The 72,089-nt window shown below is 35.5% G+C and overlaps 1 protein-coding gene across 1 annotated transcript; it reads right to left on the bottom strand.

Moving 5' to 3' along the window:
- Nucleotides 1–3,689: 3,689 nt before the first annotated feature.
- Nucleotides 3,690–56,057, bottom strand: LOC131079591 (uncharacterized). The gene is made up of 11 exons (XM_058017586.2): nucleotides 54,959–56,057; nucleotides 30,049–30,313; nucleotides 29,320–29,491; nucleotides 28,395–29,214; nucleotides 27,793–28,219; nucleotides 27,460–27,641; nucleotides 25,657–25,822; nucleotides 5,972–6,202; nucleotides 5,523–5,873; nucleotides 4,807–4,908; nucleotides 3,690–4,559 (listed from the first exon to the last, which is right to left on the bottom strand). Exons 1-11 carry the CDS (start codon nucleotides 55,501–55,503, stop codon nucleotides 4,320–4,322), a joined length of 3,501 nt encoding a protein of 1,166 aa, XP_057873569.2. The 5' UTR covers nucleotides 55,504–56,057; the 3' UTR covers nucleotides 3,690–4,319.
- Between the last annotated feature and the right edge of the window lie 16,032 nt (nucleotides 56,058–72,089).

Raw genomic sequence — 72,089 nt, forward strand, 5'->3', positions numbered from 1 at the left:
CATTTTTTGCATCAGCCCACTTTCTATATAAGGGAGGGGGGTGGAATTTTTATTACTTATAAAAATGAAAAGTCTTACTCCTTAGGAAAGACTTATCCCCTATATAAAAAGTGGGCTAATGCGAAAAATTGCTAATGAATAATTTGTTTATTCAAAAAGATTGTCTTAAGAGACATATTTTGATGGATTAATCTTTCAAGGATAAAGGTTTGAATAATAAGAATTCTAATATAGAATCTATTTCTAATAATGATTCTACCTTCAAGATGAGATAGAAGGATGATCAAAATTCCACTCCTTTCATTTCTTCCAAGTTTAGTGAGCCTACCTTGAAGGTGAAGAAGAATGTGGATGATCCTTACTCTTTTACTAGAAAACCTAGTCATGATGAGTCCCATTGTTGAAATAGTTTAGAGTAATGGAAAGAGGTCATATGGTGACACAATATTTCTATTAGCAAAACTTGGCCATAAGCAAAGGGAGAGCCCCTTTTTCTTAGGGTTCAAATTCATTAACAAAGAGTTGGATATTTGATTTAGATGTTTTGCATCACATGACTAATTCACATTATCTACTCAAGTATCATTTTATAGTAGTAGTACTTATATTATAATGATCAAAGCTTCATAAATTTTGGGATTAAACACTATTGAAGATACTCTCTTTATTCTTGATATTTTTGGTAACCTTTCAATTTATGAACCAGATTTGTCATTATAGTACATGATGTGGTTATTCAAGACAGACTTGATATTGAGAATTTTTTTTTTGCTACAAGGAAAGTGAACCATGTGTCCGAGATTCGGCATGAATACTATGGTCATTTAAACTTTAAGTATATTTAGTAGTTGAGCACATCTAATGCATTGTGATCGGTCTAAAAGGCTTTCATGTGGAGAGAGGAAAAACAACATTAGATTTGGCATAGTTCATCATGTACAAGAGAAGAATTCACCACTTTTTAAGACTTTCAAAGCATTTGTGGATAGTAGTTGGGTCCTTGTCTTTGATAAATACATACAAATGCTGAGTATGTGAACTCGGATTTTTACAAAATAAATTCTCACAACCGTTCTCCCATTTTCTCCCTATCATAATTTTTAAATTGAATGCGTGTAGGGGCAATCAAAAAAAAATATTCAATCGATATTCTTAACCTGTTGCCAATATCCAACAGCAACTTAGAGCTTCATTTTCAATGTCATCTCAAATGGCAGTATAAGTGGAGGGCATGAATAGGTTTCAATTTTTTATTTTATACTCCTTTCCATTTAATCATTCTTTAAGACTCTTCTATTGACCCATTAAATAAATAAATATTATTCATATCGAAATAAATGTAATTGTTAGTTGGAGTCTGTAAGTTATATTGATAGCTTAATGACTTGGCAACATGGACGAGATTATTTAAATAAACCTTATCACATAACTATTCTCTTTCTTCCACCAGCCAAAATATATGGATATAATTAAAATATATGTATATATATCTAAATCAAATGATTTAAAAGCTGAAACAAGTAAGATGGTGCTCATATTATTATATTCTTTTTATTTCTTTGTTACGAAAAAATTATTAAACTCTATGTCCAAAATGTTTCTAGTGATTCTTAGATGGTATAATTATGTGTACCTAACTCTGCAACATATTCTATTCCACATGGCTGACAATTGATATGTCAATTGATATGTTTGGAACTCATATGGTGTGCAAGTATTTGATGAAAGCTAATTTCAGTTATCAGCAATGTAAATAGACAAATAAATATAGGAAAGAAGATCAGAAGTTGAGCACCCTAACTTGCTTCTCAAAATCTTATATGAAAATTTCAAATCACTCCCAATTTTTTACAACAGCTTACTTGGCAAGTCCCCTGCTTTAACTAATAAGGTTTCAGGGCCACATCAGCATATTTTTTAACAAGGTGTCCAAAACAGCCCAAAAAAAAGGTAAGACCACTGATCATGCAAAATAGAGACCCATACTTGTGCAACTGATGTGGCATCACATGATTGATTGTTTTTAACAACTATGAGTAGTCACCATCAGCAATAACAACTTTAAAATCATAACCATTGGTGCGATGATGTTGAAAAAGTTGGACATTAAATCAACTAGCCATTAGAACACACTCAGGTACTGGTTCTTTCCCCTATTTTCTTCCTTTTGTTATCTAATACAAGTTGTTATGGTTTATTGCAGCATCCGCTATTTTACATGCCGATTTCACTCAGCATGCTCATACCCTGCAAAACAGAGGAGGAATATTTCACTGAATATATCAAATTGCATTACAGTAAACAAGAGAATAAAAGTAACCCGACTAGTGATCTACTGTTCATAGTTAATGGTAACTTTGCCAGCGCAGAATCAGCGATATTAATGAAGGCATCTTAAGATAAATCAATCGATGGTGCCAGAGCATCCGACGGAGCAATAATCAATTGAAGGATTTTTTACTACAAAAATGAAATCTGCAGAGTCCCGTAGTTGCAGCTCATTTCACCAGATCATGTCATTATTTTTCTCCTAAGACTAAAAAATAGATACAAAGAGAAACTCTGCTGCTGGGATGATCCTTTTAGCGGTTTACAGCAGTTAAAAATAGTTAACTGGTGTTGAACTAGAGCGAACGAGGAGTTAAGCGTATACAGTAATAGTTAACTGCAGTTATATGATGATAGGTATGATCTGGCATTATCTATGCATGGGGGGTGCTGGATAGCCACTTCCCTCATTTTAACCTCCAACCCTCTTGAGGAAGCGCTAGCAGGAGCTAGCAGCTACCTCTTCAACCCTTTAATAATCAAACCAGACGACAGCCCTAAAGACAGACTGCCCTAAGTTCCAGAAATCTGTTTTCAACTCTCTTTCTTGCATGCCATGAGATTTGAATAAAATAACAAACAGATCCTTTTGCAAAATTTTACAAAAATTAACATAAATTCCCATTTTTTGTCCCCGACATTACCAAGCCAATTGTTGACGAATTTCTAGAAAACACAAAGTAATTGTCAAGACTCAGACAAACAAAGAAAATAACAATATTCTTAATTCTATTCTCTTCATTTCTTACCGCTTATAACAAATCTTTATCAGGAGAAATGAAGAGAACCTTACGGAGAGGAATATCCCTTTCCCATTTTTCCCTCCTCCAAGCTCTCCATCTTTAATGTCACCATCTATTTGCATTCCATCTCCCCCGTGCTCCAACCTCCCTCCATTCTCTATAATTGAAAACACAACTACCTCTGAGAGTTTGATTTCTGCATTACCCACAACTTCCTTGTAGGTGGGCTTAACCTTATCTACAGACAAAACCTTCTCAACTCTACTCATTCTTCAAAATTCTTTCTCTGAAATGGATAATAGCATCTATACCCACAACACCTCCAATAAGCTCAACCGCACCATTCATATTAAATGTTGAAACAAAAAATTAATAAACTAAATTCTGATTTAAAAAACCCCCACTCACGGTCTCACAAAAACAACAAATGCCACCACCAAGCACAAACCCCTTGGCCATATGACTTCTCTTTGGAGCATATAAATGATCTTATAAATTACTTAATGAGACTGTTCAGAACGTGATTAACCCACATTACCAACTAAAAAGCCCTGCAAACATAATCGATCTAAATTACATGACATATCAACTCTATATAACATATCAGCATGAAAAAAGTTCTTAATAGCAAGAGAAGATGACATTTATTTATTGACCAGTTCAGCTTTGCTGATTGGTAGCGTCTTCAGACAATATACTCACAGACCATACTCTTGACAATTTTCATCTGTAATTGTCATTAAAATTGAACTTTGTGCCATTCTACCATTGGTTCATTTGCAAAATTTCCATTAAACATCTTCCGTCGTCTCTGGGAGCATCTTGTTGGGTATTTTAATTGAATACATCAATGTTTTTGACAACTGTGAGATAATAGGAAATTTTAAATTAAAATTTACAACAGATTAAGAGCCAGGTTATTAAAATTAAATTAGCTCTCACGACCAGCTGCTCAAGAGTTTTGCTCAGCAGACAATTTGTTTTGACCCAAACTTACGAAGCCGAAAAAAATTGCCCTTGGTTAGAACTTTGGCATTTACGTAGGATTTGAGATCAGAAAAAGAATTTATATGCCTATTCTACAGTTTGGTGTCAAGATGGACCAGATTCAGCACAACTCGCGCAAACTGAAATATTGCTCTTTGGAGTAGGACCTGAAAATGCAGAAAGAATCTCTCAAGCTTGTTTTCCTGTTAGGAATCAGGATGAATCAGATTCAGTGCAACTTCTGAAAAACAGAAAATGCTCTTAGTTGGGACTTGTCATTGGAGTAGGACCTGCAACAGCAGAAAGAATCTCATACGCTTGCTTTGCTGTAGGACGTAAAGCTGGATCAGATTCAGTGCATGAGTAGAACAAATCAGCCAGAAGGTTAATCACTTCTGCATTTTCTTCAGGAAATATGTTCTTTATTCTATCTGGAACCTTATCCTTTGAATCAAATAAATATTTCTCAAGCTCTGAGGTACACTGGGGCCGTTGTTCCATCTGATTTAACAAAACAAATCATTAATAAAATTTATTAAACTGAAATGAACAATATGTTTTACCAGTAAATTGAATGCCAGAATTATTAGGATCAGTGATTAATAAAGGGCCAGAGTGACACAGCATTTTGTAAACTAACTGCTTGCGACTGAGCCACACCACTTGGGCAAACTGAAATGGGCCTATAAATGTAAGGTAAAAAGCCTGCTACATCAAATTTACTTATGAAAATAATAGAATATCATGCCTGTAAACGGTGATGAATCTCAACATCTGATAATCCTGCATAGGGGATTTGTAATGTCAACAACTCAAAGATGAGACATCCAAAAGACCAAATATCAACTTCCTGCAAATATTGAAGAAAATAATCAGCAAAAGTAAATTGCATTCTCTTTACCAGGATAATTGTTCATACTACATTACAAAATACAGAAAACAATGCGCAGTATAATATGCCTTCCAAACCAAACAAAGTAGAAAGCTTGGTCAAGTCATAAGACACGGGACTTCTTGCTACAGCAATGACCCAGAATTACACCTCTGATGCAATAATATATTCAATGCAAAGATGAAAAATTGTTTGTTCATCCTCTCTCACTCTAAAAAGGATTACCTCCTAGGCATCTAGTGTCTTATTTATTAAATGATAGTCCAAGAAGAGAATAAGAAAGCGAAACAAGTAAACTCAAAAAAGATATTAAGCATTAGTCAGTTTACAGAAACCCAAGTGCTTATAAGTAGCCTAGAAACGCAGATTGGGTTACTATAACCTTGTAACCAAAAAACAATGAAATATTACCCACATCTAAAATGGTGTTCATTTGACTACCCTCCTAGTTGTTAAGATGGAAGACAAAAGAACACAATTGAAATAGTTACTGTAACCAATTTCTTTTTTTTTCAGATTGTGCAAGTGCCACAAATAAGAATACTGATGAGTGAAATTTTACAGTATCATACCACACCATATCGTTGTGGTCTATGCATTGCTTGAACCATCTCTGGCGCCATCCAGCGTGGAGTTCCAACACAAAATTCAGCAGGAGGAACACCATGATGAGCAAGGCAGCATGTATGGGATGATGAGTGAAGAGGAACTGCCATATCAAAATCACAAAGCTTGACTAGTGGACTTTCATCCGCTCTTTTAACTTCTAAATCAATGAGAACATTTTTGCTTTTGACATCCCGATGAATTATTTTTTTAGAATGAAGTTCTGACAATGCACATGCAACATCTCTAGCAATAAATATAGCCAATTTTGATGGGGTACACTTTTTCCCTTCTTGTGCTAGTTTCCCAAGTAAAACCTGCAAAGATCCAACAAATACATCCAAGATGAATAGCTACAGCATTGTAAACCTTCCATGGCAAATACAGCTCCCTACCAACACCAGACTAGACTTACCTCAAGAGAGCCACCTTTAACATACTCCATTGCTATTAAAGACTGCACAACTTGAGATTCTCCCATTCCATCTGATAAAGAAACCCAACTAGAGGAAAGTTGGTGCCCATATAGTTCAATGATACATGGGTGATTCTTTAATGCACCTAGTATACGAACTTCCCCAAGACAACTGTATTCAAAGTTGTTTTGCTGCTCTTTAGAAGCTCTAGATACTTCTAAACAGCGTACCTGCAAAATTAAATAGCAAGACAATTATTCCACTTAATTGTTTTTCTGTCAAAATTCCATGCTAAAGTCTCAAGCATTTCCAATGCCATTCTACTTCATGGTTTGAGTAATGCCTGAACCACCAATTATAGACTACCAGAATAAAACCATACAGGAGTTTTAGAATCCAAACTTGAGACACTGATGCATAGATGAAACAGACTCACCAAAACCTTCTTAAAGATGAACTTTAAAAAGTTTCTAGTTGGATTTTAATAACTTTCAAATGCAGCCTTCTTCATATTAAGAATCGAAGATTTTCCAACCTTATCATAGTTTATGTGGCCAACCTTAAATGTACGAAGTTTGCAATAAAAACGCTTAGAAGGATTGCAAAGCAGTAAAAAATTTGTCATCTATAACTGTATCTAATTAAAAAGCAAGTTAACCTAACCTCCTGTTTATCCATTAAATTATTTATTTTTCACAAGCCAACCCTTCTACCTTCATAAGCAACAATTTTTTAATGTTTTACACGAGAATTAACATGTCTAGGTGCATTGGGTTTCATCCTGTAAGTGCATTGAAACCAACTCTTTAGAGGTCCACGATCCTCATCCAGATGATCATATTTGTTATAATTTAGCTTTCACTATATGTATTACTCCAATGTGCACAGCTAGATTTCAATGAAGCATTTTTACAAAAGAACATAAATTTACCATCATGTACAAATCAGGCATACAAAAACCCATTTTCATAGTATGTATTTCGCATGATACTTAAAAAATTGAAATAAACCTCAACAGGAACACTGGGCAGACTGGTATTTCAGCATTCAAGTAAAGATATTTCCAATTTACATGTTGGATGTCACATTCAAGAGATCCACCCCCAACAGAAGTAATGATAACTAGTTAACAATATCTTCTTTGGAAATCTTAAATTCACATCTCCCCGATATGCAAATAAGCGTTGTGCTACTATCTCAACCCAAGAATAAATATTTTGAGTGTGTTAATTTCACATGAAACTTAAACTATTGCAGTAAATCTTAATAGGAACACTGGGCATACATTTATTTCAGCTTTGAGATATTTACAATTTACACATTGGATATCACATTTAAGAGATACTAATAATGAAAGCTAGTTAACAAATTAGATAGTATATTTTTTGGAAATCTTAAATTTATATTTTCCTGATAGAGTATTATTCTATATATGATATATCTCAACCCAAGAACAAATATTTTGAGCATGTTCAACAAAACATTGGAAGAAAGCAACGTACAAGCTTTCAATTAAAGGGATTAATTTAACATCAGAAGTCTTTGTGTGCCTGGAAACAGTAGTACAGACAGATTTGAGGACCATATCAACAACAGGACAATCATACTACAGAAGTGCTACTCTCGAGCTTATTCCTCGACTTCTGCATTGCTGAAGTTTATAACTCAATTTAATATTGGACATGTGTTTAAGGATATTTTTGATCCATCTGAAGTTAATTTCTCTTGAGAGTTAAGAGCAAATGATACCCAACTTTTCCAAAATTCCAATAGTTTATGCATTCTTTAATTTTATGAAACTCTCCCAAGTCTCCCCACTTGTATCAAGTATTTCACCTCATCAAGTCTCAAGCCCAAATCTGGTGAGAGCGGCTTTAACTACGATATCAAAAGAGAAAACAAGTCTAAAACCCCCAAAATAAAGAAACATACTGCAGGTTTCTAGAGAGAAATCCAGACGAGCAAGGAAAATGGCCTACAAAACCACAATATTTAGTTGCATAGCACATACAAATGTCCACAAAACTTACTATGCAAACCATATATGGGATGATAACTGCAAAAATCAATGAAAAATCAACCACTTGGAATCTCAAGGAACAGAAATATTCATGACCTTACAGAAAGTGCCTTAAATGAGGAACATCTAAAAATTAACTGTGAGCCATGGAGCAAATGTTAAGAGGTATTTGAAAGGGATGGAGTGTAAGCTGAAGAGTGTGATACCGAAGGTATGGATCTTTTTTCTGAAAAAGCTAAGCAGCAACAAAAGATAAGGTACATATGCACGACAATTAGGAAGATTTATGAAACCTATGAAAACTGAAAACTCATACAACTGTTTTCTGGGAATCAGAACAGTATATGTTACTAGCCACTTGCAACAAGAAATGATAATGCATGTTTCATTTTAGGTAAGGCAGGACAGGAGTGACATCCCCAAAGTCCTCCAAAATTCCAAAACTTTTTGGAAGCACATTACAGGAACAGCAAACACTGCAGAGACATTTGGCCGTCCCCAAGGTACCCAGGGACATCAGAGACATCCCTTGACCATCCTGAGGACAGCCAAACACCCCTGATGGCAAGGAAACTTTTTATAATGCTTATCCAAAAGGAATTGTTACTTTTTGCCCATGTTGATGCAGCTTGTAACACAAACTACTTTATCCATCTTTTCTGTACTTAATCTGATGTGCCAGTTTTACTTTGAACAGCTTATGAAATTCTATCCTGATCTCTGATTGGTTCTTCTCTTCCTTCACATTCTAGTAGGCACATGGTATGGAAGAGATGAATTTTTAGATTTCTCACTCTGTATTAATATTTTGGCTCTTTTGTTGCCTAGAAGCTTTCACCCTTGTTGCAAAAAATTCAATGATGAACTTAAATAGTGTGATCCATTCAAAGCTACGGTTTTCCTCCTCTTTCAAAACCCCTAAATTTATCAACTAATCAGTGTCTAGGGCCAACAATTTATTCAAAATTCAAAGCATCTAGCAGATGAGTACACGGCGCACACATAGTTCAGAAACTCAGAAAACCTAAAGTTTGGATTAGACTAGGGACCTGAGAAAAAAAAAATTGAACATTAAAAAGAACATAAATTTGTATAATAATCTTTACAAACATGCATAAAACTAAATTTAAAGAGGCTTTCATAGTTTTACTTTCATTTATAGATCACAAAATCAGCTAAATTCATGTCATAGTGTCATATGATTCATAAATTAGATATTCATATTACAATTTTAGAAATTTCATCTGGAAAATACATGGACCCAAAATAACTTCTATTTTTTGGTTTAAAAAAAAAGCAAGCCCAAATTAAGGCCTTCAAGACCTCACGTAATGTACCTTCATGGCACATGCCATTTTTCAAATGCAGTTAAAAAACTCTCTGAAATCAAACAATCCTCTCTCTGTATCACACAAATACACCTGAAAACAATAGTGGACTGGCAGTTTATCTCAGTCTACTCACAGGCTCACAAGTTATTGGTAAATTTCTGCAGTTTCTGGGTGAGCAATTGAAAGATCCCTGACCAGAAATCTTATCCAAACTGCTGATTGTTTTCAAATTCAAATTCTTTGACCAGCGAAAAATGTTTTTTTGGAAGTTAGTGGTTTTTCAATTTTTTTGTAGCTTTTTGGATTTTTTATAATACATGGAAAATAATAAATGCAATACAATAAATAAAGAACTGATAATGGTTTTCAGACTTCTGATTATTAATTGCAGCAAGTACAAATAAATAATAAAGAGGATTCTTGATAGAATTAAGCCATTCAAGGCCTACCAGGAGTCCAACGCTGGGGTTTGAGGGTGGAATTTGAGCCTGGAATGAAACAATGACTGACCCAAGCACCTCCAGCTGCTACTAATGGCTGCAAATGACTTTATTTAACTCTAGGATAATTGCCAAAAACTAATATTGAAGAATTATTCAGACCCAGTTATAATTCCAAATTCTTGCTAGGCAAGATCCCCAAATTATGTCTCTTTTCTTCAATAATTTGCTGCTGCTGCCCAAAACTGATATTTCCTGCACACCAAACCAACTATGACCACTTATTTATACCCTAACAATGAATTCACACACAAGTGGAGTCATCAAAACCCCTCAGTTTATTTAATGGAAGCTAGAGGCTTCCTTAAGTGGTACAGCCGGCTACTTGGAGAGGTACGGCTGCCATAAATGCAATTATACTGCTGTAATAACCCTTAAAGCGGATCAGATCTGTGATTAATGCCAATATACCCATCACAAACAATATACCCCTGAATTATGACCCTGATGGCCAATTATGAGGCTCCAATTGATGCCGCCCAGCTAGAGATGTGTGGGTTTCCGTCAAACACCTGAAAATTGGAGATTGCCGCCCCCAATCTAATCTCAGACCTCTGCAAATCATGCAGACCTGCTAAAAGATGGATAAATTCACAAAATAGAATGAACATAACGAGTCTCCAAACATCTCCCAACACCTTTATTCATCCTCAACCCTAATTCGACCTCTTTTGGCATCTTTCAAAGATTCCTTTAGAATCTCCATTCCTCTAATAAGTTCGATCAGCCATGAGGGTTGTTAAGTCATTAAAGAGGGGCCACTTTTGGTTAATAAACAACTTTGGAAAATGTGCCTTGGTGAAAACATAAAGTTGTTTAATAACTTCTTATAACTTATTTACTTTTTTCTAATTTTAGAAAAAGTTAACTTTTATAACTTTAAATTATAAAGTTATTTTATTAACTTACCAAAGTCATAAAAATGACTAAGTATAGAACTTCCTTTGGTAAGCAACTCATCTCCAGCCACTAAATTCACCTGTGGAGATGAATGACAGGTGAATCTCCATTCCGGTAGATCACTCAGGAAGTGGGGACATTACAGCACTTGCCAGTGAGTTTTTAGCAATATACTAACCAAGACTATTGAAAATGTGAGTAGTTGGAAGTCAGGTAAGTACTCAGTCACTGGAGAGTTTTTCGGCGAGTTACAAATCAACCATATTCAGAGCGCAAGTACTGGATGATCTTTAGTATATGGCTATATGTAATGATGTTGTCTAGCATTTTGCATGCAATTTCAATAATGGAATCTATGGCCATCATCAGCTTTCAAAAATTTTACACAATTCATCAATCCTATGCATGCCTTGTTCATATTGTTTGTCAATCCAAATTTGACACACTTTTCCATTAAGTAACAATTTGATCCAATTGTTTCTCTTGTGCATCACTATCCAATTCCTTGCTTGATAAAATTGTTTGTGTCGGAGCACTCTTAAACAAAAGCTTAATCAAATGTTTAATGTACCTGTACAGTTCTTTGATTTGATCGTTTAGAGTTGATATTTTCTCATTGTCATTGATGACCGTTCCCTGGATATCATCTGAAGCAAACTACAAGTGAAGATATTCTTCTCTTGTCTTTGCTCCAACATAAATCTTGGTGATTATAAAATTTGCACCTTCAATGCTTTGCTAGTCTCTTCCCTCAGTTAGAATAGCAGTCTCTCCTACAATGTGGCCATGTGCATTCTTCTACAACCTAGTCCATTTCTTATGATTTTTCACTGTGGGTTCTTGTAGAAGAGAAAACACACTTAGATTCAGTGGTGTAGTGGCAATGATCTTCCTCTTCTTGCCTACGACATTGTGGACCCACCCTCAACTTGCACTAGCAAGTGTTTGTTGCAATCCTTATGTTTCTTGTAGCTGGCCTATACATACCTATGATGGAGAGGACAATGATGGTTGAGGAGTTAAAAGAGAAGAATGTATAGGTGATGAAGGAACTAGTGGTGATGCAGAAGATGATTGTAGATGATTGTAAATAGATATTCTATAATGATTGTTGATTGATTTCTGAATTTGTATGTATAGTTGAATGAATTGATATTTAATGATGAACTTTTGTATTGATGAACTTCCATCAATGATTTTTGGATGAATGAATGATTTCCATTAATGGATTCATGAGTGATTATTTGGTAATTGCTGATTTCATGTATTAATGAGTGATGACTGAATGATATTTCTGAATTGATAGAGTAATGATCAAATCCTTTGAATGATCTCTCCTTATATTTTACTGGTGAAAGAGTCGCCAACTTTCACAAGAATTGAGTCACCACCCTTCATTGTTGCCTTCTGAGAATAATAAATTATTTTCCAAATCCCTTGGATTCCTTTATTACTGAGTGTCATTATAAATTTCTGCTTTGAATTCTTGTGATCTGAATTGATGCCCCTCCAAATGATTTGATCTCCTTTGAATATCTTAAAATTGAGAGGGAGTCACACCTTTTCACTATTTCTACCCTTTAAAAGAGTCATAACTATTCATCCTTAATTGATGTCCTTTTGAAAGTAATTATTTATTTTATATTTCCTTGAGTCACTTATATTTTCCTACATTCATTTCCAAGTTGATGATTTATTCACTCCTTTTATACCTTTAATCCACCAATAGTCATAACTCGTAACTCTTAATTTCATGCCCTTTGACCATTCATTAAACTTATTTAGATTTAGATTTTATAATTATATTATATTTTATTTTTATTTTATTTTTTTATATTTTAATTTACTATTATTCTTTATAATTAAATCCTATTTCAAAAAGGGCACCTTATATTGTTCACCAAAAAGTCAGTGATTCCATCTCATCATCAAACTCAGGAATGTCAAAAGCGGCACAACGTAGATGTCAAAATCAGCAATCTGTTTCGAACATCATGCAATAATTTGTTTCTTCTTACTTCCAAATAATCTTTGCAGTTCGCCCAGTGGTCATAAAAATGAGGTACGTGTACATTCCTAGAGCTAAATCCCCAAAACATGATGCCCTTACAATCAAATTTCCTCTTTAAAAAAATATTTCAGTTAAACATAGCTTACGCTCCATCTATGTATCTGGCATCAGCAGCTACAAAGCATTTATATATTCCCACTTTAACTGCTAATTTGGCCCCTACCTTGTATTTGCTCCTCAAGAGATCTTACACCCGTGTCAATTGTCCGCAATAGTCCAACAGCACTATCTGATCACTGGGTACTTCGGTAATATATATGGATTTAAGTTTAGATCTCTAACATCAGTGATCGTAGGCAAATTAATGAACTCATCTGTCCATTCTGAAATGCTTTTCCGTGCTTGCTCTAAAATCCTCACATGAATTTGCCCTTCTAATCCCTTCTATTGTCCATACTGTAAAACCTCCTATAGTGCTTTAGAGATTCCGTGTACTTCAATAATTCAATTGATGATGATTGTTTTAAATCTAATGGATCTGTTGGATTCCTCATTTGTCAATACTGCAAATAACAATGTTCCAACCAGGCTACAGCCAACATATGAAACCATATGGAACTTAGACAGTTTTATAGTTTGTAAATTTATTTGTGAATACAGTCACTTATCAACAAGATCCACTTCAAAAACTTATAGCCTTCCAACAGTATTCATTAAATACAACTCATTTGGCTTGAATATCCTAGCTGGTTCTTCTTTTGTCACCCAATTAAGAAGAGTTATCATGATGGCCAGTTTCACTTTTTTTTTTTTCAACACCATTATGGGTGAAGGAAGTCCTCCTCGATGGAATTGATCATGCATGGGTATCTTATCAAGTCTCATTGTCAAGGCCCTTTTTTGAAGTTTTAGACAAAGGCAAGAACAAAAAAACACTATTATCACAGTGAATACAAATGAGAAGTAAAAGAACAAAGAGAAATCATTGTTCGCATTGTGACAAAGATGGGCATTCAGATAAAAGGTGTTGAAAGTTGCATCCCAAGTTGGAACCTTCATGGGAGTAGAGTGATAAAAACACTACCTATGTGAATAAAGGCAAGGAGATTAATTGCAGATGAGGTGGATGCGAGTCCATATTGTGCCACAATGCATAAGGGAGCATGTTTAGAGGGTGACCGTTCCCAAAATGAAGAAGAACTACACATCAAATACAAGTAAAGCACAGAAAGTTGGATGCAATGCTTGATGCATATTCATGGGTAAACATTATTTGCCAAAAGTTGGGCGGAGTGCTTGGACTGCAAACCATGGATTGTCCTCAACCATATTCACTCGGATATCTAGAACAAGGAGAAGACAGCACAGTTGAGAAACAACATAAGTTGACATTTTGGATAAATCCCAAGTTTTAAGGATAAAAATCTTGTAGACGTGATCCTGCTACATGTGTGTGGTGTCATTTTTTAGAGACTTTCCCTATATGTGTGTGATGCAATCTACTTTAAGAAGAATATCAGCATAGGCTCTGTTTTAATGGAGAAGACTACACCTTAAATTCATATGTGGAAAAGCCGAAGATATCCAAGGTTAGTGTTTCTCAATCCAAGAGACTTAGTAATGCAAATAATACAAATACGAAAGCATATGGATTTCAAAGAATCGATGTTGTTCAATTGATCAAGAAGACAAAGCTCCTTTAAATAGAGTTACAAAGACGATGTTTTTAAAAGAAACAATCTTTAACTAGAGGTGAAATTAGAAACAACTTAAATGACCATTAATAACACAGATAGAAAGATATTATTCTAATACCCTCCCTTAATGGTCATCATTCTAATTACCAAGAGAAATAACAGAGAAGGTTGCCCCCTTCTTCTCAGAACACGGTGCAACAGAAGACAAGAGCCTGCCACTTGAGATGAGTCTGCCACCAACCCTTCTAGAAACTACAGCACTTCTGGAGATACCCAAAACAACAACAACCGTCCAACCTAATGTTGGAGAACTGTCCTTCCCTGGAACCAAAGACACACCAAGAATAGTTGTCATGATTTTGAGGAAAAAATCGGCAAACCCTCCAAATTATTGCAGATGAGCAAGTTGCCCGAAAATAGACTGCAAATAAGAGACTAGTGCAGATGTTCGCACAACAACTCTAGGTGCGACGAAAAATAGACTGCAGCAAAGTACAATTTTTGAGGAAAAAATCATAAACCCTCGTGATTTTTTTACAGGGACAAAAAATATTTAAAAACCCACAGATAAGTTTTTAGGACAAAATTATTAAAACCCACAGATTTTTTCAAGGGAAAAAATATTAAAACCCATCAGAATTTTTTTTTTAAGTAAAAAAATATTAAAAACCGAAACAAACATCGATGCCCATTAGCCATCTTCACGCTTTTCGAGGCACGAAAAACAAGATATTGAAAAGATGCTAAGTGCACAAAACCTGACTGCCTTCCAACATCAAGTTGGTCAATGACGCCATCTTGCACGTTTCCCAATGCACGGAAAACAAAAAAAACTAAGAAGAGGCGCTGGTACGGAATTCAAAAAATTCGAATCCCAATGCAGAAACAAAGGCAGATGCAAGTACAGACTTCAAAAAATGAAGTACTGCGGGCACGAATTTCAAGGAAAAAAATTCCGGCTGACCCAAAAAAATCCGAAGACAACCCAAAAATCCTTGCGAAAAACCCAAAAAGAATCTACTGTCGAAATCTGGATCTGCTGGCTCGAAAATCGAGGCACCCAGACAATTCTGACGACGACCCAGTGGAGATCTCAAAAAACCCACCATGAATCTGTGCTCAGAAAAAAGTTTCGACTGAATCTAGAGGGTCAAAACCCTAGCCGAAAATGCAGATTTCCGTCTAAAAATGGCAAAAAAAAATCTGCAGGCGGGAAAAAAACGCGTCGCGTGGTTGCGCGAAATGCAGGAGAGACGGGTCGTGGGAGAGGGCAGAAAATAGCCAGAAAACCCTAGTAGTTGCAGCCAAAACGAACTACCAAAGTAGCAATTTCGAATAAACAAAGAAATTTTTCAAAAAAAACTGTTAAAAATTCATGACGAATTTTTAATTGAAAAATTATTTCGAAAATAACCAAGGCTCTGATACCATAATACAGATACAAAAGCATATGGATTTCAAAGAATCGATGTTGTTCAATTGATCAAGGAGACGAAGCTCCTTTAAATAGAGTTACAAAGACTATGTTTTTAAAAGAAACAATCGTTAACTAGAGGCAAAATTAGAAACAACTTAAATAACCATTAATAACACAGATAGAAAGATATTATTCTAATAGCAAATAGGCAAATTTGCTCTCTTGTTGCAAAGTGGAGAAGTAGAGCATGAAGGAGCTCAGATAATGTGTCATGTCCCCTCCTTGATCATTATTTATAACCTAAATGAAGCAATTATTATTATAAATTAATATAATCAACAAATGATTATTTGAAATTATTAATATTTATTTATTAAATATTATTATTAATATTTATTGATAAATAATCTTTTTGAAATATCCAAATAAAATAAATTAATATTATATTATAAACAAATATATTATATAATAATAAATAAATTTAGAAAATCTATGTAGCAAAAATAATATAAAAACTGCCCTCATCCTCATCAATCACCTGCAAAATAAATAAAAGACTAAATGGACTGCAGGTGTCAGAGTTGTCCCCTAAGCTGTAGACAATGATAATTAGTCTTGAGTATAAATAATAAATTGGTTAAGTAAATCTAATGTTAATCATCAGCAATAATAGGCAGTAGTTTACTAAGTATCGATGGGAGACAATGATTACACAAGCAAACTAATCACCAATGCCTCCTAAATAACCCAAAAGACACGATCTGATTAGCAAAGCAAACCAATTATTATGAAGGTGGTCAGACGTGTCCTATCAACATATTAATGTTAACAACAGATACGTGGTTGTTGTTGAGATAACAAACCTCATCGATTATATTATGAAAAGGCACTTTAGATTAAAGGAAGCGATTCCTAAAAGCAGCGAACGTGTCTTTTGAATAATTTCCTCTCCCACGATATAAGGAGTTCGTGGGAATCATTTGAAAGGGGGGGGGGGGGGGGGGGGGGGGTAAGTATGGGGATGATCATAGGGTAGAAAACGGAGACGGAAGAAGTATAGAAGAGAGTCGGATCTAAGTCAGCAGGCAGTTCACGCATGTCCGCAATATCAAATACCTGCCACACCGTCCATAGGTTGTCTGGCATAATTTAGCATAGGAAGACATGATAATCGTATTAAGATTTAAAAGGTATAACTGCTATCAGAATTATAAGATACAGTAAAATTGTTATCAGATTTAATAGGTATAAATGCTCAGGATCGAGGACTAATGAATCACAGTGTTAAGTACAACAAATTGGTAATTAGAGTAGCGTCGATTAGGAATGGCTATGAAGTGATTCAATTGTATTTAGTTAACACTAACAGATTGGTTAAATTGGGAAAGACACAAATTGGAGAAGGCAATGATAAACGATTGCCAAGAGACAAGGGATATGTCTCTCGCAGTATCCATTTTCACCGTCTATGGGGACTGTACAAATCATTTGGAAAATGGATGAGCGAATTGGAAACTTATTAACTCTTATTCATATATTTGGATCTGCTCTTTGAGCACCTACCTATTTGGCTCTTATTGGTTGCAAGCACATCAACCATAGATCAGTTTAGATCAGAATTGTTATCAAGTTCCAGACAGTAACATCTTGGTTCTGGGTGGTATGCTCCGGAATGTGCAAATTGTATACAACCTGATAATTTTTTATGCAGGATTCAATAGTAATATTGATATAGACTATTATACGAAGGCAGTCATACTGAATTTCACATACAGTGGCAGACCAGATCTGATGCGTGTCAGAGCTGTCTGCCATTACAGCTACTAGATAGACTAATGATTAATGTTTTAGGAAATGGCAGTATTAATACATATATTTATGGGAAATGTAATTTGATTTATTTAAATATATATATAAGGATAGATCAGACAAATAATATTTTATAAGGACTACTCTGCAGTTAAACATATAGTATAATACTATCGGAAAATAAATAAATATATTAAATAGTAATTTGAATAAACAAATAAATCTGAGACTATAAATCAGATTGGATTATCAATTCAATACCAGGAAACCATTATGTTACACTGATACACTGATTTGATTCATGTTAAGATAGATTTGTCTCCTAAACACCTTAGTTTAATTCTAAGTTACTGGTTCGGGTACGGATTCGCGGATTTGGCAACAAAAAAAAAAATTCTTGGGTACAGGTACAGGTTCATCCGTATATATATATATATATATATATATATATATATATATATTTTAATTATATATAATACACATATATTATATATATGTTCAATATATACAATCCATACAAAAATGAAATATACAATGTGACTTTCCATACATAAATGATAAATGATAAATCCATAATTGCCAATGCCAATAAATATTCATATATTGCAAATGTAATCAGTAAACTAATAACTAAAGTCTAATATCATATTCATAATTTGCAAAAAAGATAATATTCAAGTTTCAAGTCTTTTTTAAAAAGTCATAAAGGGGCGAATTAGAGTTTTATTATAAAAAACTATTTTAAAAAGTCTTTTTTTATTATTTTTTTGACCCGTGGGCCCCGTTTTTGGGAACCCACGGGCCTGGGTTCACACGGGTCCTCCTGGATTCGACCTAGGTTCCACCCGGGTCCTTCCCAGGTGGCCGGGTTCCCTGTGGGTCCTGCGACAGGGAACCCGGCCACCTGGGAAGGACCCGGGTGGAACCTAGGGAGAACCCGAGGAGAACCAGGACCGGGCAAGAACTAGGACCCGGACCCAGGCCAAAAGGGGAAGAACCGGTATCTTAGGTTAATTATGGTTAAAACAATCCTAGACCCAGTAGGGGACATTACATAATGAAATTAAATGTGCTGCATACTCATCAAAAACAGAAACAAAATAGGTAAGTTGGTTCATCAAATTTTTCAGTTGTTTTTGGAGACTGAAATACTGCCCCCCAGGTGTGTCAAAGAGCATAAAATTGAATTGTTTCCTGATTGTCCTTACCAAACAAAAGACAATATCATCAATGTTGTAGAGGCTAATATGGTCAAAATGCAGTTCAAGGCATTAATTGAATAAACTGTGATAAGGTGTAGCTGCTAGCACATTACCTTGTGGTTCTCCAACTATTGTAGTACCAAAGAAAGATGGCACTTGATAAATGTGGGTTGATAACAGGGTATTGAACAGATTTAACATCAAAAACAAGTCTCTGCTGCAACCTACTGATCGCATACTTCATCATCTTCAACATGCCAAGTATTTTACAAGTTGGACTTGAAATTAGAGCATCAGCAAGCTCATATAAAAGAAAGAGAATGTGTGGGAAACAGCATTTAATACCAAACAAGATGTCTATTAGTGACTTGCTCTCCCATTTGCTTAGTGCAACATCCAACAACTTACATGCAATTGATGAATGATGTATTATGATCCCTTACAGATTCTTGTGTTATTGTCTATTTGGCTGATATCTTGGTTTCTGGGTATAGGATATATAAAGAACATGTTTGCCAACTCAAAAAAGCACTTCTAGTGTTGAAGGAGAACGAACTATTTTTGAAAGGAAAGAAGAGTGAATTTGCAAAGACATCACTTGTCTACATTGGACATGTGATGGTGAATGGTGAGATAAAGATTGATCTAAAAAAAACTGAAGCCATACTGATTTAGACAAAGCCCACAACTATTTCAAAGACTACGAACTTTGTAGGGGCAGTCCAATATCTTCAGCAGTTTTAGGTCTCCCATATGTTGCGAGTACTTCGCATGCCATCACAGAGGCTGCAAAAGTTGTCATTAGGTTCAAGACAGAAGCATGCATTTGGTTAACTTAAGCACAAAATAAGCCATGCACCCTTGCTTGTTTTGCCAAATCTCCTGCAACGATTTGAAGTTGAAACCTATGCTAGTGATTATGCTGTGGGAGCTGTTTTGTAACAAGGAGGAAGACCATTTTGTTATCATTTCAAACTGTTCAAAGGGGCTGTCCATTCTGAACAGTGAAAGCACTATTGTAAAATCTGTAAAGTGTCGCAGATTATAACCATCGTGAAGATTACGGAGAAACATATCAACAAGCTAAGAGGGGTAAAGTGGCTTGAGCCAAACCCAGATTGCTACCTCAAGGATGGACTCTTTTACAAAGCACATAAGTTGTGCATAACTAAGGAGAGAAGATAGTTGCTCATACATGCATATCTCAAGATTTGCAGAACATTTCAAAGTTTCTAAGACAGTTGCCAACTTTCAATGATATGTGTATTGACCCTACATACTGGTGGATGTGTCTAAAATTTAGATTTATAAGACACTGCAAGTTATGTAGCATAAGCCAAGTAACTGAAAAACTTGAGCTATACCAACCACTAGTAATGCCTACAAGACAATGGGATAGTATCTCCATGCATTTCGTGAGTGGTCGTCCAATGTCCAAGCATGGACAATACTATCTTTTTGTGGTGGTAAACATGTTTACAAAAATGTGTGTTGATTGCATGCAAGACGACCTTAACAAGAAATGATGCAGCAAAATTGTTCTTTTAGAATGTTTGGATTCATTTTGGACTTTTAGAGAGCATCATATCAGATCAAAACATTCATTTCTTAGATAAATATTGGAGTATGTTGTGGAAGAGATGGAAACTCGCTTGAAACATTCCCACATTACATCCTCCTATGGATTGGCAAACAGATGTTGTAATCAGTGCATTGGCACAACTTCTACAAGGGTATAATCAGAAGTTTCCCAACAGTTTGGATGAGAACATGGCCTATATGCAGCATTCCTATAAAAAGGCAGTCCACTCATTTAAAAAGCTGACACCTGTTGTTGTGTTTTGGATATATACCACACACCACTTTCTATATTGCGTTGGAACAATCAAAGAAAGGGATACAAAACAAGGATTTGAAGTTTCATAAAGAAAGCAAGTTTAAAGGAGATACAACTCCATGTGCAATAAAAGCTTGAGGAGTTACCATCCAATTACAAGCACTGTCACAATCAGCATAGAGTGAAGCAGAAGTTCCAATTCATTAACGAAGTTTGGGTGTATGTGGTCTAGGAGAGACTCCAAGAACCAACCAAGAAGCTGAAACCCATCAGTTGTGGTCCTTTTCAGATTGTCGAGAAAGTTGGGGGCAAAGTTTTCCAGCTGGATCTAACAACTTATACAATATGGTGCTGCCTTGAGTTGATGACTTGACTCCTAGTGATCAAAAGGAGCTGGAAGGTGATTTAGTTCTAGAAAAGAAGACAAGGAATGCAAGGAGAGGCGGGCATGAGACATGGTGGTGAGGTTAAAAGGTCAATTGCCAAGGCAAGTAAAATGGTATACCAAGGATGATGTGGGGACAACGTTCCCATATTTGTTGAGTCCCTGAACTTTTGGGGGGCCAAAAGTATTTTTATGGGAGACGTTATCCAAAACTTGGGTCACAGGTCAAAATGAACACTATGTCCTATGCCATGGGAGAAGAGTATGCATTTTTGTGAAAACCATGTTTGTGGTGGTCTACAACACTGTAGGAATGACTTGGATCAGAGGTAGCAATTATAGAATTATCTTTGGACAAAAGCAGCGAGTTTGTCACAGTACAAACAGGGGAGGTCATTTGGAGTCTATATAGACATAATAAAAGATGTATGAAAAGGTTGGCCCTCTAGAAAATCATTCCTGTTCTGTTCAAATTGCCTATTTGTAAGCAAAGATGCATGTTTCCATGCAAGTGTGTTCAAGCTTGGTGCACATGTACACATCGCTCATTTGAACCCTAGAGGTTCTGTGTGCACTTGTAAGGACTGGGAGAAAGTGGAACGAGTAGCTATATGCTTGCTCTTGCTGGAATTTTCCCTTTTCAATTTTTACTAAGCAAATTGGTATGTCTCCTTGCACTTATACACTCTGTTTTTACATTCTATAGTTGATCTTCTTAAGTCATGATACAAGATGTTGGCCCTCTGGAAAAGCATTCATGTTTCATTAAAAATTTCAAATTGATTATCTGTAAGCAACAATGCATATTTCCATTGTGTAAGAACATTTTGCAAGCATGTTTAAGCTTGGTGTATGTATAGACAGCTCATTTTCGCCCAACAGGTTTTGTATGCACTTGTAAGGACTGGGAAATAGTGGAATGAGGAGTTATATGCTTGCTCTTGCTGGATTTTTTCCCTTTTAGTTTCACCAAGCCTTTGTTATGTCTCAATCTTTGTTGTATGTTTGCTTCACATATAAGTGTTTTTGTATTCTATATGTTGTTCTTGATCAAATGAACATGCTAGACTGTAGAAATGATCATGTAGTGTTTTACAGTGTGTTGCAGGTTTGACAGGATAAATATGCATGTTGTTGACTGCTAAAAGAGTATATCTAGTAATTTACAAATCAAAGTTGTTTTCCTATTTTGACTAATTAGGAAATAATAAGAAGGTAAGCTACTGTGGAAGTCAACAAATCAGAATTGACATTTATTCTGGCCAATCACATTCAAGTGTACTGAAAATATGGCTGAAAGGATTATTCTAAAGTAAGAAGAAATTTCTACAAATAAGGCTTCTTCTTTTCATGAGTAAAAACAACAGGAAGAGTAAGGAATGTGTGAGAATACATTTTACCAATTTATACTGTATCTACAATTTAGGAGCTAACTAATGTAATTTAATTTTCTTGTTCTCTCCTCAATTAAATATAGTTTTATGGCATACTAGTTTGTGTTTATAGCATAAATACAAGACTCACCCAAACTCAGTGAGTCCCAAGGCAGGAAAAGTGCACAGGTCCAGAGATTCAGGTCTCACGTACCTAGTAAGTCCTGTTGCTGAGACTTGGCCAAGTCAGGTGTGAAAATCAGAAAAAAGAAAATAAGAATAAAAAAATGAAAACACTGAAACCTAAAGGCTAAAAGCACGAGAGTCAAGAATATTTTGATGGGACTTCAGGACTCTTGGAGCTTGGAGAAAAGTGATAAAATCATGAAAGATGGCATTTGCCATGAAGATCTGTGTAATCTCAAAAGCTTTAATTTGGGCTGATTCAAAGCAAGCCGATGAAAACAATCGTCCTCGTTTGTCTCCTCTAGGGGAAGTGTATCAATAGCTATTATAGCTAAATTCGTGCACCCACAGATCCCGTCACTGCCAAATTCTCGCTCTAGTTTATAAAGCAAAAAAAATAAAAATCATTTTGGGCCATGCCAGATGGAAAAGCAACATTTTCTTTTTTCTTTCAACTTTCTCCCAATTAAATCCAAAAAAATTGTATTAAATTTAAACTTTGGTTTGCCAAGTCAATCACTATCTTAAGTAATGCTCCTAAGGTTGTAGGATAATTTGCAAACTTGTCTAAGATACAAGCATAGGACTCCACATAGAGTTACTGATACTGATTTGAGAGATACAAGCTCCTCTTTACCATAGTTCAAGACTCCACGCTGTCATTTTTGTTTTTGATGCCATGAATACCATAATCCATGAGTCTTGTCTACCTAAGGCAATCAAGAATATTTAATATTAAAAAATGATGTTCCCTTCAACTCAAATTTTCTTTTCCACTCATTTGATTGATGTATACTTGTCTAGGTTCTATGTGATCAAACTAGTTTCTAATTGATAAGTTAATTAGGTCTTTGAAGTTGATTTATTGAAGGGTATATAGTAAAAGCTTTAAATCCTTAAAAAATATCTATAGTAATTCCATGGTTTTCAATTTGCCAAGTTTGCATGTTAGCTCAAGTCTGAGTCAAAATTCAGCTTGTTGAGTTCGAGCCAAGTTCAAGTCTTGTAAACATGGTATATAGCATTTTGTTGCATAAATATAACCTTGGGTCATTTTCAAAGTATATTTGCATCAATATCTTTGTCACATGGCATGAGAGTCCCTACCCACTTCTATTCTTACCAAACGACTCAAAAACCCTAACAATGGAGCACCAAATATTGGAAATGGAACACTAAATCCTCTGAAATTGGATGCCAAAACCTAGACATGAAAAATTTGTCAATGGAACTCTATGTTGGCCTCTAAAACTATGATGTCCCTTCTCTACAAACGTTGGAGCTGGAAATTTAGCAATGGTGCCTTTAGCACATTCAATCTCTAATAATGAAAACCCAGGAAATAGGAGCCAAACTCTAGAACCACCCCTATATTTGGTTCTTCAAAATAGAGGCATAAAACTGTAGAACAATCCCTGAATTTGTTGGATGCCCTTATACGACAAACCCTGCAATGTCTTCTATTTTATTTAATTCCCTTTGCCTATGTTAGTGAACAGGATCCTTCAAAATCTCGTTTCATAGTCATGGACATGAAACCCTAGCATTCATTAATACACACACATAGAGTGCCCCTTTTCAAGAAATCCATTTTAATTTTATTTTTATGTTGGCTCATCCCTTTTGGGGTTTAGCTTCTATGTCATTTTCTCACTTTTTCATGTTTTTTGCAAAAGTGACAACTAGCCTTCAAATAGGCAATCTTGCATCAAGAATCGTCTTTTTCCCTTTATCATGTCATGTTTGCACAAAATTGTCAACAAAAATAACAATTAAACCTCAAAATCTCGTTTCATAGTCATGGACATGAAACCCTCGCATTCATTAATACACAGACATAGAGTGCCCCTTTTCAAGAAATCCATTTTAATTTTATTTTTATGTTGGCTCATCCCTTTTGGGGTTTAGCTTCTATGTCATTTTCTCACTTTTTCATGTTTTTTGCAAAAGTGACAACTAGCCTTCAAATAGGCAATCTTGCATCAAGAATCGTCTTTTTCCCTTTATCATGTCATGTTTGCACAAAATTGTCAACAAAAATAACAATTAAACCTCAAAATCTTGATTTTGCACTTGAGATATCCAACAAATATCCTTTTCCTCCTTATCATTTCTGCATTGTTTGAAAAAAAAAAAAATTAAAATAGCATGAGGCTCAAAAGCACAACAAAATCCAGGTACTTCTGGCCTCTGAATCATTTTTGCAATTTTTTTTAAATAATTTAATCTTCTGAAAATTGCAAAAATGACTTAACCTTCTGTTCATCTTCCTGACAATTTTTTACCTTTTCAATTTTTTGCACTTCTAGACCAAATTTGCCTTTTTCCTTCTCCATGCCATTTTGGCACTTTTTAGAATTTTTGAAAAAAAAAAAAAAGATGTGAATCATGTTTTTTGGACCTGTCATTTTTGCATTTTTCAGCTTTGGCAAAAATATAATATAGGCCCAAAAGCATAACAAAAATAAGGATTTTTTGGAGCCTCCACATCATTTTGGCCTTTTCACAACAAAAATGACAGTTGAACTGCAAAAGAGTTAACTTCTAAAGTAAATGACTTTGTTTGATCCACTAAAAAGAAATTCTAAAAAAGGCCGACATTAAGAGCATAAACATGTGATTTTGTCTGATTTGGGCAGTCTCAGAATAGCAATTTTTAACATCTACATCCCTAGACTTCACCAAAACAGAATATACAGAATCGGTAATGAAAAGAAAGAAAGAAAGAGAGAATATAGGAAGAAAAACTATGTACAAATGACGCAAATGAAGAGTTTGGTAGGGTACAACAAAAACCATAAACCAATCCTCCTTAACATGATAAAATAGCATATGCCTGTCGAACAGTGTTTAAATAACTCATCTCTTCGGCATCAAGATATCTCTGTGCCCATTGAACTTAAATCCAATAAATCATCTCTTTGGCATCAAATGTTAAAAAAAAATTGCATTAAGAATTTTAAAAGCAAAGTTTTTAAAAATTTTCTGAGCAGTAGAAGAAAAAGATGAGAAATACCTTTGCAGCTGCTGTTAATTGACCTATGGTACAGCGTCGAACAGCACATCCTGAGGCGCCACGAGCAATTTCTTCATGCAAGCATGGCCAAACACCAGAATTTCTTGAAACTAATGAATCCTTATCATTTGGAATTGGAAACAGAAATCTATTTAGGGGGATGTACCTGCAAAAAAAACACAATGAGCCACAATGACAATGTCAAAGTACCAAACAACTACAGAACGCTAGATATTATACTAGCATACGTATCTTTAGAGAATATAAGTAAAGTATGCCAAAGATATCATATTTGATCATTATTCCATTTAAAAAATTAGTATATTATTATATTTCTATTAAACTGTTGGAAAAAACAAAAAATCTATTAAGATTACATTATTATTATTATATTATCATATCATTATATTTTATTTTATATTCGTTCTGATCTTTATCATTGCGAAAAAAGTGGATTTTAGGAAGGAACACTTTCAAACCCGCATAATTAATAATATTATTTCTAATCTTTATTGTACTACTATTTTATAGATTATTTGATATCGATCAATGGTGGAGATCTAATGAGAGGATTTAATGAGATGAATTGATTAAGATAATTACAAAGTTAACTGATTGCATGATGGAGATAGACAAAATTGATTGATCAGTTAAACTTAGAGTGAGTGGGATGTTTGGATGTGGAAGTGAAGATAAAATAATATAAAATTAAAAAATAATAATAAATTGTTTTTTTTTATTTTTCATGCATTTGTCACAAACACGTCCAATTAAATGCTTCTAGTTTTTATTGATGGATGTTTTTGCATCCATATATGAGTATAATACGCCTTTGGTGTAATTAACATCCAATTTATTCTACAGAATGTAAAAATATTAAAGACTTATTATAAGATATGAGGAAGCAATAAATGAGAAAATTTCTGAAAATATACAACACAAATGGTATACACACAAGAAGCAAACAGCTACTAGACTACAAATAACTTAAACAAAAAAGCAAAGGAATATTTATGGAAATTTTCAAGTCAATTACTCCCCAACAACTGAAATCATGAAAACCTCTAGAGGATGGTCTTATGAGTAGTTGATTATTTGTCACATCAAAAGGTAAAATAGGCATAGTAGCTGGAAACTCCTTTGTCCCTCCCTGGGCACGCATATCCCCATATCCATTCCCGTTTCCAAAACAGATATGTATCCGATACAGCCCGGATACACGTTGAATATTGTACCCACGCATGCCTGAAAATCCTTGATTTCCAACCATGCTAGATACTATGCAATTTGATTTTTTTTTAAATTTGACCTAAATCTTCCTAAATTTAATTTTTAAAAACTTCATTCATGCATTTAAAAAAAAAAAAACGTATTAACAAAACCTACACCAAATGAGAAAGACAAATGATATGGTTTTCTATTTCAGTGACACTACAATTTTTGCATATTGTAAAATGTTATATCAACTTATCATTATTTATGTAGCAGTCATGTGTCTATATTGCTTTTGAAGTAATGAAAATCTCCTCGAATAACTTAGAAAATTGTGTTAAATATATGTGTATTGTGTTTTTTATTAATGACGTTTCCAGCAGTATCCATATTGAGGGTCTTCAAAAATGGCCGTATCTGTATCCGATACTGTATCCGTATCCGATACCATATCCGTGTCCATGCAACTTTGAAAATATGTGACATGAGAATAAGGTTGCAAGATATCCTACAATCCATGTAATGGCACATTACATGTCCAAGAACAGACAAGATCTTTCAGGGAAAAGAAGAGTATAAGTGACACATTACCTACAAAAGTATTCAGGGTCCTCCTCATCTCTTATGTCAAAAGGGCGACAAGCATCTACTATCAACCGCACCCATTTGCCATCTTTATTGATAATAATAGCATTCCATGCATGTGGCATGTAGTCCATATAGCCCCTTACAAGCTCACAAGGAATTGGAGGATCTGCCCTATCACACAGATACTATTTGTTTTTCACAAAAAATAAGTCAGAATGCACTTTAAGAAAGTTAGAAAGCTTGAAAGTATAAAATAAATACTGGTGCTTTAAGATAACTTAACTGATACATAATACATCAATAAATGTGAACCTATTAGCTACACCAGACTATTACCTTCATAAGGATGGCTCTATGGCGACACACACCATACTGAATTGCTCCTATGGGAACAACATTGGAGTTGCGCTGTTCTTTAATGGTCCTAACAGATTGTTCACAAAGGAACTCAATACGGGGAACAGTGTCATTTCTAAATGCTTGATCAGGAAGTCTTATCAAATTTGAATTGCTATCAAGAGAACAGGAACAGACAAAAGGCATCTCAACATTGGCCCCAGCTACAGCTCTTCGCATAGTTGATATATTCATAGATTTGTCACTTCCACCAAAGCAATTTGACACAAATAGAACAAGTAATGATGCTCTCTGATAGTCATTAATTCTTGATTTGTATTCATCACTCCCCTCTCCAAATCTTTTCCACCCAGATATGACTTGCTGGGCAGACAGTACAATTGCATCCAATTCTTCATCTCTTTCTCTGAGAACACAGCAACAAATAAATTCAAATTTACTAATCCTACAAATTATAGAGAGTACCTACTTGGCCATAAATACATGCTAAATACAAACTGAAACTTAGAACAAGTATACAAGTGTCATAAATTACAGGTTGAACACAAATTGAAGTCTAGAACCATAAAAAATTTACTGACCTATCAACCAATATAACCTCACGAGTGCCTAGACAAACATTCTCCTTTTCAAAGTTTCTCAATGGTTTAAATGGTCGATCTCGACCAGCATCATAGAACCCATCAGGTAAAATGTCATTAACACCACAGAAGGATTCATTGCTATACTTTTGAGATACCCTATAGAATTCCTGTACAGATCTTATCCGCTTGCTGGGCTTAGGATTTTTTATGCAAACACCATGACGCCTACCAGTTTTGGTACATGCATCATTATTAGACTCGGAGTAACTATCTAGTTGACCAGCTTCCTTTGGAACATGAAGAGGTGTTTTACTCAATTCCACTTTAGATCTGTTATTGCTAATAGTGATGCTGGAAGCAGTAACAACAGAGCTGGTACAGCACAAATTTTCAGCATCACTACTATTTTCTGGGGACACCTTCACTTCTGTTTTTTGCACTGAACTTATTGAATCAATTTTTCTGCCATTACTGCATTCTCTGTCTACTGAATCTTTGTCTATCCTTGACACATCCTGTAAAAGGGAAGTCAATTCGGTTTCACTGATTGGTGCCTCAAGAATCTGCTGTGGCAGATATGGTGCACAATTTGACAATGGCATCGAGACAGAAAGAGACTCCATCACAATCCCACCATTATCCCTTTCTTGATAATCTTCAGCCCGAAACTTCCTACTGTTGTTCAGTCTTTCTTGGCGAGCTTTCTCTTGTCGAGTATAACGGCGTTTCCATCCAGTTTTACGTCTGGATGGCTGGGAACATCTAATGCTTGGAACAAGTTCATAAGATGAGCTTGGCAATGAAGTTTCAGATTGTCCTGTTACACATTTAAAAACAAGTTCACAAAAAATCAGCTATTCTAGTCTATCAAACCAGTAGATGCACAAAAAGAAGCCCTAAATAAGGATGAACACATTCCTACCTTCGAATGAATGACTTAAATTTTCCTTACATATATTGGAATCAGATACCTCTTCTTCGCTGGAAGAAGAAATAGGATCACATTCGGCAATATCCTTCCCTAATGCAACATTTCCTTCCAAATTGCAGCTTATCCATGTAGGAATTTGACAAGTATCCCGCAGTTTATTATGCTGAAGGCACATAGTGAGATAATTCATAAGATCGGCATTACAGATAAGAGCAAGTGATCACATTAAAAAAAAACATTCTCTGAAGTTAAATAGGTCTACAAAACATCAGAACAGTCTACCTGCCAAAAACAGTTGGCAACATACATTAAGCCATCCAACTAGAAGATAATGTTTCTGCCTGCAGCAAGCCTGCTACTGTTTAAGAATACAATAACTCTTTGTGTAAAACAGTTGCTCATGCTATTATTTATGTTTTTTAACGGAAATGAATTGAGCTAAAACCAGCAAGGTTTTGGCTTTATCATCTCAATTCAATTTATGAGAAATTTTATGTAACGACATAAAATAACTAATCAATAGCATTGGATTTCTTAGACATGGGCTGAGATAAAGGGCATAAGATGGAATAATGCATAATACACCAGAAGCAAGTTCAATGTAGCTATCTGAACTTCAGAGTACTATCAGTCCAAAGTAATTTTTTAGATACCAATCAAAAAGCAATCACAAAATGGAAATTTACTAAATGACAAACAATGAAGGAAAGTAATGGTTACCTGTAAATTAAGTTTCCTGAGAGCCCTCATGGAATACAACTCCAAGGATTGCAAAGATGTCAATCTATTATTTGACACATCAACAGTTGTCAAGCTTGATAAACTTGATATACCAAGTGGCAACTCTACCAGTTTATTGCTTGCAACTTTCAAGGATTTCAAGGCTATCAAGTCAGCAATATTGTTGGGTAAAGTCTTCAGTTTATTGAATGACAAATCAAGTTCCTCCAGTTTCTTAAGTGAACCAATCTCGGATGGCAGAAATCTGCAGAACATTTCAACAAATTAGGAAGACTTAAAATCACATTTAATCTTCAAAGTTACTAGTTCATATGCTTAAAAAGGATTTCAAGAGTTCCCTAATCCTAAGGTCTTAATCTCAGAAGGTATAGGATACACACAAACACAATAGGCTCATGAACAGATTCAAGAGGTCTTCCACTACAGGGCATCAGTTATTTCGGTTAGTTTCAATGATTCTTGAAGAGACTTAACAGAAGTTATGGCAATATTTCTCTTTCATTAAACATCTAAAAATCAAATTAAATCATTTTATTGTTATGTCCTATGCACTTAAGGAGGTGAAAATTGAAATTCTTTAACTGACATCAAGCCTTCTGAACTATAGAAAGTTAAGTATTTTAATTAACATCATCCATAGTCATACAATACTAGTGAAAACTCTCTATGTAACAGCAATTTTCTTTCATTTAATGTCTGAAAGCTACAATAAATCATTTTACTGTTAAAACCTATACACTAAAGAAGGTGAACTTGGTCAATTTATGTCGACCCTTTTGCACCAACAAAGGTGAAGTTTTTGTATTGACATCATCCAATAGATTAATTAGTAGTGAAGACTCTTCATGTTCAAAATAGATTACATGTAAAGCCCCAAACAAACAAAGACACTCATAATATCATAGGCCTATTGTAGCAATCACTTTGTACGTTGTTTATTCACTGACCTTGGAGCTGTAAGTGATAAAGCTGCCAGTAGTTATGGATAATTATGATTAAAATTACCAGAAAACTAATCAAATAAGTTTTAAAATCAGTAGAGATCTATGTCAATGCTCCCAATTATCCTGTTCTTCCGAAGAATTTTTCGACACAAATCAGGGGACTCATTGAGGATTGAGGGTATTTGGAAGTAATTTCAGAAGGCAACTTCACCACATCCCTATCTAATGATGGAAAGCTGAGAGGCGTTGATGGAAAGGCCCTGTTAAAAAGTATTTCACGTCTTTCATTCATGAGTGTGCTTTATGGGATATAAAACCCAACACGAGCAGAATTACTGAGTGTGACAGGCACAGAAACTAGCTACACTTACAAAGAGTACAAATCACTTTCTGGCTTTCTCAGGATGTTAGCATTGGCGAATAAAATCAAATATCATTAAGACCTCTCATCAAATAATGGAACTATCACCTTGCCCATTAAATCTGATTCTCCCCCCATAGCATCCTCCTTAAAATTTGAAATAACATAGCTGAAGGATGATGCACTGCCAGATCTGATCAAGGAGTGGTGCAACAATTTTAAATTTTCCCGCATACCAAGCTCAAAACTGTACAAGTTGACGAGTATGCTGAAATACATAAAAAGATGTCTGAAAGAATTAAAAAAAAAATGAAATGCATATAAAGTTAAAGATGGCTTAAAAAGATTTTGGCAGACAACCATTCTTGTTCCCTCATACCCCCAGGGTTGACTCAACCCAAACTTTCAGTGACTACAAGCCCACTAACCTTATTTATCAAAAGATCCTGGCAGAAAGGCTGAAATCTCTACTCCCAGAGTCCAGACATCTTTTCTTTAAAACAAATAGGTTTTTGTCGAAGACAAGCAAACTCTAGATGGAGTGATCCTGGCTTATGAGTTCCTCCACTTATTCAAGAAGAATTGAGTTGAAAGTATGCTCATTAGATTCAAAACAAGCATCGCACCTAATAGAGCATAATGGAAATTGTTTTTTATTGTTTTGGAATGGCTGGTGCTTCAATGAAGACTAAAAAACTTGGATTTTCAGCTGCATATCCACTTCTTGATTTCAGTCATAATCGACAGAAGCCCAGCTGGCTGATTTAGTGCCTCACTATCTAAACTCAATATTGTAGATGCTCGAAGCAAGACCTTAGGACGTGCAAGAGCTCAGTCCCAACCCAAAGGTTACAAATTTACTTGAATAACTAGCACTCAGGCTCACAACCAATTTTTAATGATACCATAAGTAAATGGCATGGCAGATTCAGAGGCAGCTTGGACCATAATATACACACTCACAACCAATTTCTGATGATACCATAGTAAATGACATAGCAGAATCAGAGGCAGCTTAGACCATAACATGCACTAAGAACAATTATGATCAAGTTTAGGTTAGCAAACCAATATGACTGCCCAAAGTGTTTTCTTTCTCAATGTCAATTAAAGAGAACTATGCCGATTAGTAGAAGCCTTTCAGTTTTAGCTGGGTTATCTTTCTGGCAATTACCTAAAATACCCCTAATCTCAACTCACAGCACAAAGACTCTGTGGCAAGAATCAATTCAGAGATTCGATCAAAATTAGGTGAACAAACAGTTAAGCTTTTGAGTCTCACAAGGTGTTAATGTTACTTGAATCTGGAGGTTCCGATGTCAGCCCTTCTCAAAATCAATGGTGTAATGAAAATTGTCGAGCAATAAAACACAACAGAGGAAAAAAAAAATTACCATCTGATGAAATGAGAACAGGTATCCTGACCCAAGGTTGCAGGAGGTGCAAGCATCAGAAATTTGCAGTGTCATTGAAACTAGTATGAAGAGCCAACTTGGTTTAGAGAATGCTTACAGACCATGATAAACCCCAGAGCATAACCATCAGCAATACATATTTAGAACTTATGAAGCCAGGCAGAGTCTTCACAACCTTGTCCAGAAAGGCCTTCCATGATTGGAACTTATATGATAATTGAAGCACTGTTATTACCCACAACAACTAAACTAGCAAGTAAAAATAATTAATACAAATTAGAGATTTTTTGACTTTCACTCCATCATATTGACACAAAAGATGTGCAACTACTAGAATAAAATCAATCTGCTCTGGGCAACTTAATCAATGGAATGATACTTCTGATATCATCCCACTAGCACCGACCACAAACCAAAAAAACTAAAACTCTACAAGACAAAACTTGATCTGAAAAAGATTCTTTGGGTGCAAGGTCAAGACTGCCTGAGAGGGGCACAGGATCAATAGGATTGACAGTAAATAAAAGCTAAAAGTAAATGCTATGTCTCTCTCTTTGTGAAAATCCCCAAAAGATGTGACTGATCGAAAGAACTTGGGTAAAGTATGTTCTCCCAAGGTGAATTCCTTCACTTGGACAAAAGTTGAGTTGATACTTCTAAACATTGCATGCTAAAATGCTGGAGGCTGTGTAGGCCCCTTAGTGTGTTCTCCATGCTAGAGTCACCTAACATATTCTCCTACTCTTCTACCATGCCTAAGAGTTTTGGAACTTCAACACTGCTAAATTGGGTTTTGCATGGGCCAGCCCAAGACCACTTGCAGAGGATTTCACATCTTAACTAAGTGGCACCAGCAGCCTATCACCTCTTTGGCTTTTTGTTCCCACCTTGGCAATCTAGCATCTACGTTGAAAACATAATCAAATGTTGTTTTGGGAACTAGGCCTACAACTGTGCAAAAGCGTGCATAAAACTAAAGGTAATTATTTCAAAGTAGTTAATTGGAAATTGAGTTCCGAAACAATTTTTCATTGTGGACAGAAGGCACAATGCAAGATGAACAAGACTCAATCATAAACACAATTGGAGTTAGCAATAGTAAAGATCTAAAGACAGGATCACTGGATAATCAGGCTGAAACTGGTGGATTGGTAGCAGACTTAAGTTGGCCAAATGATCTGAAAAGAATCAAGGAGATCTGAAGGCTTCAAAAAATTGATGGGTTCGAAAATTGTACTTTGGGAAACACTAATTGTTTTAACACAATCAAAACCACTGGTTTACCAGAGAGTGATTTCATGATTGACAGTGAATAAAAACAATCCCACCAATAATATTACGTAATGCTACAGCAGTGCTATGTACAAGTGACAGTAATGGAGCAAGAGGCCAAACAGAATCAAATTAACAATTCTGGAGATGCGATGTCGCAATTTTGTGCAATAAGCAACAGTTTCATCATGCATAGTTTGAAAATGATAAGGCAGAAAATCTAACTAACTCTTCAAATGTTTGGACAATTAGGCTACTCCATTGTATAGGAGAAAAGCCTGGCAATACATAAAAGTGAAAAAGAAGAAAGGAGATTGCTGGACAAACCGTGAACAACAGACATACAGTTGATCTCATAAAGCAAACAAGGTGGGCAGGAGCAAATTAAAAGTGATAGGACTACTATTAGCCAAGTTACTGATCCTAGTACTGGTTAGGGTTCAGGTTTGCCAGTTTGACTCATAGATTTGGCAAAAAAAAAATTGAAGTTCGGTTTGTTTTAAGTTTGTTGATACTAAAACATGTAAAAACCATAAATATATACACACAACCTAAAGGCAAGTATTAAATTCAGAATTTAAATATCTTTCATTAAATTAAACAATATAATATTTTATACATATAATATTAAACAAAAAATATTAAGATTTATTGTTTAATATAAATGTATTAAATATTAAATGCATCAACTCTGATTTCTACATATGGAGGTTTCCTTCCTCTGATAGGAAAATGGGAAATGAATTTTGACTGTGTCTCACAAGGAAATCGTGATAGTTCAAGAGTTGGTTGCATCTTTCAAGATCAAATCGCAAACTGATCAAAGCCTCCTCATAGAAAGACACCTTGAGGACTACTAACAGAGCAGAGGCAGAAGCATTACTGCTAGGTCTGCAACTTCTCAAAACATGCAGCCAAATAAGGCAATTATTGAAGGTGATTCACTTGTAATAATTCTCTGCCTCAAGAAAAGGCAATCTTTAAACAAGAAAACCCAAAACATATTAAATAAAGCCTTGGAGATTCTTGATACGTTAAAGGAATATTCCACCTCCTATTGCTATAGGGAGGAAATAAGCTTACGGACTACTTATCAAACCATGGGCAGGCCATCATTTCAAGTGATAGGCTATCATATTGGCAAGGGATCGAAAATGTGTGGATACATAAGAGCAAGGAAGCCTTGCTTCATATTTGAGGATGGTTGTACAATCCTCTAACAACAGGGTTGGTGACATTATATCCTAGCATGCATTAAGAATCACTTCCCAAACAAGCGTTTATCTCTCCATCAACTCTATAGTCAACGCATATTCTTTGCTTTACTATTTGGCAATCATGGCATGTGCTAGCGCCTAGCAAACAGTCTACATAGGAAAAATCACTTTGGCCAAGTTAAGGAAGTTCTTTTTCTTCCAAAAGGAAGATGTTATGATAGCCATCAAATAAATATATTGGAGGATGCTAGGTGCCACCAAATAAATTCTAAAATCTCCTCCATGTTGGTAAGCAATATCCTCACTCTCACCAGAGATAAAGAATTTGACTAAATCATTCAATTGTTTTTACATTTGGGGGAAGTTTAGAATGAATCTATTAAAAACCAAGTTTTCTTCTCTACCCTACACTAGTTATGAGTTTTAGGTTTTGGTCTCTATTCAAATGGTGAGGGTCATTGAAGCTCATATGGAATCCATAATCCAAGAATTAGCACATATTCAATGCTTCATTTGCAATGGTCATGGCTCACAAGGATATTGCTCAATGGTCAAGGTGGCAAATCTCATTCAACTAGAAAAGTCTTCCCCATTTCAACAACAATTCAATGCAAAGGCAAAAAAGCAATTAAGTTTTTGGCTCATGTACAGCCCTAGTCAAACAAAAGGATGGATCTTATGGCCCAAAGTCAGGCAGTTTCCAATTACATGGTTTCATTAGATGTTCTAGTTAAATCTATGCTCTCTATTTTTAATACAATATTTCCTTTTTCAAATTAAAGTAATGTCATTCTATAGTAAATGATGGTTACCAATTCGAGTAAAACCTTTTTGTAAGGAGAAGTCAAGTATGATAGGATTGCAATCAAATTATATATATAGCCAATTATAATTGGCATATATGTTATCATGCAATGGATAATGTGTGACATCAGCACTCTAGGTCAATATAATCAATCAATGGCATCATACATTCTATTATTTAAAGTTCATCTGTCTTCTAGTCTTTTATCAAACAACTTTTGGAATACATTTTTGATATCATAATATACTGGGTGACAGCCCTTACCCCTCATTTTAATTATCAAAAATTTATATATATTAAAATTTTAAATTTTTAAAATTATTACTATATTATATTAATCCTAAAAACAATATAAAATTATTACTATATTATATTAATCCTAAAAAATATTAAAACTTAATTTACGATATTAAACTCAATAAACACATCTTTTTGTTGGTGTTGGAAATAAGCCACACCCGGACAGACGATGGACTGGTCCAAGAGGGGCCAGTAGCTCAGTGGTAGAGCACTCCAGCAGCGTATGGAAGGTCCTAGGTTCGAGTCCTAGCTGGTCCATGTCTAAACATGGTATCAGAGCCAGGTCCAGGCTAGGAGCTCCAAGCACACGAGAGGTGTGGCTTAAGGGGGGGTGTTGGTGTTGGAAATAAGACACACCCAGACCGACGATGGACTGGTCCAAGAGGGGCCACTAGCTCAGTGGTAGAGCACTCCAGCAGCGAATGGAAGGTCCTAGGTTCGAGTCCTAGCTGGTCCATGTCTCAACACTTTTAAGTATTAAGAAACTAAATATTTTACTATTATTATAATTTAAACGTATTCAAAGTATTATTGTTTATATTCAAATACTGATCCAACCCAATTTTTTTGATATTTGTACTATACTATAGATTTTAATTATTGTTGGGCAGACATTGCCTCAAACATGAGCTCTAAAACTCAAGAAGTACTCACAAACAAGGGTGCACCCAGCTACACATAAGCAAAACAACTTCTAATGTTTATCACCATAATGGCAATCATCAACATAGCAAACGTTACAAACCAAATTGTAGTGGAGACAATATGAGCTGTGTGGGATAGATGATGTTGATTGAGCTGCTGCTTTACAAACATCCTCTACTATAACAAGGAATTATAATCGAATAGATCAAAGCAAAATATAACAAAAAAATAAAAAATAACTTGAGCTCATTGCAATCTAAAGAAAATTTCATCATAATTCATTTTCGATTTGTTCAAGTTAATTTGGGACAGACCATGGTGATTTTCCTATCTATTGTACAATCCCGCAACCAGACTGAACCAGAATTCAAACCAAGTTTGAATCAAACTCGATTGCAACGCTTCCAGCTTATGAGTCAATAACATAGCTATTAGCACCTCTTAACTATGTGTTTCCACCTAAATTGGGGATTTTACAGGTCAAAAATCTGTGCAAGGTGTTCCAATTGTGTGTGACTACATTTCTTAGTGATTTAAGCATAGTTTCCATTCTCTAAATCTTCATTGAAATTAACTGAACAATAGAATAAAAATTAAGTGACTTCATACCATAATTCTCAACATTTGTGGCATTTTGGATCATAAAAAATCATCAGTAGTTCATAAAAAATCGTCAGTAGTTCTAGTTTAATTGCCCCGCATATAGAGAGCTCATTTATATTTGATGCAACATCAACTCTTTGACCATACAATCATGACTGAACAACTTCCTAGTGCTAGGGTTTGTTGCATTATAGCTAATTTAAGAATCAGTATAAGAGCTCATATAATCAAGTGAAAGTTCGCCTACACATTATTATTGGCTTAGGAATAAAAAATCATCCAAGGCCAAATGAGAAAAGGTTGCTAAAGCAACAAATAATGGAATATATCAAAGAACAGAAGGATGAATACATGGTAAGTAATAGATCGAAAGAAAGTGTATATCCTTCTTTCAAGAAAGGATGACACAAACCTTCTACTAGCTTATCACAAGAGTTGGCCCACATCCTTTCATCCCACCGTCTTCCTAACAAATGAATACCCCTTATCTTTCCAATAAAAGAGGCCTATTGAAAAAGGCCTTCAAGAATAAGACAAATGAGGTTTTGAATGAAAGCAATGCTCGTTTCATTTATGGCAATTGTCTTCCTTTCAACCTTGTTAGATAACCATAAGTGACAATTGTCCATGCAACTCCTGAATACATTAGTCCTGGGTATGAAAAGATATGCACCACCTTATTGGCCAAGGCAAAAACTTTCATAATGGCATTACTAAGAGCAATCAAGGATACATGGGCCCAAAATAAGGGTGTCCATATTTCTAATGGATGGAAAGATTGCAAAAAATAGAGCACAAACCAATGACATAGTAATGTCCCTTCAAGGGGTGATGTAATTGAAGGTAATAGATTGTGAAGGACAAATGAAGGATGCAACTTTCTTCCAATATCCTCATACATATTAAGATTGCAGGTCCCAAAAAAGTTTTCCAAGTCAGACAATGCTAAAAATTATAGGGAAACTAGTTCAAGAGTGGAAGGTATATATGGGCACAGTTTTCTAATACCATGTGTTGTCCACCCACTTGATATTGCAAAAGATTGGCAAAGTCTTATTACAGTATTCCACACGAACGCGTCCCCCGTAGGGGGAACGTTTCCAAGACTTGGGGACTTGGGGGGAACGTCCCCCAACACCACCAATTATGTCAACTCTATCGAGGACACCGTTGGGTTGCTTGCTATATGGTACATTCCATTACATACTAATTGCAACCTTTAACTTTGTGAAACTAGTTGGCCTTTCATGGGGCACTCACAAAGATGTTGGTAACGTCCCCTATTTGGGAATGCCCTAATTTAGCCCTAAATCACAATTTTGAAACAAATAAGAGAAAGGTTAGAGATATCTTTCACTTGATCGAGACCCTACAAAACAGGTTAGAAACCATTTAGAACAATAATTCATAAAACAGATCTTAATTAAGAATCATTACAGCATATAGCAAAAATATCAATTTAATCGTAAGATATCTCAAATATGTTTGGGGAAGCTCAACCATAGTCGAGCTAGGATAAGGTGACTAGATAAGGTGCCTTAGAGATCCTCTACCCTAGACCCAAGAGCAGATATACCATCCTTCTTGACCTCATGTGGCCTGTGCCATCCATATGAGGTGGTGTACCTAGTGAGGTGTCCTAAAACCATTCCCCTTCATCTTGCCATCCATTTCCCACTTCCCATGATTGGACTTCTTGGTAAATTAATTCGCCATGATAGAGGGATGAGAAGTATTCACAATAGGGTGCCCGAGAAGTCCATCCCATCCCTTCTAAGCCCAAAGGCAGTACCCCTTTTACCCCCTTGGCCTCATGGGACCATTCGGTCACCACCAAAGGTGGCATACCTAGAAGCCCATTGCTGTTCCCCTCCTTGTAATCTCTCATTACCCCTACCATGGTTGAAAAATAGAATATATATAGAACATCCTATATTATGTAACGTATTCTATATATCTATATATTAAACAGTCATAAGCAACAGCACAATAATCAGCAATGAACAGATAGAAATAATATTCATTGTGCCATATTAGACAGTCATAAACAGCAATGCATCATTAATCAGCAGTGTGCAGGTATAAATAGCATTCATTTTGCTATGTATAGGGAACTCATACCAAAACCACTATATAGGATTGAAATGTTGTATGCCCAGTTTCCTATAGATGCCAAATCTGATCTCATTCGATGATCCCCTTTGGAGTCCCAATCTGCCCCATTTATATACCTCTCCACCACCATTGGAGAGTCATGTCTATTCCACGGGGTCTTCTAAAAGTGATGTCTCTCTTTAATGATGACCGATGCCTTTTTGCTGACTAAACGTGCTCATGTTTATTTAATGAAATTACTCCTTAAACCTGTACCTCTTTACCTAACAATTGCTTATTACTTTTTGATTGTGATCACACCTAATCATCAATTAATATCAATGCACCCCTTCCTATATTGATTAGGTTATGCACTGATGTAGGATGGCAGAAAATCAGGAGTCTTATAAGGAAGATGATTTCCTAATGATAAGATCTTCTTTCAATGACAGGGCATAACAATTGAAAACCCATTATTTTCCATTCCTCACGGCCCATTGGATTGTTGCACGATTATTGAAATTGTGAAAAAAAAAATCATATGATTGGTTTACTTTTTGTTTAATGTCACTTCGGGGGGCGGGGGGGGATTTTGCCTTGAAGATTTCAATTCACCTCTATTTTTATATCAGCCCTGTCCCCCCCAACCACCATGCCACCAACATCCCCCCGTCATCCCCTCAACATCCCCAAATTTAAGCCATGGGTCCACCCGTCCCCTTGTCAAGAAACTCCATGGAACTATGCAAAGTGATCAAGTGGGTTAAGGAAATCTATATAGAAGCCAAGGAGATTCAAATGTTTGTGGCAAATCATCATATGTCACAAGCCATCTTCAAGACTTTCAGTTCGGAGTTGTTGAAGTTAATTTTATTTTTTCGTATATTTTTTATTTTTATTTTCATCTACTGTTTGATTCATTTTATTCTTACACCAAGTTAAGTTGCCAACACTAAATTTGCATCACACACATTCATCTTGAGATGACTTGTGAAATTGTGAGAGGTATTGGGCACCATGGTCATTAGCATCTTTGGAATGTATGGAGGAAATTAAATAGAGAGACAAAAAAGGAACATGTTTTGAGTCTCACTATGCTCATCATCAACATGATTAGGTATGTTGATACAAATCGCCCATGTTTGAGTGAAACTTATTAGGGCGCAAACTCCACAATTGAAAAAAATAAGGACTAGAAAAGAAGCCAAGGATCATAACCACACAAAAGTATTTTTCAAAAGGATACAATAGGTAATCGTTGACCATTGAAACAAGATGACCACACCCTTGCATCTCTTAACATTTACTTTGTCTCTAAAACATTATAGCTCAAGTATACTTTCTTTGCCAAAGACAGTGGCACCATTTAGAGTTGAAGAGGTTCTTGTTGGCTGCAAAACTACATTCAAAAGAATATTCCCAAGTTTGGATATATGGAGTGTTGTCTTGAATAACTTTGGCCACTTCATATCTTCAAAAAATCATGATATTTGTGCTCTTCGAGAAAGATGCTAATGACCAGTGATACATACATGGCCAAATGTAATGTCCCCTCTTCGAATAGGATTTAATTATAAATAATAATAATATAATTAAAATACAAAAGAATAAAAAATACGATTAGAAGTAAAATATAATTAAGTTAATGAATAGTCAAAAGGCATGAAATGAAAAGTTGCGACTCCCTCAAACATGAGATATAAAAGGGAGAAGAGAACCTCATTTGAAAGAAGGGGGGGGAGGGGAGGAAGAAGAAAGAAGGGAGCATGTGAAACAAGGAGGGATTAATGGAAGTAGAAAGGAATGGGCAGAAATGATGAAGGGTTGTACCTCTTTCAAAGGGTGATAATTATTAAAGGTTGTGACCCTTGCAAAGGGCAAATGTGGTGAAATTAGTGTGACTCTCCCTCACATGGGAAGATATAAAGGGGATAAAATTTCATTTGAGGAATGCATCCAAGGGAGATAAACTTGGGGAATAGAAAATAAGCATTCTAATGAATAATCAGAAGTGCAGATCTGATTTGAATAATAAGACAGCAATGAGGAGACATGACCCATTTTAATGTATATCTCTTTCCAAAGAGATGTGCCTCCTCAATGAGATATGAAGGTATAAAAAGAGTAAGCAATTAATGGAAGAGGATCATCATCAAATCTCTCAAGCAGAATCAAATTCCAAGCACAGTCAATAAATAAATATACTTGCCAAGGAAGATTGAAGCATTCAACATGATAGCACTTCATTCCAGGATCGACTCATAAAGGTTGAACATATAAACCAAAGTGAATTCATTCTCAAATCAGGCATAATACAACAAACTGATACTATATCAGATCTGCCTTCCTCAACAATATCCTTCATACAATCACTTGTTGCTTATGCGTAAAAGATAATACTTAAGTGTATGTTCCTATAGAATATATGATATTGTAATGTCCCCACTTTAAAATACAATTTAATGGTAAATGATAATAGTAAAATTAAAATTAAAATTAAAATATAAAAGTATATAATTAAATTTTAATTAAGTTAATGAATGGTCAAATACATGAAATGAAAAGTTGTGACTCCCTCAAACATGAGATATAAAAGGGAGAAGAGAGCCACATTTGAGGGGGATAATTTGAGGAATCAGAGGTGCAGATCTAATTTAAATAAAAGTGCAGATCTGATTGTGAAAGGTTGTGTCCCTTTCAAAAAGGCAGAAATAATTAAGAGTTGCACTCTTTCAAAGGGTGCTGATGGTGAAAGGGTGTGCCTCTTGCCAAAGGGCATACATGGTGAAGAGGTGTGACCCCTCCCTCACATTGAGAGATATAAAGGAAAGGAATCCAAGCATCCAAGGAGATCACCATTGATCAGATCAAATCAGAACTATTATTAAGTTACGGGCAGTAACATCGTTGTTCTTGGTTGGGGATGTGCTTAATATGTATGCTTAATATATGAAGCCTGATAATGTTCTTATGCAGAATTCAGTAGTAATATTAATATAGACTGCAATATGTATAACATTCATACTTAATCCATAATACATGAATCAGTTGGAAAGAAATAGACTGCACTCAGAATTACATCAACATCACAGGCGGATCAAACTTAAAGATACCTTCAGAAAGCCACACCGAAATTGACTGATTGCTTATAACAGCATCTGGGTATGATTACCAGTAAATTCCTTATGCAGATAGAAAACACATACAAATAGATTAATATGCGGATAGAAAACACATACAAATAGATTAATATGCAGATAAATACAGAAGTTCGATCTACACTCTGATCTAAATGAAAAAAGAATCAAAAGGGAGAATATTTTAGCAGAACAGAAAGCAAGAAAGGGACCGGCAAACTGTTTTCCCTCTAAGAAGATAAAGGAACCCTCTCTCTAACCCTCCCTTATCAATTGAGAATAGTAATCTAAGGCAAGATTTAGGGAAATCCCAAAAGGGGACATTACAGATATGCTTGATTGTCTAAAACCCCTCTTGTGGGAGAAGGCCTGAGGAGTAAGATGTGAGTGGTGAGCGGGCTCGTAAGGTGGCCATCCTAGTAGGACCATTGCGGCCCACGACAAAGAGGGCACTTACAGAGTCAAGTAACCCCCTTACAACCTCCCCCCAATCCTACAAGAGGTCATGTATCTTCAGGAAGATGAGACATGAATGCAGAAAGCAGGTACAAGCTGCCAAGCAAGCAAGAGGGTTGTGGTAGACATCCCCTTGGGCTTGGTGTAAAAATGGCTTCAGAAGGACCCATCATGTCTCTTCCTCCAAACTCTAATGTGCTTATTAGTAGTATTATTACTTTATTAGCAGCCTAACCCTAACGATTAAGTATATATATGTATATTTACATATGTTGTCATGTTGTGATTGTAGGATTTAAATTCAGGATCGCACAATTGAAAAAAAATTATTTTGTAACATGTAACCCTAACCCTAATTTGTTGCAATTGTGATTTTAGGGCAAATTAGGAAGGGGACATTACACCAAAGCTCTATTTACTTGCAACCTCTTACAAAAAAGATTCTCTCTCAAGCATACATCTTTTCATTTTTTAACTTCATCTTTTTTTTCTTTTGCTGTTATATGTTAAATGTTTTGTAGTTGTAAATGTTGCATGCAAATTAAATAGGATGCGAGTTCTTACTTAACTAAGTGGAATCAGATAAGATACTCCCTTTACCCTTATCCACTTGGTCAAGTGCAACTAATTGGGTGCAAAATAAGCTAAGCCTATGGTCTTTGTGCACTCCAACTTGCACCTCTTGCCACTTAAGACTTGATTACAATGAAGGGGTGATGACAAATTGTGATCTAACTCCTAGGTGTGCTAGACTTCGATGCTTCGATTGCACAACTTGCTGAAGACTCTATAGATGAGGTAGTTTTTGCATGTGAGATAGCTAGTAGGAGTGGCACTAGAACTAATTGTGGTTTAGATGAAATTAAACCAAGTGTTGAATTTGATGCTCTCAAAGAATAGCAATATGAAAATTATTGAATATTGATTGTAATTTTCATTTTGTATTAACATTTGAGCAGTGTTCCACGGGGACGTGCCCCCCTTCCCTAACCCTAATTTGTTGCAATTGTGATTTTAGGGCAAATTAGGAAGGAGACATTACACCAAAGCTCTATTTACTTGCAACCTCTTACAAAAAAAATTCCTCTCAAGCATACATCTTTTCATTTTTTAATTTCATCTTTTTTTTTCTTTTGCTGTCATATGTTAAATGTTTTGTAGTTGTAAATGTTGAATGCAAATTAAATAGGATGCGAGTTCTTACTTAACTAAGTGGAATCAGATAAGATACTCCCTTTACCCTTGTCCACTTAGTTAAGTGCAACTAATTGGGTGCAAAATGAGTAAGCCTATGGTCTTTGCGCACTCCAACTTGCATCTAGTTAAATAGGATGCGAGTTCTTACTTAACTAAGTGGAATCAGATAAGATACTCCCTTTACCCTTATCCACTTGGTTAAGTGCAACTAATTGGGTGCAAAATAAGCTAAGCCTATGGTCTTTGTGCACTCCAACTTGCACCTCTTGTCACTTAAGACTTGATTACAATGAAGGGGTGATGACAAATTGTGATCTAACTCCTAGGTGTGCTAGACTTCGATGCTTCAATTGCACAACTTGCTGAAGACTCTATAGATGAGGTAGCTTTTGCATGTGAGATAGCTAGTAGGAGTGGCACTAGAACTAATTGTGGTTTAGATGAAATTAAACCAAGTGTTGAATTTGATGCTCTCAAAGAACAGCAATATGAAAATTATTGAATATTGATTGTAATTTTCATTTTGTATTAACATTTGACCAGTGAACAAAATTTGCCATTCTATGGGGATATTCGAAGGTAGCAAAGATAGTGTTGACCTTTTTGTGTCAACCCTCCCCTGAAGATAACCGATCTGAGTTTTGCATAACCTGCGTGTTATGCGCACTATGTTGGCAGCGAGCAGTTGGGGTCTTTTCATCTATTCGGGCTCCAAGTTCTATTTTTAAGTTGATCGGTCGCGGCAGTCAAATCCTTGTTATAATGCGATGGTGAGAGGGGATGAGGTTGTTGGCGAGGGTTTCCTTTTGCTATATCGTGTGGTCGGGAGTTTTCGACTTCTATTCCCTGCTGCAAATGTTCCACTTTCACGCGATAAGCGATAAGCGATGCTACCAGGAGGAAAGGAAGTTGTTATCGCTTGATTTGCCTATCGCTCTTTTCCCGCAAACAAGAACAATGCGACTTTTCCACTTTCGCACCACAGGGCGATAAGCGATGCGGCCGGGAGGAAGAGAGTGTTATCGTTGTTTTGCAGCGATCAGGAACATGGGCCCGAGGGGCCAAGCCAGTCATTTGCGGCTGTCGAATCTTCATAAAGGCCCAATCCGACGGCCATGTTTTAATCTTGCATTGGGCCTAATGGATACTTACATAGAGAGATCTCACACATCCATCTTCGCGCGAATCTCTCAGATCGACGGTCAATATTCAATTCTCTTTGAGCTGTTGGCATTTAAACTCTTTTACAAGCGGTGGTTGTTGACCCAATGGTCGAGACGATCTTCTTTGCTCAATCGGCACCCCAGATCCAATCAGAATTCAATGCAACTGCCAAGTCTTTGCGCCATTACTCCAGACTTGATGTGTAGGCCGATTTTGGACGCCACCCATGCCTCTTCATTGCAAAATGAAGGCTTTTTTTGCCTACATATGCCATCTCGAACGCATCATTCGTAGAGATTTCCCCTTTCTGCAAGGATATTTTTCTTTTCTCAGATTGTACTCACGCGCCATCAAATCATTCTCTGATATGATCTTCCTCTGGGATATTTTTTGTAACCTAATCCTAGGTGGGTTAGGGCTTCCAGCTATGGTTTCATTTTGAGTTATGCATCAACTATAAAGGCAAATTTTGTAATCTTCCTAAGGATCTTCTTTCTTTTCTTCTGCCAAAAACTTATGTTTCTCTGCACTTGTAAAATTTTGCCTCGCCCTTTCATTAATAAAATCAGTCTTACTTGCCTTTTTTCAATTCTTACAACCTATGTAATGTTTTATCTCTTTGTTTGAATGTATCCTTGTTTGTTTTCCTTAGCTGTAGGTGTTTGTGTTGATCCCTCTATGGATGTTGACTATGAACTGAGCTTAGTTCCTCTCCTCATTTCATAGAATTCCAACCTTCACTCGCACTTAGGGAGCTGAATTAGGATCGAATATCGTGCATACCTGGGGTAGTTTTATTAGTGTTTTGTGCAACTATAGGCATGGAGATCACATTTCAGTCTAGGTGCAAACCTCTTTCCCTTCTTTCAAGCAACCCTTCTCTCTCTCCCTTTTCCCTGTCAAATCATAGATTAGTTTTACCAGTGTTGGGTTGGTCCAACACTCTACATTCCGATTGGAAAGGATGTCGGCCTTCTCCGGAGACTCAACCTCACATGCACAAGGTCCCACACTTGGAGGTTGTTTCCACGTTTCACAAGGTTGTTGAGCACGAGTGTTCAACAAGGGTGCGAAATTTTGTAACAACAGATAGATCTAGAGATTATGTCACAAGAGGACCCCAAGTTGTAGTGGACTATGCATAGGCCTAAATCTTTAACAACTACTCTAGCCATTCGTTTGCTATCCCAAGTTTCTAGTTCTTCTGCTGCTAAGAGGAATTGGTCTACTTAGAGCTTCATCCACTTTATTAAGAGGAATAGGCTTATTTCTAGGAGGGCAAAGAAGCTTGTGGCGGTACATAGTAAGGTGTGTCTCATTGACTGCAACACATCTACGTAAAAGGACAGTCTAGCAACCAAATGGGATGTAGAGCCAAATGAGCCAACACAAATTGATGATGATGATACACAGATAGGGCTAGTTGGTAGTGGTATAGGTGAGCTTGAGAATGTGGGGTCCAACAGTTCGAGTAACGAGGACATTGAAGAGTTTGGCAAGGAGCTTTGAAATGATTAGTCATTAGACTCTACTTCTAGAGTTTATACCATAGTGGCATTAATCGTTTGAGGAATTAATCAACAAACCAAAAGTATGAGATTTTTGAAAAAATCAGATTTACAAAAGAGAGTTAAAAATTGCAGAAAAACAATAAAAATTTACTTTTTTTTATATGTAAGGGCATTTCCATAGCATAGAGATATTGTAGGCAAATCAAATAGAGACTTCAACACATGAATTGCAAAAAACAGATTTTCATTGTTAATATCCATATCGCTGATTACATTGCACAAAACATACAACATAAATAATAACTAGATGGTAACAGTTGTCAAAATGTCAATTATAATATAGTTTGTGACTTTGTACAATATATAAATTAGAAATTTATATATTTTTTAATTTATTTAATATCTTTTATTAATTCCTTTATAGATTGTTTAAAAAAAAATACCCATTTTTGTGTTATTATTAGTGTTCCACGGGGACGCGTCCCTCCCCTTTTTGGCCACGTCTCCGGGACCGGGGGACGGGGACACGACGTCCCGCCACCGCCACTGCCACCCAAGCGCCGCCAGAGACAGGGAGACGTCTCCGCGTCTCCCAAGGAGACATGGAGACGCCTCCACGTCTCCTTGGGAGACATTTGGGCGTCTCCCCGTCCTTCGAGAGACATGCAGACGTCTCTCAAGGGACAGGGAGACACCCAGACGTCTCCTGTCACCCCCACGTACCCCAAACCCCCGTTGAAAATATAGGGGGAAACCATGCCGATAGAAGTATGGAAAATCTAACCTCCGAGTCTGATTAGGCTCCATATAACAACACAACTTAGAAATCTTGGTATTTAGATTTAGTATTTCAAATTTCCTAGAGTCTCATTTGAAATGTAATTCTTATACTGTAATACTATCATACATCTTTTCAAAACTAGTTTTTCAAGTACCATATGTATATGTATAACTATATCAGCACCACCACCCCCCTCACCGCCGTCCCCCCACCGTCCCCAAACTTAGGCCCTTGGTCCCCCCACCCCGAAAACGCGTCCCCCCATCCCCAACGCCCATGGAACACTGGTTATTATAATAAAAAACAGTATTTAATATTTAAATTGAGATTCAATACATTTCATATATATTTTTTTAATTAATAAATTTTTATTCTTACCACTAAAAACATTTGTTTCAAAAAATAAAAACAAAACAATCATTAAATTTTATTTAACAAAACATTAAAACATCCATATAATTATTTTATTTTTACCTCTAAAAACAAAATAAAAATACTAAATTCTATTTTAAAAAACATTTATATTTTTAACGTTGAAAACAATAAAAACACTTAACTTTAGTTTTAAAAGTATAAAATCAAACTATATTAATTTTGTATTTCAATTTTAAAAACAAAATAAAAATACCAATTTTATTGTATTTGAAAAACATATGATTAATAAGTATATTAAAATAATAGTAAATTTTAATATATTATATATTTATTTTTAATATATATTTTTATATAAATAAGATGATAAAATGTAAAATCATTACTTGAAATTTTAATAAAATATAAAAAACTTTATTAAAAAACCTAAACGTAAACTACAAATTGGAGGACAAATGTGGCAGCGACTTAGCTTGGAGACTCCGAGCAAGCAAAGGGGTCGAAATTAGAATTTGGCAATGCATGGTCACAAAGGTTGCAGATTTGTTGAAATTTGGCAACGCTGAATACAATTTTCATGCCCTCTTCAATCGATTTTCCCTATTCCAAACGCAGTGCAATGCAAACACAAGAAATTCATTGTGCCCTAGCCACCAATGACAAAAAAAATACATCTTCAAATATCAAAAAAAACCTTTAAAAAAATGCTTTATAAAAATATGTTTTAATAGAAGTGAAGTCCCCTTTTTCCATACGAATGTTCACCCGTATTTTAACAAATATCATGCATTTTTTATAAGTTTCCTGAATTTTGAACTTGAAGCCGAAAATTCGGTGAACCCTGTGACACAGTGCGTGATGAACCTACAACACACATGGCCTTTATAAAAAATGTGGCCGAAAAATATTTCGCTTTGCACCATTTAGGGTTCGCATTTTTTTCGCATTTTTTCATTGGCTAATCTTGATTAATCCAGCATTTTTTTGGCGATTTTCTTCCAAAAAATCGTTGACCGTTTTTGACCGATTGAATCCAATTGTGGGGGGGAAAAAATCAGCAAGCTCCCTAACTGCCAATTAATCGCGTATAATCACAATTTTTTGCAGATGTTTGCTTCTATGGTTTATACTTCTAGTATTTACCATTTAGCATTTTGTTTTTGAAGTTTGAACTCTGAACATTGTTGAATCTTGACATTGGATCGTTATTAAGATGATTATGAAATGAAAAAAATTGAAAATTCTCATTCCAATGTATAAATTTGATATTTTGACATTTGTCATTTGAATACTAGACTCTACTTACTATGTTATACATCTTTATCTTTTTAAAACTAATTTTTAAGTATTATATATATTATGTTAGTGTTGTGACCATTTCACACATCGCCCCATTAAAATGGGGACCCCCTCTTTTTCGCTTTTGTTTTGCTTGTTCTTCTCTCTACTTTTAGGGTTTTGAGTGAGTGAGTGGTCTGTCTGGGCTAGGGTTAAGCCTTAAGGGTTTCTTTTGGATATTTTTTCAAGCCAAGTCCAGTCAAATTTTGAAAGTTATTAAGCGTCCTTCCGAAGGTTGATTTTTGAAGTAAGGTGAGTCTGTCTGGAAAGTCAGATATGTCCCAGGTTAGGTCTAGACTCGGAAATTTTTGGGGTAAAATTCAAATTTTGTCTAAGTGTTAGCATTTTGAAGATGAAATTGTATATTCTTGCCTCGGTAAATTTTGATCAAATTTCGGAGGCAAGATGATGCCTGAAACAGAGAAAGTGCTCCTGTCCTTCACTAGAGGTTCAGGGCGTATTTCATTCCAAGTGCAATTTCTTGTTTTGTGAGAGCTTGCTAACTGATTCCTGGCCTTGAAGATGACCTAACTCTGCCTTGTGAAATGATTGGAGAACTAAATTTTGAATATTTTAGCCAGAAAGGACAAAAGTGCTCCCGTCCCTCTCCAAGGGACCAGAGCACAAATGTTATTTTATGCATATTTGTCACTGACTTTTCTATTTTGTTTTGTGCAGGGTCTTCCGGAATGATAATTGGACGTGACTCGATACTTTTGAAGATTTTGAAGGCATGAAAATGGTGAATTTTTAAGGTTGAAAGAAAAAGTGCTCCCGTCCCTCTCCAAGGGACCAAGGCAAAGTGCTCCCGTCCCTCACTGAAGGACAAAGGCGAAAAAGCTTATTGGAGCCATTCCTGACCTTGTTTGGTTAAATTGAGACATCAAAGGCATGGTGGAGGACGAAATGAACATGATAAAGCATCCAGACTTGATTGAAAACAATGAAATGATGAAGTTTTTGCCTAGAAGGTAAAAAGTGCTCCCGTCCCTCACTGAAGGACTAGAGCACTTTTCTTTATATGCACAATTTTAGACCTCTTTTAGACATTAACTTTTATTCATAGCATGAAGTAAGATGAAATCTTCTCTAGCAAAGGAATTTCGAGGTGAAAAGTGAGACAATTTGGCTTAGAGGGCAAAAAGTGCTCCCGTCCCTCACTGAAGGACTGGCGCACTAAATTTCAAATTTGCACTATCTTTGCAAGGTTAAGGTGATTTTATGATTTGAAGAGGTTAAGGGAGGCATGTTTTGTCCATTGAATATAATTTAAGCAGTTCACAAAGGAGTAAATCAACCCAAATGACAAAAAGTGCTCCCGTCCCTCACTGAAGGACCGTGCCACTTTTTCAAGTTTCTCTTCTTTGTTTGATATTTTATGGCAAAACTTGACTTGGATGGGAAGGACGAATGATGTTTTATGCCTTGGACGCGATTGAAGGTTTAAAAAGACAAAGAAATACACCAAGATATGAAAAAGTGCTCCCGTCCCTCTCCAAGGGACCAGAGCGATTTTCCAAAAAGTGTGAATTTCCTGCAAGGCCAAGGCAAGTTTGTGATTGAAATGAATGAAAGAGGACATGATTAGCCCATTGAAGATAATTTGGGAAGCTAGCAAAGGACGGATAAGCTTGAAGTTGAAAAAGTGTTCCTGTCCGTCACTGAAGGACCAGAGCACTTAACATGTTATCTAGCCTTTTTCACCAATTTTGGACAAATTGAGGCCAAGGCGCAAGTTTGAAAAAGTGTTTAAAATGCCTTGAAGTGGAATTGAGATGCGAGAGTGGAAAAATTTTGACGACAATTGGCAAAAGTGCTCTCGTCCCTCACCAAGGGACCAGGGCGCAATTTCCAAATATGACCATTTACCTTGCATTTTGAAAGGATATTTTTATTACCAAGGCTCAAGATGGAGTGAAATGTGATATTCTACGCCTTGAGGGTAAATTGAAGATTGATATGATCAAGAATTCATGCAATGGACTCAAAAGTGCTCCCGTCCCTCACCGAAGGACCAAAGAACTTTTTATGAAAACAACAAATTCTCTCCGAGATTATGCTAAGGCAAAGTTGTGTGAGATAGGAAAGAACTTCTAAAGCATGGTGAACAAAGGTTTGACTTTAAAAAATTGAGAATCCTAGCCTAAAAATGAAAAAGTGCTCCTGTCCCTCTCCAAGGGACCAGAGCGCTTAACATGTGCATTCTTTATTTTTTGCCATATCCCAACGTTGATGTCCTCCAAATCGCATGAAATGCCAAAATCACCAATTTCAAAATATTTGAAAAAATTTAAAATAAATTGGCATTTAATAAAGGCGCATGGCATTTAATAAATTAATTTTGAGCCTCAAAAAATCGATTTTTTTATTATTAAGGCATTTAAAATTAATTTTTATTAAATTAAAATTGAAAATGTGGAGCGCACAAGGCATTATTTGCCTTTATTTGACAAGTCGGCCTACTCCTTTTGGGTTTTTATTTATTATTTCACCTTTTATTTGCTAGGTCGGCCTCATGGGTAAGTGTAAGGTGAGCGCTCTATATATTGGAGGTGTTGTTTCACAATTCAAATCATTCAATCATTCTTTAAAGTGCGAATTTGGAGAGCAATTTGAGGAGCGAAATCCAGAGGAGTGGAGCGAATTTCTACTAAATGTGGAGAAGCTAGTGGAAGGTGAAATTCTTTTGAAGCTAGTAAGAGCCTGTGTTCCAGCAATATTCAAAGCAGATCAGACGTTCAATCATCAAATGTAAGTCCCCTTGTGATTCCAGCAAATCACATCATACCACGGAGAGCTTATCCACACGTAGAGATCCTACATACAAGAACCTTGAAGTCATCCCGATTGATCCTTTTCGCGACATCTTCAGCATTTGGAGGCTTTATTCAAGAGAGGATAAGGTACCCTTGGGTATTTTATTCTGTGTTTGATAGTGTACAAAATATACGTCAACAGTTAGCACCCCCAAAACGTAGCCCCCCATCTCCACGTCCCCAAACTCCATTGAACTTTGCATTTGACAAGTTACTGAATTATCATATTGTGAATTTATGAGCCTTTTTTTTTTTTGCAAATTATAAAGTGTTTAAATATTTTGCTTATTGGCAAATTATAAGTATTAGTATTTTTATAATTTTTAATATATATATATATACACGCACACATACACAAACTTTTACGTACACCCAAAGGAAACATCACCAACATTTCCAAGGGCCTCATCATGAAGCATTTCAAAGACATGTCCCCAAATGGATAAGAGATCCCCTTCCATCGATGATGCTACAAGGGATGAGTCACAAGTTTTTTTGGGGCGGGTGCAAGGCGAACACATCCCCATGTAGCCCTACTAATGCATTCTATTGCATTCATTTTGGTTTGAGGTGTTGCATTTATCTCAAGCCTCCACAAACTGTTGTAGATACCCAAAACATTTACACTAGGAAACTCATCAAGTTTTTACAAAAAACTACTAGTAGTTCTCAAATTCATCTTGCTAAACAATCTGCATTTCTACAATTACAACATATATTGAAGCAATCAATGAAGCACATCCATTATCAACTAAATATCCCACCCTTTCAAAACAAGAAATTAATATCACTAGTGTGTTTCTTTTTCTCATTAGCAAACAGAATGCTCAAAAGAAGCCACTAGAACATCATATAATTTATTAAGACTTCTTATTTACTCGGTACATTTCTCTGAAAATGTATCCCTCGCCAACTCATTCTTCACCATATTTCAGCCTTATATTATGCTACCCTTCTAGTTCTCTTGTCTTGCCTGAAAATTAGGACTATGAAATCAGCAAGGATTTGATAATTTAATCTCTTCTAGAATGTCTTAATTCAAAAGTTACAAGATTGTCTAAATTTTACAGTATGTAGTCAATTAAAGTTAGACATTGTACCACAGGCCTCAAGCTGACAAAAAAATTAAGAAATAGCCTCTAGATAAAAGGCAGTTGTGAGAAAAAAAGAAATCTAGTATATACCTAAAAGATCATATTCGCTAGTCAAATTATGTTACAACCCTTAAATTTTGTTTTGGACATGATTTTATCCCAAATCAAATGGTATTATATTTAATATTGCGATAAGTTTTCAAATGAGCTCTTTTAATATCCTCCAACTACATGATGCCTATGGTTACCTCCAGGCTAACTCTGAGTTGTCCCCAATAGATGTGGGTTAACGTTGACTGCTGCATATTTCAATGAGACAAAACTTGTTAATTTTCAAAGTGTAATTGAGGTGTATTTTGTTTTGAATTCTTCAATCAGCTATGCAATTCAGAAAAGATTTATTTCTGGTATTGAGATATGATAGTGTATTTAGTATTTAAAGAAGCAAAGGGAAATATATTTACATTGTTTAGGCACGCCCATGAAAACACCAAATTCTATTTTACAGGCAATTAGAATTTTTTTGGGAAGGAGCACCAAGTTCAACATTATTTTTTCCATACCGTCTCACCAAATTGGAACTTTAAGCAGTGTATAATTATTGTCTATACTCATGGAAATTGTGATAGACCTATCAAGCACTACCCTTCTGTCGAAGATTATATTAGGACTGATCCTAAATTTAGAGTTCCAAATAGTTCTCAGGATGAGAGCCATCAAGCACTGCACACAACTATGAATCTAAACAGATTACCAGCTTCTTTATTAATGTAAGTATCCTCCTTTTTGGATACTATGAGAAATAAAACAATTATATTTTAAAATACCGTAACCATACACTATAAGGATTGCCCCAGTGATTATTATCATAAAGATGTTCTCAGCAAGTGACTTATGTTTACGCATGTCCTTTCTTTCCCAAATACATCTTTAGTCGTCTAATGAATCCAATTAGGCCTTTGAGGTAGCATCTGCTTTTAACCTCCATTTCCATTATAAGATGACCATATACTTTGGGATCCATCCAATTATTTAATCATTTGTGAGTATTACTATAAAAATTTCCTTGCTTTCTTTACTACATAGCTATTATGCAAAACTGAACAAAATCTAATGAAAAATCCTGTCATTTTATTTATCCATACAAAATGCCCTCAAAAGACAAGTCAGCCGATTCAATCAATAAAATCTGTTATATAAAAAAATATTAAAGAATCTTACAAGTGTACAAAGAAGCAAGCATTAAAACGATGATAGCGGAATCATGGTTAATAAAGAATCTTACATGAGAAGCTCATAAGTGCATCTCGCGGGAAGCAAGCACTAAAACAATGTAAGCATAACCAAGGTAAATAAAGAACACTTACGAAATGGCAAAGTGACAGACTGAAAGGCGTGTGAGCGATTTGAGGTAAGAAATCTCAGTGGAGAGAGAAAAAGCTGAAGGGCGTGGTGGCATTTTACACAACTCGAGCTCTTTGAGAGCTTTAAGATTTCTGAAGGGAGGCAAGCTGCCCAGCCCGGAAGACTCACAGACTTTCACGTGCAACTGCTCCAGCTCTACCAAATCCCCCACCTCCCAGGGGAGTAATTTCACCTCATTAGAAAACAGCTTGAGCGTCTTCAGCCTCTTCAACCGTCTCACAGATTCAGGGATCACCCCAAACACATTATTGTACACATACAGGCCCCTCACTCTTTCTGCTTTCTCCGCCTCCACCTCCTCCAGTAGAGGGAATATCCATTCCTTCCCAGACACGTCAATCACCCCTTCTTCCAACTGCTCATTACAATCCTCTTCCTCGTTACTAGCTTTATTGTCTTCAATGGCAATGCAACTACCACTACCGTCGGGCATATCGTCCATTTCAAATGCTGCTAATCCTGCATCGTCCCGAAGTTTGACCTCCATTGCCCTAATTCTTCTATCGCTCGCTAAATGGTCAAATGTCCTAAAAGTTTTCACGCAAGCAAATATGCAAATCGAAAAATATGTTATATAAGATGAGTGGGAAAATCCCAAGAATCACTCGTCTTTATTATTAAATCCCGACCCTGCTTCTGAAGCTGAAACCCTGCCAAACCCGAGGATCATAAGGGAATTTTACCCGCAATCTGACTTGTGGAGAAAAAGATCCCCTTACTTCAAGATTTTAGATTTTCGTATTTCCGCAGCTAGGGTTTATGTCTATGTTACCAAATTCTCCTACTATCGCATAAGCGATGCCCTTCGCTACGCCCTGGATTCGGCCCTAAAGACCCCGGCCGTCAAAATCTGTATAGATCAGAAATTTTCGTCATGAAAATTAGAAAAAGCAGTTTACCAAAAAGGAGAGTTGGGGAAAATCAGAAAATGTCACGGAAGAGGAAAATTAAATATCCCGTCCGTGTTTTTCGTGGTGTGTGCTAGGTATCCGTGATTGAGATTTCATTCCAAAACTTCTTGGACTTGTGCTAGGTAAATATTTTGCTGACTTTCACGATTAAGAAAATTGTATGGCGAAGATGGTTATATTGATATCCTCACAAAATAGTGCATTTTCAAAGAGACATTAAGAAAATATCAATATTACACATTTGGTTATATTTAATAAAAAGAATGTAGTTTTTGATAATTTCAATTTTCAAGATTTCAAAGTTGATTATTCTCTTGGTTGTATAGAATGAGATTTAGGAAAGCTTTTTGGTCATTCTTTGATTTCGTTCTATACATTGAAAAAATAAGTTAGTGGATTTTTAGGAGGAATGTATGAGTGGTCTTATGTAAAAGGTAACAAAATGTAAAAATGTGAAAGTTTGAGAAGGAAAGGAAGCATTAAGCATTTGACGTAGAAATTTAAAAATATCAAGCAACATCATGTGCACCATGAAATTGATAAGATAGTAATTTTTTTTATTTGTAAAGATCTTGTATGAAGATAGTAACAAAAATAGAAAAAATGAATTTTTTACAGAATCTTAAATTCAAAATTATGCACCTTTACTCATTACAATAAGAGTTGAAGTAGTCAATCGACTCCTCCTTTTTCTTTATAATTGTGTATGGATTATTTTCCATTCTTGAATATCGATCAAAGGAGAATGGTTGTTCTATACAAAGGTCCTTTTATTGATTTAATTGTTGATATAGTTGTAAAAATTAATCCTTGTCTTTTTGTTTTACCTATATCAATTATTTTTTGGGTAGCGTTAGTCTGTGAGATTTATGTATGGTGCTTACCCATGCCATGGATAGGGGTATTTGTCTATGATTACCTAGAGATGTGGTTGTTATAGGTGTACTTTTTGGGTCATCTTGGTTCCAAGGTGGGCCATTATAATGATCGAATCAAACAACTACATAGAAAGGTAAATCTAGGGGTTTAGAGCCAATTGTGTACACAATACCTAGCACCTCTCTAAGTGACACATAGATAAGACTTGCTTGTATCCAAAGGTTTGTTGAAAACGATTTTCGTTGGCCCCTACATAGTAGGAGTTCCTTTAGAAGTTTGTCAACATCATTATCACCATTTCATTTCATGCGTGTTTTTATTGCAACATTAAGTGTGATGGGAAGATTAAGTACTTTAAGTACTTTTTTGTTGTGTGTCCTCACTAAATCATTGGTAGAGTATAGGTGCATTAACTGGCCAAATTCATTTTGTTCATCAGGACATGGTGATTTGTTTGTGCGGTTTATTAGTAATTCCCAATCTTGTTCAATTGGTTTTGCGTCATGCATGTTTTGTGATATTGAGAGAAGTCAATTTGAGTTTGAGTGTCATCTTGTTGATGAAATATTGTTTGTAATGTAACAATTGTAGTGAATTTCTATGGCATTCAAGTGTGATGCATAGATAGGTTTATCTATAACAGGTGGTGGTTGTGCCAAGTCGCCAACAAGAATGATAGATGTCCCACCAAAGAACAAGTGTTGTTGGCGAGGGAAAGCTTTACACAAAATTTATTATCTATTTTCAATACTAACTTTGGTTATACATTGAAGCTCATCTCATTCACAATGAGGTATTTTATGTGTCTCATCTCTTCTTGAAATACTTATAGTGATCGTCCCTTTAATGGTTGCATTTCTCTCATTGGAATCTTAAGGGTGGAATGAATAGTTGAGGCATGTGTGTGTAATGATGCAATTCCTGTAGGAGCAAAAATATGAGTAGGTTATTTTTTTTTATGCTAAACTCTAAAGTGTGTGTCTACTGCAATGTATTAGGTAGGATTTTATTGTCCTTGTTGTTCCTTGTATGATCATGTGCAATGGATGCTTGAAGAAATTATCATTATAATGTTCGTTGTGAATAGCTTGAAGCAAAAACTGTAGGGAGGACAATTTCAATTTGTCTCATTTTTTAAAATTTCTATTTTCATAGGATTTCATAATATTTCTCTTGCAATTTCTACCCAATGTTTTCATTACTATCAAAAGATATCAAGCATTTCTCAACTCGTGTCTAGATTTATTCATAAAATCATAGCTAATATTTGTGTTTAATAGTTGCAAAACACTTTGTCTCAAGCTCAAGAATCTGTTGGCTCTAAAATGTCGATATTTTAGATTTAATTTTCATTTATTGTTGTGCAGTAATAGTTGTAGGGAGATTGATACATATTTTATAATTTTCTCCAGTGTCTGTCATGAGCATTCAAAATTATTTGGAGCTCTTCCTTAGGGGAACAAATGAAATATTTTGTATTCCTCCCTGCAAGTGCAAAAAATGAAGAAAGATTGTAGTATCCTTGTAAATAAGATACAACTTAAAGAATAAAATTGGGTTTATGAGTAGAATCTTGATGTGATTTTGACAAGAAAAAAAGTTTGCAAATCATAAGCTTAGTGTACTCATTGGCATGGAAGAGATGTCTCATGTGTATCTATTTTATCAAATTAGTCTTCAAATCTCTAATTAGTTGAAAGTGGTTGGAGACACAATATGATCTTGAGTATGCTCATCATAATTTAAAGATGACCATCATAGTTAGAATCCAATAGGATTTTTTCTACTATATGATGGTTTTCTCTAGACAAAGTAGTTGTGTCCACTATTGTTCTCTATATCATCACGTAGTAATCATTTTTTCTAGATTATTTCTTAATGATTTCATTTTTCCTTTGTGTGTACATCATCAGTTTCAATAGTGTAAAGCATGCTCAAAATGTTTATTCTTTCTTTGGGAATTTCTACTAATTGTTCAGCACTTATGACAACACCATTATAAAATGGGCCATATTCTACTTTTTATTGCAATGCATCTCTAGCATCACTTCTACTTACATAGCAGTTGTAATAGTGTCCTTGTGTATGTAGTCTTTGAATTACGAGCACATGTTATTCTTCTATTGTACATGGAAGTGCCTATGCAATACTCTTAATGTCTTATGAGAAGCTTATTGTATGCCCATTGTATTTATATCGACCTCCAAGAATATGGGTTACTTGTAATACATGGTTCATTCTAGCAATGAGCATTTCTTGTACCTGGATGAGTCTTTTTAGCACACCAAGTTGTTCTCCCGATTCCATATTATTGCGTGATAAAAAAAATGTGTGTCTTTCTCATTGAAGCATCTTTTGCAAGTAGCATTAATATTTGATGACTGAAGAGGCATGCTTGGGTAACATTCCTTACATATAACGCAGGTTTGTTGTTTGGATAGTGCATCTGTTCTTTGTCAAAATCCTTTTGATGTTGTCATGAAGTTAGCATTGTTGTTGAATGCTATTGCTTGTCTTGGTTGCTATTGTATTGGTGCATGTTAATTTTGGCACATTTGGTTTTCTGATTTTCTTACATGTTTTGGTGCATTTGTTTCCTCTTTATGATGAGCATAGTAATTTTTCCTTTCTTTACGATTTTGTAGTCTTTGGTATTCTATTTGTTGTGGGCAAATTTGGATTTGTCCTAATTTCTTAATACACCTACAAGCAGCTATTTCCTCTTTATGGTGGGCATAATAAGCTTGATTTCTTTTTCAACTTTACAACCTTTCAACTTCTATTAGTTGGGGAACTTGACTTTTTGTAGTTGCAAAAATTCATGTTTTGCATTTTAGAAATATTTTGCTAAATTAATAATAATGATAAGAGGAAAGGAGTAAAACAAATGTACATAATAGCAATACAAGTAAAACATGCAATATTGAAAGAACTAAGTGTTGTATATGTATACATCTAAACAAACATGTACATATTGTTACAATTATCATTATCAAATCTTTTTGATACACTTGTAATCTATGTGAAACCTTTAATATTGGAAGAAGTGAATTCTGCATTTGTATGAAAAAGATATACGTAACATGTATTTGGAAATTTAAACTTAGCAATTTACACACATGTTTTTATTTTATTTTTTACTTTTTTTTATAAATTAAAATTAAGATTTAAGAAATATTTCTCAATAAATAAAATTTTTATAAGATAAAATGTGAACATTAAACCAATTTGACGTAGATGTTATTTTTTTCTATTTTTTCGTAAAAAAAACTAGAGAAAAGACCAAGAAAAATAAATTTATATCCTTGTTTGAACAAAACGCAAAATGCAAATAAATCTTGATATTTTTTTTGTTTTTTTACTGTATTTTATCTCAATATTGTGAGATAAGAAAAAAAAAATTGAAATTAAAAAACCTCGTCACAACAATTTAGCAAAGGAATCATAAAAAAAAAAGATTATAAATCATAGGATATTACCCTCTTAATTGTGAATTTACTTTAAAAAATGCACAGATGAACAAGTATACCTCACACGTGGTACTTAATAATGCTAATAAGAAAAAAAAAATGTATAAGAAAATCCTTTCTAACATATCATTTTTGCAAAGAAAAACAAAGATAAAGATTAAAAAACACAACTAAATGGCATGCACAATTGCATCTTATAAGATCCAAAAATAAAGTTCATAATATGTTAAAAAATAAAAATAAAGAACATGCAGAAAGCAATTTGGCTAAGCAAACCATAGCAAACTGGCAACCTGCACTAATGCATCAGGGCAATGAAAATGAAGATTATTGCTTCCAAGAGACAAAATGTCAGTGTGACTTTGGCAAATAAAATCGTATTGGAATGGCCCTCACTGTTACATCAGGACAGTGGAAAAATAGAGATTATCTTCTCAGTTTGTCTTACCCGAACCACAGATAAACATGGTTGTTATAGATTATGTCGAAAATCAAATGCAAAAACTTTGCAAGCAAGAAAAATAAATCTTCACAACAACATTTTAGCAAAGAAAAAACACAATTGATTTGTCTACAATATTGTATCGAGGTGCCAAAAAATGAAGTTTTTTTCTTAATTTTCTTTTTCTCAAGTTCTTTTTTAAAGCACTAAGTGTGGTCTACAAGTTAGAACCAATAGCTTGTAAATGTAGCAGAGTGATTTTCAGATTACTTTTTTAAAAGTGAAAACTACTACATCCAAATGTATCTTATAAAAGTTGCCAAGAAACATACATGTTGACCATGAAGCTCGTAAAATGGTAAAGATCCACAAATGAAATTTCTAGTCCTTAAACACAAATGGATCCAAAACTTCACAAATAGTGAGAATCCTTACAAATTTACAAGCTCGATACAAATTTCATATTTCCATTGTGGAGCTATAACTAAAACTGCAAAATTTACAAATTAATTGAACCAAGGACTATTAGTGTAGGTTTTTTATTTTCCTTATGTTAGGGGGTATTTATTTTTCCTACACATATTATTTAAGCTTGCTTAGGTTAATAGGAGTGGTTTATACGAGGACACATGGTTAAATACTTCAGCTACATGTGTAACTCTCCACCTCAAATGGGTAGTTGAGTTACACACCCTTTTTGGCTTGTTGTGCCACCTCTCATACCCACTATTTTGTCATTTCCTAAGTGGGTTATGGGGTAGTTGGGTTTCACACCCTCTTTTGGTCTTATGTGCCAACTTTCTCAACTCCTTTTTTTGTCTTCATGTAAGGAGGTTATGCCACATGTTTTTGCATTTATCAAGAAGGTAAAACCTCCCACTTTTTATGGGGAATAGGAGTTAATGCACCCCTTGGATGTATATGCTTATATTTTTCTATATAATAAGCACTATACTCTCACCTTCACTAGTTAAGTTAGTGGAATGATAGCTCGGTGAGAGTCTTCTCCAAATTCTCCTCTTTGTCTCTATTTCTCTCTCATATTGAAATTATCTTCATTCAGCTATTTTGATCTTCGATCATCCATTGTGTGAGGAGTTGCATGTGATCTACGACCGACATCAGATCTTGGCTCGATTCTCGCTTCTCGCAGAATCTCACATGGTATGAGAACTTATTGTCTGGTATAGCTCATTGCTCTTTTTTTTTTTTTTGAGGGATTTGAGACTTTTATATATCTAATGTTTTCCTTAAAAACTAAGTATGCTCTTCTCCTGCATTCTCGTGTGATCTGGAGAATCAGAACAGTTTAAAGGAAAATAGCTTCTAGTTAAATATGGTTTAGATGTATGTGTTCTTGTAAGATCTGGGTGATTGCAGCTTTGTGGTAATATTGGAAGCTTAGTAAGAATTTCCAGAGTGTCCATAAGGCTTGACAAAGTCAAAAGTGACTTTTACTTCACCAAAATCAGAGTTTGGAGGACACGGTAAAAATCAGAGTAAATTGTGTTTACTGGAGCTGTTTTCATTTCGGCTTTAGTTTTCCAACTTTTGTTCACTTTCACAAAAAATGATTTCTGGGTTTTCTTTCCAGCATCGAAAAACTCATGGGTTTCGGATGGTATTTCCAAAAAATTAATAAATTTTGTAGAAATCGAGCTTGAATAGGGCCTAAGCCGTTTATCTATCAGAGAAATTTAGCAAGCTTTCTTAAAAGTTGCACAACTTTTGCCTTGGGTGTCAGATTTTTGCAAACAAATACTTGACGGAAAGCTGGGAATGAGCACTCTCCATTATTGTAGGTCTAATTGAATTTTTTTATCTTTTTCTATCAGATATTAAAGGTTGTATCAACTGCTTCTTTTTCTCTTCAACTGATCATATCTTTCTCCTCACAACTCTGTTTTTCAAAAACTAATAGTTGTTGGAAAGGTATTGAGATAAATTAAGCAGTTATAAGGCTAATTTGTTTCAGATCTTTTCTCAAATTATTTGTATTTAAAATCTCTATTGGTTTCTTAAAAGAATTGTAATCTGATAAAAAGCGTTGTAAATGCACTAATTATAAAGTGCCAACCTTGTAATATTTGGGGGGGGTGATTTCTGAGACTAGTGAAAAGGGGGGGGTGTCTCTTGTTCCTTCTTTCTTGCACTTTTCCTGATTCTTTGCAATATTATTTTCTACTATCATGGATGCATCTATAGTTCCACTTTTAACACCATATAATTATTTTGAATGGAAATCTAAGATGATAATATATCTGAAAAAAACATGGATATCATCGTGTTACTATGGGACTTGAAACTGAACCTCAAGATGCTGCAGAAAAGATTAAATGTTTTAATAAATGTGATGAAGCTTTTGGTACTCTATGTATGTCAGTCTCTCCAGACCTTCTTTTTCACATTGAATCTGCCACTACACCAAATGCAGTGTGGACCACTTTGGAAAACCTCTTTGGTAAGCAGGATGAGCTAAGAGGTCATTAGTTAGAGAATGAACTCATAGGGTTGAATCCAACCAATTTTGATACTATACAAGACTTCTTCACTAAACTTAAGTCTGTAAGATTGCAGTTAGAACAGTGTGGAACTAAGAAAGATGATAAGCAACTGATCTTGAGTATTCTTTCTAAGCTTGGTCCTAACTATTCAGTGTTTGTTTCTACATTCTATGCTACAAAATGTGCCCTAGGTACCACATTCAAAATGCCTTCTCTGGATGAATTTGCTGCAGAACTCACTAGGGAGCAAGACAAATTGGTTCAAATGGGTACAATAAAACCCTCTAAGTCACATGCCTTAGTTGTAAATCAAGGCACAAAAGAACAAAAAGGGTCTAGTAAGCAAGATAAGAAACAAAAGAACCAAGGAAAAAAGAAAAAAGATCAGAAATCTGCTACTTCAAAAGCAGATAATCAGACCTCTTCATCAAGAGGTGAACAACCTAAGAAGGAGAAGGTCAAGTGTTCTTATTGTAAGAGGCCTGGTCATGATGAACATAAGTGTTTAAAGAAACAAATTGATCACCTTTCAAATCTTCTTGAAAAGAATAATATCAAGGTGCTTGATTCAGTCAAACAGAGTTCATTAGAAGGATCTTCTAAGGATATAGATAAGAGTAAAGGGAAAGGAAAGGGTAAGGCCCTAGTTGTTGTTGCTTCACAACCCAATTCTTGGATAATTGACTCGGGTGCTTCGCACCACATGGCTTCTTCAAAAGATGATTTCACCTCTTTAGAGCCATGTTCTATGCCTTCCATACTAATGGGTGATGACACTCCTATTGAAGTGCATGGGAGAGGGTCTGTTGATGTGGGTGAAGGAACATTTAAGGATGTCCTTTGTGTTCCATCTTTATCAACTAATCTCCTATCTGTTTATCAGATCACTCACACTGGTTCTAGCAAGCGAGTTGAGTTCACACCAGATACAGTGGTAATCAGTGAAATGCATAATGGGTCTACTATTGTTGTGGGAAAAGCAGATCATCAATCCAGATTATATCAGTTTTCTCACTTTGTTCCTAACTCTCCTTCGACAGTTTTACTCACTCATGCAGATGAGATTAGTTGTTTGTGGCATCAACGATTTGGCCACTTGAACTATCGTTACTTGCAACAACTCAATCAACAGGACATGGTTTCAGGGTTGCCTTCTATTCAATTTTCTGTTGGAGTTTGCCAGGGATGTATTCTTGGTAAGCATCATGAGGAGAAGTATGATAAAGGCAAAGCATGGAGAACTCCACAGCTATTGGAGTTGGTACATAGTGACTTGGCAGGACCATTTCCACAACCATCTTTCAACAGGGCTAGATATGTCTTAACATTTATTGATGACTTTTCTAGATTTACATGGGTTTACTTTCTCAAACAAAAGTCTGAGGTATTTGAGAATTTTCTAGATTTCAAAGCTTTTGCAGAGAAACAATCTAGGAAGTTCATCAAGATTCTATGTACAGATAAGGGGGGTGAATATGTTAATAATCAGTTTGAACAATTTTGTGCTTCAGAAGGTATCAACATGCAGCACACAATTCCATACAGTCCTCAGCAGAATGGTGTCGTAGAATAGAAGAATAGGTCCTTGAAGGAGATGGCAAATTGTACGATTCACTCCAAGTCTTTGGCACCTCAGTATTGGGCAGAGGCCATCAATTGTGCATGTTACATCCAGAACCGAGTTTCTCATAAAGCTGTGAAGGGGGTAACTCCTTTTCAAGCTTGGACCAGTCGAAAATCTACAGTTAAGCATTTCAGAGTGTTTGGTTCTCTTGCATGGGGCCGCATTCCAGCAAAGAAATGCAAGGCTATGGATCCACAGAGCAAGCCTTGCATATTTGTTGGGTATCCAGATGATGTCAAAGGGTATAGACTTCTCCATCCCTCTACACATGAGTTGTTCATTGAGAGGAGTGTTCGTTTTGAGGAGAGTTCTTCTATTTCTTCTCATACCACTTCTCCATCCACTATCACATTGGAGACATTGCATGATGATGACAGTTCTTCTGAGGATCTTAATCCTCCTAATCCTTATGAGGAGTCTTCTTCCTCCACTTCAGATGGTGACAGTGATGGTGAGGATTCACATTCTTCTCATAGTCATCCTTCAGAGGTTGATAATTCTCCCCCAGACTCTCCAGCTTCAGTTCCTCTTTGGGCTCGATAAACTTTCAAGTCAGCAGGAGATTGGCTTGGTGATCCATCATATACTAGAAGAACTAGGTCACAATTTCAGCAAGCTCCACATCTCTTCATTGCTTCAACTTCTGATCCACAGTCTTTTTGAGAAGCTACAGGTGTTCCCGAATGGGATGCTGCAATGCAAGAAGAGTTTAATTCCTTGGAAAGGAATCACACATGGGATTTAGTTCCTCTTCCTAAGGGAAGGAAACTTGTTCGATGCAAGTGGATCTATCGAACAAAATTTGCAACAAATGGGTCGATTGATAAGTATAAGGCTCACTTGGTAGCAAAAGGATTTTCCCAAGTTCCAGGGGTTGATTACTCTGAGACTTTTGCTCCAGTTGCTAAGATGAATTCCATCCGGCTTGTCCTTACTATTGCTGCAACCCATCATTGGGAAGTTCATCAGATGGATGTCAAGAGTGCATTTCTTCATGGTGACCTTTAGGAGGAAATCTACATGGAGCAGCCACAAGGGTTTATTCAAGATACTTCACTTGTGTGTCGACTTCGAAAGTCTCTCTATGGCCTCAAACAAGCTCCTCGAGCTTGGTATGCCAAGATGGACTCCTTCCTTCTGACAGTTAGTTTTACTCGATGCCATTCTGATCCAAACGTCTACATTCTGCACCAGGATGATACTCTCACATTTCTAGTTCTCTATGTTGATGACTTGTTGATCACAAGGAGTCACTCATCCACCATCAAGGTAGTGAAAACTTCTCTACATGATAGATTTTTGATGTCAGACTTGGGTCTTCTACATTACTTCTTGGGAATTGAGATTACTCAATCTTCTTCAGGCATCTTCCTTGGACAACCCAAGTATGCACTCGATCTGCTCTCTAGATTTCGCATGGCTGATTGTAAGCCTGCACCTACGCCTTTTTTGTCTGGGGTCAAACTTGAGGCTAAGTGCTCTTCACCCTTGGTTGATAGCACTTTATATCGACAAATTGTTGGGAGCCTCATCTACTTGACTCATACGAGACCTGACATTTCATATACGGTGGGCATGGTCTCTAGATTCATGCAGGAGCCACATGAGTTGCATTGGAAAGCAACTAAGCGGATTCTCCACTACATTCAGGGTACTCACAATTATGGAATTCAGTATGCAGCAGGCATGGATATTGACTTGGTGGGATATATGGATTCAGATTGGGCGGGTGATTCTCAGGATCGCAAATCCACTTCAGGGTATTGCTTCTCACTTGGTTCTGGTCCAGTTTGTTGGTCGAGTAAGAAGTAGTCTGCAATTGCTCTTTCATCAACAGAGGCTGAGTATTGAGGGGCAGTTAATGCCACCACTGAGGCTATTTGGCTTCAGAATATTCTCACTGAGTTTGGTATTTCGGTTAGGAAGCCTACTATCATCTTTTGTGATAATCAAAGTGCTATACAAATCTCAAGAAATCCAATTCATCACCAAAGGATGAAACACATTGAGATACATATGCACTATATTCGGGAGCTCATTCAGAAAGGCATCATTGATCTTAAGTATTGTTCTACAACGGAGCAAACTGCGGACATCTTCACCAAACCCTTCACCGAAAGCAAGTTCCTTCATTTGCGATCTCTGCTTGGGATACGATAGGTGTCTACTTCAGGAGGGACTTCTTAGTCCTTCTTTCTTTCTTTCTTTCTCTCCTTATTTAGGGGGGGGCTATTCCTCTCATGGGGGGCTTCTTCTTTTGGGGGGGCTATCTATGTACATGGGTACCTTACATGGTTGCCTTTGTTGGGACCGATATTTTCACCCACCTAAGCTACGCTTAAGGGAGGGTGTTAGTGTAGGTTTTTTATTTTCCTTATGTTAGGGGGTATTTATTTTTCCTACACATATATTATTTAAGCTTGCTTAGGTTAATAGGAGTGGTTTATATGAGGACACATGGCGAAATACTTCAGCTACATGTGTAACTCTCCACCTCACATGGGTAGTTGAGTTACACACCCTTTTTTGGCTTGTTGTGCCACCTCTCATACCCACTATTTTGTCATTTTCTAAGTGGGTTATGGGGTAGTTGGGTTTCACACCCTCTTTTGGCCTTATGTGCCAACTTTCTCAACTCCTTTTTTTGTCTTCATGTAAGGAGGTTATGCCACATGTTTTTGCATTTACCAAGAAGGTAAAACCTCCCACTTTTTATGGGGAATAGGAGTTAATGCACCCCTTGGATGTATATGCTTATATTTTTCTATATAATAAGCACTATACTCTCACCTTCACTAGTTAAGTTAGTGGAGTGATAGCTCGGTTAGAGTCTTCTCCAAATTCTCCTCTTTGTCTCTATTTCTCTCTCATATTGAAATTATCTTCATTCAACTATTTTGATCTTCAATCATCTGTTGTGTGAGGAGTTGCATGTGATCTACGACCGACATCAGATCTTGGCTTGATTCTCGCTTCTCGCAGAATCTCACAAGGACAACATCATGCAACATTTCATTAGAAGTTTGTGTGCCTTGGAAATATTATTGCTTCTGAATTTATTTTATGGCAAACATATTCCCCAAACACAAAAGGATCTACCACATGACAGAATAGCAAAAACATTTACAAACCTATGATCACAAAATTTATATTTTAATTCGCCTAAGTAAAACATCAGGCAAGGTTTCAGTACGAAAAAATAGTGTCCTTGGGTAAGTGTGATAGCTACCCTTCTAGAATTATGATAGTAGAAGCAACACATTTGCAATCTTAAGTCATGCCCTCCAACGGTATTGCAAGAGCTAAAGAAGTATGTGTCAAGATTTGAGTCGTTAGAACCCAAGAAAGGACCTCTACAATGGAAAAGACATTACTTGAGCAAAACCAACAAAAATTAACTAGGAGCTCGGCAATGGAACATACGCAAAACCATGAGAAGTCAACCAACCCAGAATGCTCAGGTCCTCTCAACATCTTGGAGATAAGTTAAAAAGATAAGAATTACGACAAACCAATTAGGACCATCCATCCATATGTGTTTTCATAGACGTTGATCAACTTCTTCCTCAATGAAACCAAATAATGAAATTGTACAGGAAACAAACTTTGCAACATGTAAACGTACACGATTTTAAAATAAATCCACCTACCTTTATTTGAACCACCATCTAAGGTACCATGATTTCTATAATGCACTGTGAATTGATATTGGATGATCAAAATGGCCGCAACAAAAATAGGGGACTTTTAAACCTAACTTGACCTTGATTCTCTGCATTGATACCCAAACCTAAAGCAAACCCACTAAACATTATTAAAAAAAAATGGATTTGTTGGTATTTGTAGACATGTTAAGCAATGAAGACATTAGAGGTGGCGATGCAGTTGACAAGAAATGCATTAAAACTTAAACCAAATAAAACTAACAACATTTATTCACTCATAATGTATTAAATATCAATAAAAATAATGGCAGTAAGGAAAATTCGCTCAAAGTCGGCATTCGAGGATGCTCGTTCGCTACTGATTTTTTCTACTCAAAATGTGATGCTCAGAATGGCCTTATATAGCTACAGACGGAGAGTTTAATGCTTCAAAATCCAATCCAAAATAAAAAAAGAATTTATTGAATTCAAATACAATCAAATGCAATCCGAAATTGATCTTAGCAATATGATTTGATAAAATACAATCAAATGCAATCCAAAATTTATCTTAGCAATCTGATTTGATCTCAGATTCAATGCATCTGCCATTTCAGTTGATTAGAAAGACACCCGATGAGAGACAGTAAGTTGTTATATGGCAGTAGTTTTAGGCATGAGACAGGTTTAGGGTGAAAACCCCATGCTATATAGCCTATCGGCTAAATATTATTATTATTTTTTTACATTTGGCTATTTTTTTCTATTAAAAATATGAAAGGAGGAAAATAGATAGGCAAAAAAAATGAACAAGTAAATCAGATCAAAGGAAATCGATATACATCTACGAGTTAAAAAATTTATGTAAAATATCTTGATAGATATCAAATTTAAGAGTAAAATTAAATGACTATATCTAATGTCAAGCCCCCCCCATAATTATTGTCCAAATCAACATTATTTTTTTTGTTGAATTAATTGTTATATTTTAATGTAATTTCTTAACACTTTTATCATGACTCTTAATTATGAGATATATATATGTCTAAAAATTTTAATTAGGTTTAATATTTTATCTCATACATTAATGCATGCATAGAAGAATCTCTTTTTGGTTGCAATGGTATTAGAGTGAATTAATTTGTAAGGATTCCTACTTTTAGGGGAAACTCAAGAGATAATATAAAGGAAGAGCTTTGCAAGTTCTCACATTATTTATTTTCAACAATTTCTTTGCTTGTGATTTGGAGGAACAAACTTCCTTAACTACAAGTTTGTTGGATGAATATTTTGTAATCAAGCGATTGATTACAAAATGATAGATTCAACTGTAGATACAGTGAGATTGTCTCTCCTCACAAAGGGAGGTTGTCTTTTTGTGGTTTTTTAACAATTAGTATCTAAACTACATTATTTTCACTAGCTTATTCAAAGGGTGATACATTCATCTTACCCTCTCGCTTCAAGATAGATGTTCTTTCTATTATCCTATTTCAAAATAGACTTTCTCCTTATTACAACTTGATACTTATTTGAGACACAATAATTGATATTCAATACAGTTAGATGTAAGAATAACTGAAAAGTTTACCAGCAAATTCCAAATAATTAAGAACAAGAAACTAACGCAATCTCAAAGCCTTATGTTGCTTCCACTAATTGATCAAATGAACAATATTGTGATGTATGTGCAACACAAAGTCTCACACACATAACACAATTTAAATCAAATTCAACTATATTTAAATGAATACCTTCTCCACAACGCACACTTCAATTGATATAAAATATTTCAAAATGAGAAAGACATGAGAACAATCTCACTTCATCAACACACTTGTAACAAACCTAAAACCTAAATTCTTAGGAAAATGAAAACTTTTACTTGTACACAAGATAAATTTCATAACAACAATAAAGCATAACTTTTTTCTTCAATATATATATATATATACTCTTGTCTAAAAACATAAAGACATGAATTATTTTCTTTAATTTCATTGTATTGGAAATCACTAAATAAAGACAATGTGGCATAAATAAAAGTTTACCAGTTATACCCACTACGAAAGTATTGTATCTATCTCGCAAGCCTCGACTAGTCAACTACAGGAGGGAGAGCATCATCCGAGCGCTACACCTCCAACCACAGACCAATGGTCTTCCACACATCTTAACACTTTTATCACGGCTCTTAATTATGATTATTATTATTTAATAATATATATATATATATATATATATATGGACAATGTCTAATTTTTTTAATTAGGTTTAATATTTCATCTCCTACATTAATGCATGCATAGAAGAATCTCTTTTTGGTTGCAGTGGTATTAGAGTGAATTATTTTGTAATGGTCCCTACTTTTAGGGGAAACTCAAGAGATAATATAAAGGAAGAGCTTTGCAAGTTCTCACATTATTTATTTTCAATAATTTCTTTGATGGTGATTTGGAGGAACAAACTTCCTTAACTATAAGTTTGTTGGATGAATATTTTGTAATCAAGCGATTGATTACAAAATGATAGATTTGACTATATCTACTGTGAGATTGTCTCTCCTCACAAAGGGAGGTTGTCTTTTTGTGGTATTTTAACAATTAGTATCTAAACTACATTATATTCACTAGCTTATTCAAAGGGTGATGCATTCATCTTACCCTCTTGCTTCAAGATAGATGTTCTTTCTATTCTCTTATTTCAAAATAGACTTTCTCCTTACTACAACTTGATACTTATTTGAGACACAATAATTGATATTCAATATAGTTAGATGTAAGAATAACTGAAAAGTTTACCAACAAATTCTAAATAACTAAGAACAAGAAACTAACACAATCTCAAAGCCTTATGTTGCTTCCACTAATTGATCAAATGAACAATATTGTGATGTATGTGTAGCACAAAGTCTCACACACATAACACAATTTAAATCAAATTCAACTATATTTAAATAAATACCTTCTCCACAACACACACTTCAATTGATATAAAATAATTCAAAATGAGAAAGACATGAGAACAATCTCACTTCATCAACACACTTGTAACAACCCTAAAACCTAAATTCTTATGAAAAATGAATACTTTTACTTAAATACACAATAAATTTCATAACAACAATAAAGCATAACTTTTTTCTTCAAAAAAGATATATGTGTGTGTGTGTGTGTGTGTGTGCGTGCGTGCGTGTGTGTGTGTGTGTGTGTGTGTGTGTGTGTGTGTGTGCGTGTGTGCATTCTTGTCTAAAAACATAAAGACATGAAATATTTTCTTTAATTTCATTGTATTAGAAATCACGAAAAAAGACATGGCATAAATAAAAGTTTACCAGATATACCCACTAGGAAAGTATTGTATCTATCTCACAAGCCTCGACTAGTCAACTACAGGAGGGTGAGCATCATCCGAGCACTACACCTCCAACCACAGACCAATGGTCTCCCACACATCTTCCAACTGGAAGTGACCCTACCCTTCATGAGGAGTATGGATAGGGGGACCTGTGTGGTGCCATCCGAGTATCGGTGTTGTGTGCCACATATCTCTATCCAACCATACTACTATAGACTATCTTCTAAGTATGACCATTTTTT

The sequence above is a fragment of the Cryptomeria japonica genome, chromosome 9 (assembly GCF_030272615.1).
Source record: "Cryptomeria japonica chromosome 9, Sugi_1.0, whole genome shotgun sequence".
In the NCBI taxonomy this organism is placed as follows: Eukaryota; Viridiplantae; Streptophyta; class Pinopsida; order Cupressales; family Cupressaceae; genus Cryptomeria; species Cryptomeria japonica.

What these genes read in the sequence shown, in the direction of transcription:
- LOC131079591 (XM_058017586.2), bottom strand. Translation starts at nt 55,503, where the DNA reads ATGGAGGTCAAACTTCGGGACGATGCAGGATTAGCAGCATTTGAAATG. An exon ending in AATTAACAGCAGCTGCAAAG is followed by an intron (nt 6,203 to 25,656) that starts GTATTTCTCATC and finishes TTAATTTTGCAG; the next exon opens with GTACGCTGTTTAGAAGTATC. An exon ending in AGATTCATCACCGTTTACAG is followed by an intron (nt 4,560 to 4,806) that starts GCATGATATTCT and finishes TTGTTAAATCAG; the next exon opens with ATGGAACAACGGCCCCAGTG.